Below are 71,496 nucleotides of genomic sequence, written 5' to 3'. Positions count from 1 at the left end.
GTGATGATGGTATCTATATTGCTAAGATTGTAGAGGCAACTTGAACCTACTGGAGGCAAATAATCATTCAAAAGCATAGATCCTACTTTCATAATGGTTACTTTTTGAGCTAGTTCATAGTTAATGATACTACTAGCAAGATAGCAATTTTAACTGTTTTTTGTATTAAGGCTTATACTTTAGGGGTATTTTATAAAATGTTATAATATTTATATGGCGATCTGCATGATGATGTGTACTGTATATTTTATAGTGTTTTAGTGATTAATTGTTGATTTTTAATAACATTTATACCCATAACTCGCCTATTTGTATTGTATGGCCCTGAGGGAGCTTTGGTCTCGATCAGTTTTTAGTGTTTCTTTGTCTTTCTTCTTTTAAAAAGTGTCTTTGTTCCTTCTAGAAATGTAAGAATTTTGTCAGTATGCTTTTATGGTATTGTTTTACCGAAATAAAGCTGTAAAGAAGAACATTGTAGCGCCTCATCCTGCCGGCTTTCTCGACTGTTTCCTGGTGGTGCATGCTCTGGGGGTCACCTGCCTTCACCCTGCACTGTAAGCCAAGAAGAAATCTCCTGTGGGTCGACGGAATCTTCCCCCTGCTAACACAGGCACCAAAAGACTGCATCACCAGTCCTATGGGTCCCCTCTCATCCTGACGAGCGTGGTCCCTGGAACACAGGAACTCTATCCAAGTGACTCCCACAGTCCAGTGATCCTTCAGTCCAAGTTTGGTGGAAGTAAGTCCTTGCCTCCCCACGCTAGACTGCAAACCTGTGTACTGCGTGATTTGCAGCTGCTCCGGCTCCTGTGCACTCTTCCAGGATTTCCTTTGTGCACAGCCTAGCCTGGGTCCCCAGCACTCCGTCCTGCAGTGCCCAACCCGCTGAGTTGGCCTCTGATGTCGTGGGACCCTCCTTTGTGACTCTGAGCCAGCTCCGGTTCACTATTCTTCTAAGTGCCTGCTCCGGTACTTCTGTGGGTGCTGTCTGCTTCTGTGAGGGCTCTCTGAGTTGCTGAGCGCCCCCTCTGTCTCCTCCTCCAAGGGGCGATATCCTGGTCCTTCCTGGTCCCCAGCAGCACCCAAAAACCTCTACTGCAACCCTTGCTGCTAGCAAGGCTTTTTTGCAGTATTTATGCGTGGGAACACTTCTGCAACTTTCAGCACAACGTGGGACATCTTCCATCCAAAGGATACGTTCCTAGTCCTCTTCGTTGTTGCAGAATTCCAAGCTTCTTCCACCCAGAGGCAGCTTCCTTGCACCTTCATCCGGGGTTTCCTGGGCTCCTGCCCCCCCTGGACACTATCGTGACTCTTGGACTTGGTCCCCTTGCCTTGCAGGTCCTCAGGTCCAGGAATCCATCTTCAGTGCTTTGCTGGTGTTTGTTGTTCTTGCAGAATCCCCATATCACGACTATTGTGTCCTTTTGGGGTAGTAGGTGTACTTTACTCCTACTTTTCATGGTCTTGGGGTGGGGTATCTTGGACACCCTGACTGTTTTCTTAAAGTCCCAGCGACCCTCTACAAGCTCCCATAGGTCTGGGGTCCATTTGTGATTCGCATTCCACTTTTGGAGTATATGGTTTGTGTTGCCCCTAGACCTATGTTCACCTATTACATCCTATTGTAATTCTACACTGTTTGCATTACTTTTCTTACTCTTACTTACCTGTTTTGGGTTTGTGTACATATAACTTGTGTATATTACTTACCTTCTTACTGAGGGTACTCACTGAGATACTTGTGGCATATTGTCATACAAATAAAGTACCTTCATTTTTAGTAACTGAGCATTGTGTTTTCTTATGATATTGTGCTATATGATATAAGTGGTATAGTAGGAGCTTTGCATGTCTCCTAGTTCAGCCTAAGCAGCTTTGCCATAGCTACCTCTATCAGCCTAAGCTGCTAGAAGCACCTCTATTCTAGTAATAAGGGATAACTGGACCTGGCACAGGGTGTAAGTACCACAAGGTACCCACTGTAAGCCAGGCCAGACTCCTACAGTAATTTACACTTTTGAGTAACTTAACTACTTTTTGGCTATTCAAAAAATGTGTGTTATTTTACTCCAAAAGTGTAATTTTCATGCCTCCACTAGCCTGAAGGGGGCTATACACTTTTGTGTAATCTACACAATTGAGTAAATTTACTACTTTTTGGCTACTCACAAAATCAGAGTGTAAATTTCAATTTTGGAATAAACTTACAGTTGTATTTTGTGACTAACCAAAATATTGTACACTTACTTAAAAGTGTAAAGTACTCAAATGTTTGTTACCTTTGAGAATCAGATTCTCACTGTCCAGCAATAAGAACCTAGGGCCATATGTACGAACACCTTTTCCCATAGACACAGAATGGGGAAAACCCTTTGCTACATCTGGCCCTTAGAGTATTAAATGTATGTATTTCCTTTCACCTTGGTCTCTGGAAGCGCTTAGATGAATGAGGGGCACGTAAAACTTTTACACATGACTTTCGCTATATGTTTTTTATTGCCTTTGCTTTTTAGCATGTTCCTGTGTAGTTAACTCATTTATGAATTAATTGCTAAAACTTAACCCAACCCAGTCTCCGTGGCTAACGCTGTGACTGACAATCATGACCTATATTCGTCTGGCACTTGCTCAGACCATCTGTCCTGGAGTGTGCGGTCCAAATATCACCACTGCAAGTACTCTGTGATTAATAATAATGCTCTCAATAACATGCAGGGACAGACTACATAAATTGCACGGTGCATTTCTCATGCAGGGGCGGCGCAGACGGCCCTTGCACTCGTACAAACAGTGCCGTGCAGATATGGACTGGTGCACGGTGCCTGTTTTTACAGTGGCCTGAGCCCAACACAAGCTGGTCCCGAAAACTTTTCTGAAAAGGTAATCTGGTATTATGCAGATCACAGCTTTTGCAAGACGGTGATCTTAGTCGCCCCGTTAAAGCTGCCTCTTCAAATAAATGAGACCTCACGCCATAAACGTCAATTCACCAAAATGCCAGTAGCGGAAGTGACATCACACGTTCGTTGACTTCGATTTCACTCGCGCACACATGCTTACACATACACACACATTCACACCAACACATGCACTCTCTCTCTCACGTAAACACACATTCAGCCCTGAGCACCCACACAACATAAATTTGAAAACATTTTTAAGTTACCTTAGCTGCCAGGGAAGGTCATATTCCAGCTAATTGTACTCCACTTTTTACCACACTAGTATTGAATAATGTGCCATTATTCAATATTAGTGTAATAAAAAACGTGTGAGAAAAAAGATTGGCACTCTAAACGACATCCACAAGAACAAGCTTCATTGTGTCCCTGGCACTGATTTTGCCACCTCTGAGGCCAGGGGCCCCAAAAGTAGTACCAGGGGCCGCAAGGGGCAATCCAAATGACGTCTATGCCTCACACCACTTCTTACAGGGTCTACTGCCTGTGCTGTCCTGGAAACTGTGGGCCGGATGGTTCTTTTGCTCTGACAGTAAATGCAACTGTTATTACATATAAATGTAATTGGGCAATTTAATGCAAATTATTTTCAGGGGCACAATTTTCCGACGCACGTTTCTCCTAAGTACACCTGATAGTAGAGTGATACCCGAAGTATCTGTTACAAAAGAGGTACACAATCAGGTGTGGATAATAAAAAAAAATTCTAGCATTCGCGCTAAGAATTTTTCAATTCTATTAAGGACACGGAGGCGAGGATTATGCTTCTCTTTCCATGCTTTATTTTAACAGCAGCCAATGAAAATCATGGAAAGTAAAAAACTACATGACCCAACATTAGTCATATCACATGATCAACCATAGAGGAGGAAGCCTATAAAGTGTTGCATCACACCCAGCCACTCCTCTTTCTTTGTTCAAAATTCGCAACAGAAAAGTCAAAGATTAACCAAAATCCTCCAACGAAAAATCCTGAGAACAGATGAACTGACATCCGACTTGACCGGAAGAAGAGCGAAATCGCTGCAATCCGCATTACTTCTCATCATTTCCTAGAAAAAATGAAAAAATACAGGCCATAAAAACTGAATAATACAATAAATATTTATATAGTCATTATTCAAAAGGGAGGGAAACACTGAAGTACAGTCATTAGCATACAAATCAAATAACATGAAACTTTACAATCATGTATACATATTTTACACAGTGCAGCGGGATAATCCTCGCCTCCGTGTCCTTAATTGAATTGAAAGATTCTTAGCGCGAATGCTAGAATTTTTTTAATTCTATGTCAGGACCGGAGGCTCAGATTATGCTTGTTCAAAGCTGATTCACCACCACCGATGCTATATCCACAATAGGTTTACAATAAAACGTTTTAAAAGTTGAAGGCGAGGACCAATCCGCTGCCTTTAAAATGTCCTCTAAACGAGAACCCAAGCCTAAAGACTTCGATGCCATAGCTCCTCTGGCCGAATGAGCACCAAATTTAGAAACATCAATACCTGCTTCACTCAGCAACCAACGCATCCATCTAGCGAGAGTGGCTGAGGAAACAGGATGATATGGTTTAACCAAAGAAATGAGTAATTGACCTCCCATATCAGAACGAAACTCTTCCGTACTCACCTCGTAAGCTTTAAGACATTGTACCACACAAAGCTTGGGATTGTCCCCAAAACATAGGTAAGATACAGACTTCAAATTGCATTTTGTTCTACGCGAAATGGTAAACGATACTCCTTCAGGAGAAAACACTCTCCCAGCCAAATCCAGAGCCCTAACATCAGAAACTCTCTTACAAGATATCAAGCACAATAACATGGTGAGTTTAGCTGATAATTGTTTTCTAGACAAAAATCTATTAGCAGGCCAAGATTCTAAAAATCGAAGAACAACATTAACATCCCAAAGGGACGAATAACGGGGACGAGGGGGATTAGCTAACCTAATACCCCTCATTAGTTTGCATACAATAGGAGACTCTCCGATGGGCTTACCCTCCACCGGCACATGACCAGCTGAAATAGCGGATCTATAATTATTAATAGAACGGTAGGCTAACCCAGATGCTGCCAGAGAGGAAAGAAAATTCAAGACCAGACAGTTGCCTGCTGAAGAAGGATCTGCACTCCTAGAACTACACCAAGCACTCCATTGCTTCCACGCTGAAGCATATCGTTTGTGAGTACTGGAGGACCAGGCACCCGCAATGAAGTCGGAAGACTCCTTCGAAAGTCCTGGGAGGACCCATCTTTACCTGAAAGACGCCATGCCATCAGGGATGACTTGCCTGACAGGATCAACGGATGCGACAGACCCCGAGGGTCCTGGAGAAGATTCTCTCGGAATGGAAGAAGGAGTGGATGAGCACAACTCAGTTCCATAGCCACCGGAAACCACGCCTGCGACCTCCAAAGAGGCGTCACCAGAACTAGGTCAGCTCGTTGGCGTTTGATCTGGGCTAAGACCCTGGGAATCACCAGGAAAGGAGGAAAGGCATAACGCAGTTCCCGAGACCAGTCTTGAAGGAAAGCATCCGTCCTCGATGCCTCTGGATCTGGTCTCCAACTGAAAAAATGTTTCATCTGACGATTGAGTCGAGATGCAAACAGATCTATCGAGAAGGGGCCCCACTTCGCAAAAAGCGTTTGGAAAACTCTGGGATGTAACCTCCAATCGCTGAAGTCCCTGAGGTGACGGGAGTTCCAATCGGCCACTAGGTTGCTGGTCCCTGGAAGGTATTCCGCCACCACCGAAATCCTGTGTTGAAGGCAAAAATGCCAGAATTCCTTGGCAATCTCCGCCAGAATGCGGGAACGAGTTCCCCCCAACTTGTTGACATATCTCACTGCTGAGATATTGTCCATGCGAAGCAGAATACAACAATTCGTCTTGACGGGGGAAAGACTCTTGATCGCAAAGGAGCCTGCTAGAAGTTCCAGGCCTGAAAGGCTAATTCAAGGATCTTGGTTAGTGGACCAGAAACGTCTAAGAGTTTATCTTGGCAGCCACGCCATGCGCGATCAATACCCTTCTTGGGGTCTTTAGCAGATTTTTTGAGAAAAGTTACTAGGGTAGGATCTAACTCCGGAGTCTCTGTAGCTTTGGATGGGAAATCTGGTCTGGGACACTCTGACCTTAATCTCGAGCGAATATCTTTATCAAAGCCATGCCTGATATGGGCCTCGACATAATCCGCCACCTCAGGGGGCGGTAGCCAAAGGGAGGATCTGGGGTGAACAATGTCCTCTGGTTCGAAAGTTAACACCTTAGGGGTGGGAGCCTCCTGGTGATGGACTTTCTTCTTACGTTTACGAGGAGGAGCGTCCTCCTGTTCTGAGGAGGGCTCCGAGGAAGATGATGAGGGTGGAACCTCCTTACCCTTTTTATGCGAACCTGCATTGTAATCATGCTCTCTAGCCATATTCCTTATAAGGGTTTGGAAATCTGCAGAATGAGGGTTGGAAACTTGCTTTTCGGGTTGCGGAATTGCCGCAAAGGAGGGATCCTCCAAGGTAGAAGCGCTCCCTGGCGCTGCCCAAACCTGTTGTTCTACTAGGCCCAAGAGGTGATGTTTGATGGGCTGAATGGCCTGAACTAAGGCCTGATTAACTGAGTGACGCACACCTGCGTCAACCGCATAAACTAAGTCCTGGTCAAACGAGCCAGCAGTATCATCCATGTAGTACAGTTCCTCGGCTGGGTCATCATAGCCAGCCATACTGAGTTGCAGCAGAGATAAGCTCCAGAGGAGCAGTATAAATAAAATAGTAACAACAGGCAAATAAATCAGGACAGGAATCACAAAAGAGTCTTTAAGATGTGGAGTGAGCTGTCCTGAAAGGGTTAAAACCCTTAAGCCAGGCCCAGCCTGAATCAAAATTGTTCCAACCCCAGTGTCCCAGCACTGGGGCGTAAAAGGAGCTGAGCCGGTGAAGGAATTTCTCAGAGGGTCTTAAAAGCGATGTAAAATGCATAGGGGGATAGAGGTAACACCTCTAAATAAGTTCTCCAACACTGGGAAAGCTATCTGCGCAGGAGCGCCGATTATTCTCGAGGCAGTGCCTCTTAATTGCCCTCTAGGTGACAAAATGGGAAAAAACTGGGCCGCGCTCCGATCGAGCGTTTCAGTCCGACCCTGGGAGAAAAGGTGAATAATTATGTAAAGCGCTCCGTGCGAGCGCGGGAAGCAGGCAAATAAACGCTCCGACCGAGCGTGAGGAAAATGTAGAAATAAAGGCCCAACCGAAGCGCTCCGCTCGCAGCAGAGACTGAGGTTTGGCACAGCAAGAATTAAGCCGGCTTCACACGTGCGTCCAATATACACGCGGTGGAGCCGAAGCAGGGCGAAAAACGCGGGTCATAAAATGCGCTCACGCTGAGCGCTGATCGTAAAACGAAGAAAGGGGAAAGGGAAGAGAAACCTCACCGGCTTGCCAATGGACTGCGCTGGAAGCGCGAAACCACGCTCCCTGCTCCCACTCCACTAGACTTGTAAGCATTCCAAGGGACGCTTAATGAGGGAGGGGAAAAGCCCGCTCCGACGTTATTTAAAATCACAATACAGTTAAGCAAATAGATAAATCACACTTATCTGGCTGCGAAGCAGCAAAGAAAGAGGAGTGGCTTGGTGTGATGCAACACTTTATAGGCTTCCTCCTCTATGGTTGATCATGTGATATGACTAATGTTGGGTCATGTATTTTTTTACTTTCCATGATTTTCATTGGCTGCTGTTAAAATAAAGCATGGAAAGAGAAGCATAATCTGAGCCTCCGGTCCTGACATAGAATTTAGGATTGCTTTACGGTGGGCATACTTCGAGGAAAGTGTCCCAACGTCTTATATTTTACCAGCTTTGCGCCATACAAAAATATGTTTATCATGACCTGAGATTTCATGAAACTGTCCCATCTGGCCTAATGTTTGGTTTGGAAAACGCAGATTGTTTTGGGAAGTTCAGTTGCTGAGTGGGCTTCACGATCGCTGGTTAAGGGTTATATACGTTTTGATTTGGTATATTTTGGCGTTTTTCGGCCTTGTCTTGTTTTAGTTGGTTTAAAATTACATGTCATACATTTTGGGTTCTTAATACGAATACCTTACTTGCCTTTTTTATTATTTCATTTAAACCGGTAATTGCTCAGTAAATTAATCATCTGCTGCGGAGATTATTATACAAATTTTAAATTGCGAACTCGAATCCCAGAGAATATTTCAGCCAATGATCATTCTGAGGTCGGTAAAGAGAAAATCATTGGGTTGGGATAATAACGCCGGCTAATTACAGCGCTTTGGAGCTTTGTGCAAGTCATTGCTGAGTGGCCTGATGCCCTGCCGCAAAGATTATTGGACAACTTGCAAATTACAAGTTTGAATTTCAGTGTAGTTAGGGCAGGCTCTAATCATTCGGAGGTTCATATACAGATTATCTTTGAGTGTGTGTGTGGAGGGGTGTAATACTGTCTGATGTTCACACGGTTTTAAGCAACATTCCTATGGTTGTAATTGAAAAGCCACCACCTAGTCTCCCCCAAGGTAGGTACAGAGCATTTGTTGGAAAAGCTACCAAAACGTGCACATTTCATTGCACCTGTTTACTTGGCACGCCTCATCTGGTGTGCTGATGCTCAGATATGGAAAGTAATTGTTTGTGTTCTTTGCCAGTGCTTCAAACATTCAGCTGGGGGCATCTGGCATACATTAACAAGAAAAGTACATTCCAGTTCATAAAGCAGGCTTCATAATCAAGCTTTGGCGATGTTCTCTTCTGAGATATTGTGCCAGGTTTATATCTGACTTATGTATGGAAAACTCGCTCGCTTCTGATTAAGTCCTTTTTAAATAATGAAATATGCATTGATTTTTGAAAGAAGGTACTATTTTCTTCCTCCCGTCCAGGAGATAATATGCCACAGCCTCAGATAGTGGATCCTCCAATTTCCAGCATGATGACCTCAGTCCACTTGGTGCTATCTTCATTACTGAGATTGACAAATAAGCAATTAATAGTTCAAGAGCACTCGTCGATGCTATTGGGAGCGCCGAGAATCCTAGATTTATAAAACTCTTTGGAACTCTATCATACTTAATAGGGGACCTTTGAGATAAGCAAGAGAAATGAAACTGAAATTCTAACATTCTTATATGATTTTCATAAACGTAGTAAATTCTCAATAATGAGAGTTGTAGTTAAAATGTAAAGGTTTTTCATCATGTTATAAATCGTTTCTTTGTCACTCAGTATAGTTTACAGAACATTGCATAAGGTGTGTCCCATAATCTAGTCCCTATTCTATCATTTTAAATCAGTATAAATCACTTTAGTAAGAAAATAGTAAAAAGGAACAAGTGTCCGAGAATGAGACTAGCCAGTAAACCTATCAGTACTCATAAATAATACAGTATCAGGCTCTGATAGAGAATAGTCTAGGCAGAGAGCAAAGTCTGTCTGAGAGTCGAGAGAGTTTCTGAGTCTGAATATTAATGTTGCACAGTCTCAAAGTCTTGCTATCTGTTCTTTTCCTGAGGCACTTTCATATTCAAATACAATGAGAACAAATTATAACAATTGTTTCAGATAGATTATTCAGTTAACCAATAAGTGGACAAGAACACCTTGAGACAGGAACAGTATATTTGCATTATAATACCCACTCTTTCACAGACATTCAGCACTAATATCCTAATCATAAAGAAGCAAGTTTAAGATTAGTTTAGCAAGTTTCGAGATTCCAATGCAGGTCAAGCGGTTAAAAAGAATAGAAGAAAACAGCTTTCTTTGTTAGCATAGGAAGTTTGCCCCATACAAAAGTCACAATAGAAACATTTCTGCTGACCTGAAGCTGTTTGGAATTTGTTAACTTTAGCAAATCGAAAAAAGTCAAGCAAATACAGGTTATGCAGAGTTCAGAAAAGAAATGCACATTGAAAATGCAAAATTTGGTTAGGCCTATATTTCACTCATACGGGTTATTAATTAATTACATTTTATTTTCAATGAAATCTCTAGCACCTTCTCTCATCTGATGGTTTGGAACCATCACAAAATTACATTCACAAATGTATTGTCAGGGTTTATTTTCATCTTCTTCAGTACCTCATCTTTTCAGTTTTAGATTGTCTCTTTCTTTCAATCTCTTATATTCTTCATTAACTCTATCACTCAGTTCTAAATCTTTCTTCACTCTTTTACTCATGTCCTTCACCCTTTTCTTTATTAACATCATTTTTATCGCCTTATATATTGCTAATGTAGAAAGAAAGCAAATATAGGGACTTATATTGTTTTACAAATTCATCCTCCTATTGCCTTAAACCAACTAGCTACTGACAAAAACCCTGTTGCAAAACTTTGAACTATACCTGTGTTTTTTGAAGGTTCAAGAGCTTCAAACTATACCTGTGATTTTTAAAGGTTCAAGATCGAGATTTAGATCAGAAATTTTCTTTGCATAATCCTCTATCTTTCAGCAATTCTCTATTTTCAGCATCTTGTAAACACCGCCTTTCTCTGCAAGTAGGATATCTAAGGCATAAAGATTCTGCAAGACCATAGTTCTAATTGCTACAAGATCAATGTTTTCTACCAATAAGGCTCCAGAGGTACTAGTTGCTAATGTATCAACCACTGTAGAAAGTTTTCTAATTTTCTCATTGTTCAAGACTACTACCTACAGCAGGTATAATTGTCCCAAATATGTCACCACTAACTTTGTTCCCTCATTCACACTGCGTGTGTATTTTCTGTGTGCAGGTGTCATATTTAATGCATCTAAGCACTGTATGTGATACATCTTCAGAAAAAGTAAGCCTAAATGGTGAATAACCTACCAGTAAGCAGGCAACCTAAAATATGCATTCTCTCCATATAAAGTACACCCCAGGTATTGTAGGATCATCTTCTTACAAAATTTGCCATGATCCTTCAGACAATTCAAACACATGCTCACAATTAATATTTTCCACTGGCATCTTTTTTCCATTGATTTTTCTTTTAAACACACATACTTTCCCTCTGTACCTTTCATCTAATTTAAGCTTAGGTACAGGTATCTTTCTCCTAAATGCATCTTCTTCTTTTTGCCATATAATATTTTGAACATCGTCTTTCTCATACGCATGTTTTGCAAATTAATCATTTCTCTCTTCTAACATTAGGACAACAGCTTTTGCTTGTGAGTTCATTAAGCATTTTAGGCTTCTTCCATGTGCTTTAACAGCGTTTACAGGAAGAAATGATTGAAATAATACCATGCAGTCTCCATTACTCTAGCTTGTGGGTGTAAATTCATACTGTTCATTAGTGGAACTTTAGAAAGTACGATGTCAAAGTTTGAGTAATAGTATTCAAAATGTTGTCTATTCACTAAACTACGAAATATACTGCATGAAATAGCACAGGAAAGTGGAATATGGTGATATGAAACCTGTTCAGTATATTTTTGGATTAGTCTAGAGTAAACATTAACTGAGTAATCTCCATTCATGTAATCTACAAATGATATCTTCAGCTCATCTTCATCTATACTTGGTTTAGATGTTGCTTTCCAAATTTCTACTACAGCTTTTTTTGTCTCAGTTGTGAAGTGTATAACTAACAATATTGCTACTCCTACCAAAACTATAAGTGTAAATAATATCCCTAAATTATTTTGCACATAGCTCAATTAGCAGTACACATGTTTCTCTACAATTATATCTACTACCAATAATAATTTGCAGCAGCAAATTATATCTGGTTGAAGTTGAGCAATATCAGTATATTCTTATTCAGGTTACTTACTTCTTGAGTTAGCCTTTTTGTTTTTAATTTCTTTTTCTTTATTAACAATAATATTTTTGCATGGACAATCCTTAAACCTACTCTGTGTTCTTCTAAAATGTTATCCCTACTCTTCAGCTGCTCCCTTGGACCTGGGTACTCATCTTATCTTCTTTTTAATCACATTTTTATTAGTCTTTTTATTTCATAAATAGCTTATAACATTTCTCAGTCTTTATTTCTCAGCTCTCACAATTGCATGTCAATAGTTCTTTGCAATCAAGTGCTTTCTCTTTTTGACTTTTTCAAGGAGGTTCTGGCAGTTCTTTTCTTCATTCAAGCAAGTCAGAAATGGGGACATGCAAAACTTGACTCACATAATCGGTCCATTCAGGTGACAAATATCTTTAACAAGGTACTCTAGCTCTCCTTGATCTCCTGAGTGTCTTTTGTTCTTCTTCTGTGTCACTTATACCACTTGACAATACTTCTTCTTTGATTGTCAGATATATTGATTCAGCTGTCACACTGGATCTTAATTTCTTTCTACTGTAAGCTTTTGGCCATTTTGCATTATGTGGATCATTTCTTGTCTCTGTTCCATAACTCTTTCCTTCTCTTGGACCATCAAGATTCTCTGCATGCTCTGGAACTGATCCAGAAGTTACTTCTTCAACTTGAGTTATAGGTACTTCCCCAGTACCAAAAGCTCTTATGCCACGCTGTAAGATGTCCGCAGTTGAACCTCTTCACCTGTCAGTTTCTTCACCCCTTACTTCTTCTTGCTATCTCTGATCACAGTCTTTTCTCTCTTCAGTCAGATCTCATACAACTTGCAGTGGTATGTACACCAATGTTCTCGGTTCTAGCTCATATTATTTCTTCATAAGAATCACTTGTTCCTAGGGTGTGTGAAGCATGTATCCAGTTTGGAATTCCAGCACACTTAAATTGCTTTATTCGTAATCAGAATTACTTGATAGGGCCCTTTCTAATGTGGATCTAGACAGGACTTTTCCACATGCTTTTTAAGTAGGACCCAGTCACCAGGGCTAAAGCTGTGACACTGTTCCTGGTGTGGATTTGCGCTAACAGCTTCAACCTGCTGAGAGACAGAATGTACCACATCAGCCAATCCCTCATTGTAATCGAGTACCATGTCATCTGTAATATTCACAAGTGCTTTTCCTGGAACTGCAGGTAATCTCATTGTTCTGCTCATTAAGATTTCATGTGGCAATAAAACAGTTTTTCTGTCAGGTGTACTTTGATAACTCAATACTAGAGGCAAAGCATCAGGCCATTTCAATGAAAATGAAGCACAAACATTTGCCAATCTTGATTTAATCGTCCCGTTAAGCTGCTTCACTATGCCAGAAGCGTCCAGACAATAACTGCTATGTAGCTGCTGTTCAACTTGTAATGCTGCACATAACATTTTTATAATCTCACGGTAAAGTGAGTACCTCAATCTGATTCTAGAGAAACTGGCACACCGTACCTTGGTACTAACTCCCTCAACAGTAACTTTGCTACAGTGAGACTATCATTTCTCCTGGCTGAATAAGCTTCCACCAATCTGTAGAAGATGCAGAAAATCACTAGGACATATCTCAACCCATTACAAATAGCAATTTTGATGAAGTCCATCTGCATCCTGTTGAAAGGGTCTCCTGATCTTCCTATGTGACTCAATGTAACACGTGTTTGTTTGCCTACATTCATCTGTTGACATGTTACACATCAATCATATAATTCTTCTGCTTTGACTCTGAATCTGGGATCAAACCAATACTGCTTAAAGGTTAGGATCATTGTGTATTTCCCAGATGAGTCGGCCCATAGAAATGTCTTGCCATTGGAGATAGCAGACTGTCTGGCAATATTGGTCTTCTATCCATTGAAACCCAAACATTATATTCATCTATCCCACATCCTGCTCAGATCCAGCCTTGTTTCTCTTTGTCTGGTGCATTTTCTTGCATTCGTCTCACTTCATTCCAAGTATTAGCTACTCTCATCATCATGGAAAAGATGTTTCCTGGATTTTCATTAGTGAATGATCCATTAAATGTACAGGCCAAAAAGAACAGGAGGAGTGGCCACCTCCAACCTGCACCACCCCAAGGTGTTGCAGGTAAGGCGAACTCTCTGTTCCATTTTCTTCCATCTTGCATGGTAGGAAGATAGCCAATCAGGGATAGGGATGTGACCTCTGCCCACAGGAAATGGTCACATAGTGGGTGTAGCCACCGTAAGGTAGCTAGCCCAGTGGCCACTACTAGGTACTCCCCTAAATGCAGTATTTAGTGGGCATTCCTAGTCCTGCAGATCAGATCCAATGGACACAAGAAGGGCAGCAACAAAGATGACCAAAGGCTCAAGAACTGAAGTCCTGCTGCACCAAGAAAAAGGCACCAAACCCTGCCTGCTGCACCCAGGACTCGACAATTGCCACTGAGGGGTTGACTGGACATTGGACGGACTCTAAGAAACCCCAGAGGACCTCCAACCTTTTAAAAATTGCCATTGGCCTCCCTCTAGAGTTAAGACATCACTCCCTGCAAGCAAGAAGCAGAAACCAGTGAAGTCCAGTTCACTGACTGGCCACTGACCTAGGAACCAGACATTGCAGCTGGACCAAATTCCACCCTCCTAGGTATTTTTTACTAGAGTTGGGTTTCCTAAGGAAATCATGTCTGCTACTTAAAACACATGTGGAAGGAATTTGGTGTAACGTATAAGTTCAGTACCCCATACTACCCGCAGACCAATGGATTAGTTGAGAGATGTGACCAGACCTTAAAAGGCATGATTATAGGACTTGCTGAAAAACTCAGAAGGAGATGGGATGTTTTACTTACATGTCTGCTTTTTGCCTACAGGGAAGTGCCACAAAACGGAGTAGGATTCTCTCCATTTGAGATTTTGTTGGGGCATCCTATTAGGGGACCACTGAATCTTGTACGGAAAGGCTGGGAGAGACCTCTCAAGGAGCCCAAGCAGGACATAGTGGACTACGTACTTGGCCTATGTTGCAGGATGGCTGAGTAGATGGAAAAAGCAAGCCAAAATCTTCAGGCTTGTCAGGGGCTTAAAAAACACTGGTATGACCAAAAAGCTGCTATGGTGGAGTTCCAACCAGGGCAGAAAGTTTGGGTATTGGTGCCTATGGCTCATAGGGTGCTCCAGGACAAGTGGCCTACCCCATACTTGAAAAGAAAGGGGAAATCACCTACTTAGTTGACTTTGGCAGTTGTAAAAATCCCAAAAGGATAATTCATGTAAACCACCTAAAACCCTATTATGACAGAGCTGATGTGAACATGCTCATGGTTACAGATGAGGGACAGAAGGAAGAGAGTGAGCCTCTCCCTGATCTCCTCTCCAGTAACCCACAAGATGGTTCTGTGGATGGAGCAGTCTTGTCAGACACTCTCACAGAACAACAGCAAGCTAATTGCAGGCAAGTCGCCAACCAGTATGCAGAGGTATTCTCTCTGATCCCTGGTAGGATTGATTGGTGTACCCATGATGTGAGCACTGTTGACAGCTTTCCTGTCAAAAACAAAATTCATAGACAGTGAGACCATGTCAGAGAGAGCATCCAGACAGAAGTCAAGAAAATGTTGGATTTGGATGTCATTGAACTCTCAGAGAGCCCCTGGGCTAGCCCAGTAGTTTTAGTCCCCAAACTTTTCTCCAAGGGAGAGAAAAAGAGAATGAGGTTTTGTGTGGACTACAGGGGTCTCAATTCATTTACAAAGAAAGATGCACACCCAATTCCAAGAGCTGATGAGCTCATAGACAGATTAGGGGCAGCCAAATATCTGAGTACTTTTGATTTGACATCTGGATACTGGCAGATTGGCTTGACCCCTGGAGAAAAAGACAGGTCTGATTTCTCCACTCCAGGTGGGCATTATCAGTTTACAGCTGTGCCTGTTGGATTAAAGAATGTCCCTGCCACCTTCCAAAGGTTGGTGAACCAAGTCCTTGCTAGGCTGGAATCCTTTAGTGCAGCTTATTTGGGTGACATAGCTGTCTACAGCTCCACATGACAGGACCTCCTGATCCACCTGGGAAAGGTTCTTGAGACCCTGCAAAAGGCTAGCCTCACTGCCAAGGCCAGTAACTGCCAGATAGGGCAGGGAAAGGTTGTTTACTTAGGCCACCTGGTAGGTGGCGGGCAAGTCCACCTCCTCCAACCCAAGATCCATACCTTTCTGGCTTGTGAAGCTCTCACAACCCAGGCTCAGGTCAGGGCATTTCTTGGCTTTACTGGGTACTATAGGAGATTTGTGAAGGATTATGGCACAATAGTGCCCCACCTCACAGAACTGACCTCCAAGAAAATGCCCCAAAAGGTTAACTGAACAGTGAGCTGTCACAGGGCCTTTGGCGCTCTGAAGAATGCAGTGAGCTTTTCTCCAGTCCTACAAGCTTCAGACTACCCCAGGCAGTTTATTGTCCAAACGGATGCCTCAGAACTCGGGCGCATAATTGGCTCTAGCCCAGAAGAATGATGGGTGTAGGAGGCTGGCCTGGCTTGTAGTGAGTACCAAGGGGTACTTACACCTTGCACCAGGTCCAGGTATCCCTTATTAGTGTAGAGGGGTGTCTAGCAGCTTAGGCTGATAGAAAAGGTAGCTTAGCAGAGCAGCTTAGGCTGAACTTGGAGACGAGTGAAGCTCCTACAGTACCACTAGTGTCATATGCACAATATCATAAGAAAACACAATACACAGATATACTAAAAATAAAGGTACTTTATTTTTATGACAATATGCCAAAGTATCTCAGTGAGTACCCTCAGTATGAGGATAGCAAATATACACAAGATTTATGTACACAATACCAAAATATGCAGTAATAGCAATAGAAAACAGTGCAAACAATGTATAGTCACAATAGAATGCAATGGGAGCACATAGGGTTAGGGGCAACACAAACCATATACTCTAGAAGTGGAATGCGAACCACGAATGGACCCCAAACCTATGTGAGCTCATAGAGGGTTGCTGGGACTGTAAGAAAACAGTGAGGGTTAGAAAAATAGCCCACCCCAAGTGGGTGCAAAGTGCACCTAAATTCCCCAAAGAGCACAGAAGTCGTGATAGGGGAATTCTGCAAGAAAGACCAACACCAGCAATGCAACAACAATGGATTTCCTGACGAGAGTACCTGTGGAACAAGGGGACCAAGTCCAACAGTCACGATCAAGTCGGGAGTGGGCAGATGCCCAGGAAATGCCAGCTGTGAGTGCAAAGAAGCTGCCACCGGATGGTAGAATCTGTGGATTCTGCAAGAACGACAAGGGCTAGAAACTTCCCCTTTGGAGGATGGATGTCCCACGTTGTGAAGAGTCGTGCAGAGGTGTTTCCATGCAGAAAGACCGCTAACAAGCCTTGCTAGCTGCAAGGGTCGCGGTTAGGGTTTTTTGTTGGTGCTGTGGCCCAGGAGGGACCAGGATGTCGCTAATTGCATGAGGGGACAGAGAGGGCGCCCAGCAAGACAAGGAGCCCTCTCAGAAGCAAGCAGCACCCGCAGAAGTGCCAGAACAGGCACTACGAAGTGGAGTGAACCGGAGCTCACCCGAAGTCACAAAGGAGGGTCCCACGATGCTGGAGGACAACTCAGGAGGTCATGCACTGCAGGTTAGAGTGCCGGGGACCCAGGCTTGGCTGTGCACAGAGTGCACAGGAGCCAGAGTAGCTGCAAAACACGCGGTTCCCAGTAATGCAGTCTAGCGTGGGGAGGCAAGGACTTACCTCCACCAAACTTGGACTGAAGAGTCACTGGACTGTGGGAGTCACTTGGACAGAGTTGCTGAGTTCAAGGGACCTCGCTCGTCGTGCTGAGAGGAGACCCAGAGGACCAGTGAAGCAGTTCTTTGGTGCCTGCGGTTGCAGGGGGAAGATTCCGTCGACCCACGGGCGATTTCTTCGGAGCTTCTAGTGCAGAGAGGAGGCAGACTACCCCCACAGCATGCACCACCAGGAAAACAGTCGAGAAGGTGGCAGGATCAGCGTTACAAGGTCGCAGTAGTCGTCTTTGCTACTTTGTTGCAGTTTTGCAGGCTTCCAGCGCGGTCAGCAGTCGATTCCTTGGCAGAAGGTGAAGAGAGAGATGCAGAGGAACTCTGATGAGCTCTTGCATTCGTTATCTAAAGAATTCCCCAAAGAAGAGACCCTAAATAGCCAGAAAAGGAGGTTTGGCTACCTAGGTGAGAGGATAGGCTAGCAACACAGGTAAGAGCCTATCAGAAGGAGTCTCTGACGTCACCTGCTGGTCCTGGCCACTCAGAGCAGTCCAGTGTGCCAGCAGCACCTCTGTTTCCAAGATGGCAGAGGTCTGGAGCACACTGGAGGAGCTCTGGGCTACTCCCAGGGGAGGTGCAGGTCAGGGGAGTGGTCACTCCCCTTCCCTTTGTCCAGTTTCGCGCCAGAGCAGGGCTGGGGGATCCCTGAACCGGTGTAGACTGGCTTATGCAGAAATGGGCACCATCTGTGCCCATGAAAGCATTTCCAGAGGCTGGGGGAGGCTACTCCTCCCCTGCCTTAACACCTTTTTCCAAAGGGAGAGGGTGTAACACCCTCTCTCTGAGGAAGTCCTTTGTTCTGCCTTCCTGGGCCAAGCCTGGCTGGACCCCAGGAGGGCAGAAACCTGTCTGAGGGGTTGGCAGCAGCAGCAGCAGCTGCAGTGAAACCCCTGAAAAGGCAGTTTGGCAGTACCCGGGTCTGTGGTAGAGACCCGGGGAATCATGGGATTGTCTCCCCAATACCAGGATGGCATTGGGGGGGGCAATTCCATGATCTTAGACATGTTACATGGCCATGTTCGGAGTTACCATTGTGAAGCTACACATAGGTAGTGACCTATGTGTAGTGCACGCGTGTAATGGTGTCCCCGCACTCACAAAGTCCGGGGAATTTGCCCTGAACAATGTGGGGGCACCTTGGCTAGTGCCAGGGTGCCCACACACTAAGTAACTTAGCACCCAATCTTTACCAGGTAAAGGTTAGACATATAGGTGACTTATAAGTTACTTAAGTGCAGTGGTAAATGGCTGTGAAATAACGTGGACGTTATTTCACTCAGGCTGCAGTGGCAGGCCTGTGTAAGAATTGTGTCAGAGCTCCCTATGGGTGGCAAAAGAAATGCTGCAGCCCATAGGGATCTCCTGGAACCCCAATACCCTGGGTACCTCAGTACCATATGCTAGGGAATTATAAGGGTGTTCCAGTATGCCAATGTAAATTGGTAAAATTGGTCACTAGCCTGTTAGTGACAATTTGGAAAGAAATGAGAGAACATAACCACTGAGGTTCTGATTAGCAGAGCCTCAGTGAGACAGTTAGTCATAACACAGGTATTACATAAAGGGCACACTTATGAGCACTGGGGCCCTGGCTGGCAGGGTCCCAGTGACACATACAACTAAAACAACATATATACAATGAAATATGGGGGTAACATGCCAGGCAAGATGGTACTTTCCTACAATGAGGGACAAGATCGGCCTGTTGTTTTCATAAGCAGAAGACTACTCCCTAGGGAACATAAAGGGAGTGGTATAGAGAGGGAAGCTTTTGCTGTGGTCTGGGACTTGAAGAAGAGGAGGCCATACCTGTTTGGCTCTCACTTCATAGTTTCAAACAGACCACAGGCCTCTCGGATGGCTTCAACAAATGAAAGGTGAAAATCCCAAACTGCTTAGGTGGTCTATATCCCTACAGGGAACGGACTTTCAAGTGGAACACAGACCTGGGATCGCCCATGCCATTGCAAATGGCCTTTTCAGGTTTTTCCACTTAGATGATGAAGTTTCACTAGGGAAAGGGTAGTCTCATACTCTTTCGTTTGGGGAGGGGGCAGTGTGAGAAAGTGCCTCTGTTGACATGGTTAGCCCCCTACTTTTTGCCTGGTATTTGATGTGATTTCAAAGTTCTAGGGATCCTGCTAAACAGGAACCCTGGGCCAGATCTCTTTCCCAAAATTGTTGTGATGCATTGGCACAATTGGCAACACCTTTAGTTGCCACTATGAGTCCCTAGTAAATGGTACTTATGTACCCAGGGCATGGGGTTCTAAGAGTAGACCCGTGTGGGCAGCAGCACATATTGTGCCACCCTCAGGGACTCTGCATCCAAATACACTCAGCACTGCCATTGCAAACTAGGAGTCCTGGTTCAATCCTAAAATGCAAACATAACATGGCACACAGCCTTTGTGACCTGTCCACTACACGCTGCATGAAATATAGGTAAGCCACCCCTCTAGCAGGCCTTCTGCCCTAATGCAGGGTACACTATAATGTATGTGTGGGCATGGGTGCATGAGCAATATGCCCCTGCTGTGTCCTTGCCAAATCTGGGACACAGTTACTGAACAGAGCAGCCATTTTAAATGCATGTGCTGGATACTGGTCAGTATGAGTTTCACAGCTGCATGATGGCCACTCTGAACCATGGGTTGTTTGGTACCAAACAACTCAGAACAATAAACCCAAACTGGTACTATTATTGGATTTATTGCAATATGCACCCAGGGGCCACCTTAGAGGTGACCCCTGCAAAAGCTAACTAACCCTGGCATGGTCGTTGGCTGGTCTTAGCCAGTTTGCCACCCCCAGACAAGATTCTGGATCCCTGGAGTAAGGGCCTTTGCTCTCTGGGACCAGAAAACAAAGCCCCTCTTGGGCAGAGGTGTTACACCTCCTCTCCCTGGAATGTGCAGACTCATTCCTGTGAGCTTCAAAGGGCTTGCTACCCTTGAAACTCAACTCCCAGGCCTGCTGCTAGCAGCAGATGGCCACTCCCATTGGAAACCCCCACTTTCAGTGGGAGCAACGGTGGGAAAATCCACAAACACCAGGAGGATTGGCCAACCCCAACCTGCACGACTCCCAAGGTGCTGCAGGTGAGGTGACCTCCTTATTTAATTTCCCTACATCTTGCAAGGTAGGAAAATAGGCAATCAGGAATAGGGATGTGACCTTTGCCCTCAGGAAATGGTCACATAGTGGGTGTAGCCACCCTAAGGCAGATGGCCCATTGCCCACTAGTAGTTACTCTTCTAAACGCCCCCTAAATGCAGTATTTAGTGGGCATCACTAGACCTGCAGATCAGCTTTGATGGGCACAAGAAGGCCAGCAACAAAGAAGACCCAGGGCTCCAGAACTGAAGTCCTGCTGCACCAAGAAAATGGTGCTACACACTGCCTGCTGTACTCAGGATGTGACAATTGCTGCTGAGGAGTTGACTGGACATCGGACAGACTCTAAGAAACCCTATAGGATCTCCACCCTTCTCAAAATTGCCAAGGGCATTCCTACAGAGTGAAGGCATCACTCCCTTCAAGAAAGAAGCAGAAACCAGTGAAGTCCAGTTCACTGACTGGCCACTGACCAAGGGACCAGACATAGCAACTGGACCAAGTTCCACCGACACACCGGGAGGACAAACTCTGCAAGTGTGCCAAGTTTGGTTGCACTGAAACCTCCAGTGACTGAACTGTGCAATAACCAGGGGTACTGGACCCCCAACGTCAGAAACCCAGAAGAAAAGTTCACTTCGAATTTTCAGAGGACCAGAAGCAAGCACCATTTGAGGGATTTCAGGACACCCATGAACCACCCCCTAGGGTGGCCGTGCTGCCCTGCAAAACACCCTTCAAGTGACCTGCCACCTGGTTTAAGGGCATCTTTGCACACAGCTCTTGGCTGAACTATCTGTTCTGCACCCGACCTCCCTTGCCCCTGCACCATAAAACCAGCTGTGCTCTAAGGGCCCCCGCCCCTTCTGACCTCTACATTCCAAGGGGACCCACAAGACTCACCTTGAAGTCCGCCTGTGCAGTACATTTCCAAGTGGTCCCCCTCACCTGTCCTGCACCAGCTCCAAGACTTCCAGCAGCTGCGCCTGCTTGAACCGGGAACCGCCCGAACCGCTTTGGCTGGCCCACAGGACCCTTCGGTTACCTTGACCTAACAACAGATGGAGACCTTGGTAACGCATTGCCTGATTTTATATGCATTTGTAAAGTTTTCTCTCATTGATTCCTATGGTGCGTAATTACGCACAAGAAGTCTATTTTTGCTAAATTTTGAAAAATCATAACTTGAAAAGTATTTACTCGATTTTGATGATCCTGGTCTTAAAAATATTTTTAAAATCTGAATTATTTTTGTAAATTGGTCTTGAGTTATTTCTTTTGCGTATTTGTCCACATTTATTGATACTGTGAGTACAGCAAATGCTTAGCGCTTCTCCAAGATTGGCCTAACTGCTCAACCAAGCTGCCACAAAAATTAGAGCATTGGGCGGTCTAGTTTTTACCTCTGCAAACCGAGGTGGGCTTGCTTGGACTCTCTGCACAGTGCACATCATTTTTGTACACTATATAGAGAGCCTGCCTCTTACATCTGGTTGCTCGATGTCCTTTTCTGCCCTGTGATTTCCACTCCTCGACTGAGCTTGCCCTTCACTGCCTGTCCACATCACCAGGATGCTTTGAGCAAGTCTGACCGCACAATTTTGAGTACTGAGTGTCAGAAGATTGAAGACCGTGGCAGGGGTGTAGCTTGGCCAGTAAGATTAGGGGGTTTGAGCTACAGAATTTCCAACAATTATGCTGGGATATCTTGTAAAAAAATACATCAGAAGCAGGACATGAGAGGGACCTATGATGCAGTGGAAAGAGAGAGGAGGGCGGATTGATACAAGTACTTAAACACATTATTTTTCAAACTAATCAACATTATTAAGGCCTTCGAAACAGAAGAGAGAGAGTGTAAAAATTCCAGGTGAAGTCCGATAGACACTTCAGAATATCTTCAGAATATCCGACTGAAAGCACTTGTACCCAACTCTTTACTACAGAACACATTTTTAGAGGGTGAAATGCCCCCAACAGCACCTGCTCGTACGCTGCAGTCCCACCTGTTACAGCAAGCACGTAACTGCTCTCACGAGGATTGAACACTTCCTTGTGAATTTTATTGTGTAAGGAAATCGACAGAGCAAAGCAGGGGTGTGGAAGAAGGACTAAATATGACTATATTTGCCCAGAAGCAATATGTTCAGTTCTGGGCTTTTCCTGAATCTCTCAATTGTTCTGTGTCTTCGTTCAGTTCAACTGAAAAAGCTCCCAGAATACACCGGTTTAACAACAAGAATTGAAACAAGACTGTCCAGAAGACTTGGACTTATTTAATCATTTAAGAAGTGCTGGTGCTAGCACCAGTAAATTATAAACTATTAAATAAATTGATGCTATTTGAAGCTCCCGTTCTCTACCCAGTTATCCGTCCAGGCACTCACTCATTATCCACAGTCTATAAGAGATATCGCAAAAAAAGAGTGATGGGGGTTACTGACAATACTCCAAGGGAGGCGCAAGGCATATAAAGAGATAATGTGGGTGTGGCCCAGTAAAAAAACATAACATTTGTACACTGAAGGTGCGAGCGCCGTGGAAGCAAATTGGAAGAATGCTATTTATGATGAAAATATAATGTATTTTAGACGGAGAAAAACCCACATTTTCTATTCAGTTGATAGGCCCGTGCCTTCCTAGCAGCAGCGGGCGCAGAATCCTGTGAATGGAACACTTATGATGTAACAGGCCCTCCAATATGATGTCACGCGGACCATTGCAAAAGGGAGGCCTGTAACACAGCTGAGAGAAAAGGAGAAACCGCTGGGAAGTATGTCGGGTAGGATGGGATCTTCCTTCAGGTTCATCACAGGATCGTTTTGTGACGAAATTGTTTGATTTTCTCAGTAAATCCGGTACCTTCCCTGCCACCCACCCCCATTAAACCGAAACACATGGGATCACCACAACGTGGTGATGTACGTTGATCCGTTGGAAAGTATCAATTATGACGTGTCCTTGGTATCAGAGGCTGGTAACCAGGCAGCGTCCGCAGTGCACTCAGGGACACCGCACGGGGAGGGCCCCTGCTGGCTGCTGGAGCTGGGGCAGTGAGAGGCCGAGGCTGCAGGGACTGAGCAGGAAAGGAAGGTTACCGGGGTGGGTCAAAGAGGACAAGGTGAGTGAATAAACCAAACGAAAAGTGAACATGAAAAAAAAAAACTTGAAACGACACTGAAACCTAACTTGAAGTTGACTTCAAATCCCAGTTCCCCTTCCCTGAAAACCAAACTGAACTGAAAACTGAACTTCAAGCCAAACTCGAAACTGACTTGAAATTCCAATTCCCTTTCCTCTTTTTTCCTCCATTTCTTTTCTTTTCTTCCCAATCTCTCCTCTCCTCTCCCCTCCCTTTCTCTTCCCTCTTCCTTTCTATTACCTCTCCTCTTCCGTTCCCTCCCCTTATCTCCCGTTCTCTTGTTTCCTCTCCTCTTCCCTTCCTTTCACATTCGCTCTCTTCCTTTCTTACCTAATTCTATCCTCTCCCTCTCAGTCCCTTCCCTTTCCGTTCCCTGCCGTCCAGCACTTACCATTGCTTTCCCCTGTACACTGCCCCAGCCCTTACTTTCCCTTCCCTATGTTTCCTTTCCTATGCCCTTCAACTCCTCCCCTTCTTTCTCTATCTCTCCGCTCTCCCTCCTTCCTTTCCCCTTTTCCTTTCCTTTTTCTTTCCTTTCTTTTCTTTTCTCCTATACCTATCCAACTCCTTCCCCTTTCTTCCCTTCACTTCCCTTAAATTCATTGGCGTAACAAAGGCCCCACAGCCGCCGCGTTGCAGGGGTGCCCCACCAAGTTTCGTTACGCCACTGCTTAAATTCCCTTCTCTTTCTCTCCTCTCCCATCCCGTTCTGTCCCTTATCTTTTGTATAGCTCTCCTATACCATCCCAGCCCGCTTCCCTCATTGTCTCCACTCCTCTACCCTACACTACACTTCCCTTCCATTCCCCTTCTTTTCTCTCCTGTACCCTTCCATCCCCTTCCCTTCCTTCCCTATCTCTGCCCTCCCTTCCATTCCATTCCATTCCCTCCCCTTCCCTTCTATATCTCACCACTCCACTCTCCTTTTCTTCCCTTCCCTTTCTCATCCCTCTTGTCCCTTCCCTTCCCTACATCTCCTATGCTATACCTTTCAAGCCGCCTCCCCTTCCTTCCCTATCGCTCCCTTCCCGTCCAACCTCTGCCCTTTCCTTTCCATCCCATCCCTTTCCCCCCACTTCCCTCTTGTTCTTTCCTGTCCCTTCCCTGGGACTCCTCTCATGGCCCCTGCCAGACCCTCCTTCCTCTCCAATCTCTCGACTCCACCCCTTCAATTCCCTTCAGTATGCTTCACTTGCTTTCCCTTCCTTTTCTCACCCCTCTTGTCCATTCCCTCCCCTTCCTTTCCTTTCCGGTCCCCTCCCCTCCCTTCCTGTCATTTCAATACCCCTTTCACACCCTTCTCGTCCTGTCTACTCCTTACCTACCCTTACCACCCTTACCTTCCTTTCACTCCCTTCCCTACTTCTCCTCTCCTATACCCTTCCAACACCTCCCATTCATTTCCTATCTCCCTTCCCTTCCGACCCCTCCCGTTACTTTCTCTTACTTATTTTTCCACTGCACTCCTCTTCTCTTCTATCCTGATGCCTTCATTCCCTTTCCTCCCCTTCCCTTTGATTCCCTTTCTCACCTCTCTCGTCCCCTCCTTACGTTCCCTTCCTTACCTTCTCTTCCCCTACCTTCCCTTCTCTAGGTCTCCTCTCCTATACCTTTCTAACCTCTCCCTTTCACTCCTTTCGCTCCCTCCCTTCCCCTTCTCTTCCCTTTGCGTAAATCTCTTCTCATATGTCGTTCCTTTCCCTTTCCTTTCTCATCCCTCCCTTCCCTTTGTCTCATCTGCTACGCCCGTCCCTTCCTTTATCTTCCCTTCTCTATCCCTTCCCTTCCCTTTGTCTCCTCTCCTATGCCATTCATTCCCTTCCCTCCTGCATTTTCCTTACCCATGAACCCTTTCTTCCCCCCTTCCACCTACCTCCTTCTTTTCCTTCATTATCTCTCACTCCACTCCCCTACCCTTCCCTCCTTCCCTCCTTTCCCCTTGTCTCTTCTCCTATGCCCTTCCTTTCCCTTTCTTTCCCCTGCCCTACCTCTCCCTTCCCTTCGTCTCCTATGCCCTTCCCTTGCTTTCCCTTCCCTTCTTTATCCCCTCCCTTCTCATCCCTTCCCTCCTGTCCTCTCCTGTCTCTTCCTTCCTTATCTTACCCTTTTTCCCCCTTCTCTATCCTTTCCTTTCCCTCTTGTCCTCTCCTGTCCCAACCCTTCCCTATGACTCCACTCCGGTCTCCTTCAGCCCCTCTGCCTGCTCTTCCTTCCCTATCCCTCTACTCCCCTTACTCCCATTTCATTCCCTACCCTTCCCTTCCCCACCAAAGCCATTCCCTTCCCTTCCCTCCTGTCCTCTTATGTCGCTCCCCTTCCCTATGAACCATCTCGTTGCCCCCTTCCAACTTCCCTTTCTCTCCTTCCCTACCTCCCCACTTCCCTTCCTTGTCTTATCCTCTAATCCTGTCCATTCCATTCCATTCCCCTTCCTTTCCTTTTGTCTCTACTCTTATGCCCTTCATTTCCCTTCCCTTTCTTTCCCATCCCTCCTCCTCCCCTCCATTCCCTTTATCTCATCTTTCATGCCCTTCCCTTCCTTTACCTTCTCTATCCCTTCCCTTCTCTTCCTTTCCATCCTGTCTTCTCCTGTCTCTATCTATTTTCCCTATCTCTCCACTCCCCTTCACTTCTCTTCCCTTCCCTCCTTTCCTCTCCCGTCTCTTCCTTCCCTATCTCTCCACTCCCCTTCACGTTCTATCCTTATGTCTCCTCTCCTATACCCTTCCATTCCCTCTCCTTTCATTCCTTTCTTATCTCTGCACTCCCTTCCCTTCCAACCACAGCCCTTGCCTTCTCTTTCCTATTTCTCCACTCTACTCAACTCCACTCTGCTTCTCTTCCTTTGCCTCCCCTCCCTTTCATTCCCCTTTATCTTCCTTACCCTTACTTTTCTTATCCCTTTTCTCCCCTTTCTCACCCTTCTTGTCCATTCCCTTTCCTTCTGTAGGTCACCTCTCCTAAAATTAGCCGACCTCTCCCATTCCCTTCCTTCCTTATCTCTCCATTGCATTTCCTGTCCTTCCCTTTCCTTTCCTTCCCATCCCTTTCTTTCCCCATCTCTCCGCTCCTGTCATATCCTGTCCCTTCCCGGTGACTAATTTCCTTTCACCTTCCAAGCCCCCCTTCCTTCCACATCTCTTCATTTCCCTTCCCTTCCCTTCTGTTCCTTTCCCTCCTGTCCCCTCCTCACCCTTCCCTATGACTCCTCCCTTGTCCCCTACCAGCACTCCAGCCTTCTCTTTCTTCCCTATCTCTCCATTCCACTCCCTTCCCCTCCCCCTCCTTCCCTTCCTTTTCCATCCTCATGTCTCCTCTCCTATACCCTTCCAACCCCTCCCCTTCCTACCCCTGCACTCCCGTCCCTTCCAACCACCCCCTTCCCTTCTCTTTCCTATTTCTCCACTTTATCTCACTCCCCTTCCCTTCTCTTCCTTTTCCGTGCCTCCCCTTCCTTTATCTTCCTCAACCTTTTCTTTCTTACCCCCTCCCTTCCCTTTCTCACTCCTCTTGTCCCTTCCCTTCTGTTCCCTTCCCTTCAGTAGGTCACCTCTCCTGTACCCAGCCAAGCCCTCTTAGTCCCTTCCTTCATTATCCCTCTACTCCCTTCCGGTCCCTGCCCTTCCCTACCCATCCCTTTCTTTCCCCTTCTTTACTCTCCTGTCCGCTCTTGTCCCTTCCCTATGGCTAATTTCCTTTCCCATTCAGGCCCTCCCCTTCTCTTCCTTACATTTCTCCCTACTACCCCCTTCCCTTCAACTCCCTCCACCTTTCCTTGTCTTTTTTTCTCCCTTGAGTTCCCTTTCCTTCCAACCCCTGTCCTTCTGTCCCCACACCCCTTTTTTTCCCCTTTCCTCCCCTTCTGTCCTTTCCCTTCTCTATGATCCCTCTTTTGCCCCATTCCGACTCCTCCCATTCCATATCTTTCCTATCTCTGCACTCTCATCCCTCTCTTTCCTCTTTTTCCATTCCCCTTCTTTTCTCTTCCCATTCTCACCTCTCTCATCCTACCCTTTCCTACGTCTCCTCTCCTATACCTTTCCAACCACTCCCCTTTCTTCCCTATCTCTCAACGCCATTCTCTTCCCTTCTCTAATTCCTCCTTCCCATCCTTTCCCCTTCAATACTCCCTTGTCCCCTCCTTTCCCTATGACTCCTCCCCTGTCCTCTTCCAGCCCCTCCCGTTCCCTTAATTTCCAAAATCTCCTCTCCTCCCTATCCCTTTCTCATGCCTCGTCACTTCCCTCCCATTTGTCACCTCTCCTATGCCATTCTTGTCCATTCCTTTTCTTCTTTACCCTTCCCTTCCTGTTCCTACCTTGACTATCTCTTCACTCCCCTTCTCTTCGCTTCCTTTCCCATCCCTCTCCCACCCTTCCCTTCAATTCCTTTCATCACTTCTCCTATGTTATTCCAATCCCTGCCCTTGTCTTCCCTTCCTTTTGTTTCTTCTATGCCATTCCCTTCCTTTTGCTTCCCTCCTGTCCTCTCCTGCCCCTTACCTTCCCTATGACTCCTCTCCTGTCCTCTTTCAGCCCCTTCACCTTCCCTTCCCTTTTCCCTTCCGTATGTCTCATCTCCTATACCCTTCCAACCTCCCCTTCCATTCCTTTCCTATTTCTGCACTCCCTTCCCTTCTACCCACAATACTTCCCTTCTCTTTCCTGTTTTTCCTCTCCACTCCCCTTCCTTTCCCTCACCTTCCTTTATCTTCCTTCCCTGTCTTACCCCTCTCATCCCTTCCCTTCCCTTCCCTCCCCTTCTCTTTCTCACACATCTTGTCCCTTCCCTACCCATCCTTTCCGTTCCCTAGGTCACCTCATTTATACCTAGCCAACCCCTCCCCTTCTTTATCTCACCACTTTTTTTCCCCTGCCCTGCCCTTCCCGTCCCATTTCTTTCTTTCCGTTTCTCTCCCCTTCTGTCTACTCTTGTCCCTTCCATATGACTCATTTCCTTTCCCCTTCCAGGCCCTCCTCTTCCCTCCCTTCCATATCTCTCCACTTCCCATCCCTTTCATTCTCTACCCTTCCCTTGACTTGCCTTCCCTTCAACTCCCTTCACTTTCTTTTCTCCTATACCCTTTCAACCCCTCAACTTCCATTTCTTCCCTATATCTGCACTCCCTTCTCTTCAAAGCCATCCTCTTCAATTCTCTCACTGATTTCTCCACCCAGCTCCATTCCACACCCCTTCCCTTACCTACCTCTCTACTCATCTTTCCTTTTCTTCCCTTTCTTCCCCCTCTCCTCCCTTCCTCTAGACTCCCCTTCCTTCCCTTTCCTTTCAGTTCCTCCCCACTTCTCCATTCCCCTTCCCGTCCCTTCCTTCCCTTCTCTTTATCACCCCTCCCACTACTTCCCCTCCATCCTTTCCCTTCTGTATGTCTCCACTCTTCTTCCCTTTCTCACACCTCTTATCTCTTGCCTACTCTTCCATTCCTTAAATCTCATCTCCTATGCCCTTCTAACCCCTTCCCTTCCTTCCTTATTGCTCTAGTTTCTTCCTTTGCCTTACCACTTCTGCCAATCCCTTCTTTTCCCTTCTCTTTTTTTCACTCCTCCGTTCCTGTCCCTTCCATTCCCGGTGTCTCTTCTCTTATACCCTTCTAATCAGTTTCCTTCCTTCCCCAATGTCTCCACTCCTCTTCCCCTCTCCTCCCTCCCCTTCCTCTTTCCACTTCGCTTTCCTGTCTTCATTTCATATTTCTCCACTCCTCTTCCCATCCCTTCCCTATCTCTCTTCTATCTCCTCTCCCCACATTCAATCTCCTTCACTTCTTCCATGCCCTTCTCTTCCCTTATCCTCCATTTCCTACCTATTCTCATCACCCATCTGCACAAGAAGTGACATCAATGGATTTACCATCATCCATGTGAACAGGAAGTGACATCACTGGTTCCCTTCAAACACTGTCTTTAAAAGAAGCCAAGGAAGAGGACTCATTTCCATCATCCATCTGCACAGAAAGTGATATCACTGGATTTCCCATCATCCATTTGCAGAGGAAGTGACATCACTGGATTCCCCCTTATCCACCTGCACAGGAAGAGACATTACTACTAGTACTTACTTAATGGCGGCTGCAATGGGGACGTGCAGATACTGAATGCAGCAGGCACGCTGAAAGTGCACCAAAGGCAAGTCTGTCTGCTCCAGTCTTAGCCAGTCTTAGCCTGGACCACGCCCATCACCAGGAACCCTGATCCTCCACCGTCCTGCTGCTACCCTGCTGCAAACCTCTGCTGCCTTGCAGCAACCTACACCACCATGAGAGGATTCCTGTTCACTTCCTGCAAGTTTTCATGCTTCCTACCCTACTGTGCATCTCTGCTGCACCACACAACACCATGCAAGCATTCTTCTGCATTTCCTGCAAGCTTTCATGCTCTTACTCATACCCTGCACTCACTGCATCAGCACTGAGAGTACCCAACATACCACTCTCTCACGCAGTCCTGCAACCACTTACACAATACTCTGCACCCGCTAGCATTCAACCCAACACCCATTCACTCACCAAACATGCCACAGAGATCTGGGACCTACCACATAACAGCAGCACAGACCTACTTATCCTCACAGACACCTGGCTGAAACCCACATCAGTACCTGACATCAGCACAGCTATCCCCTCAGCAACAAGATCACCAGGCAAGACAGGCTTCACAAGCCTGGAGTCAGAATCCACAAGAACACTATCATTTGAACCACCTCCTTGGACACACTGCCCTCCAACATGAAATACCTGATGTTCAAGCTCCACGTCACAGCTTCCAGCCCAACTTCACCATAAGTGGCACTGTCATTTACCAAACCACCAGAAGCACACATCAAGGTCACTGACACCACAGACTGTTGCAGCACTCACTATTGATGCTAGTAATTACATCCTTCTCAGAGACCTGAACTTTCACCTGGAAGATCACGCAGACCCCAACTCAGAAGCAGTCATTGAAGGCCTTGGAAGCCTGGGCCTCACACTACGAGTAACAGGACCTACCTACGTTGCTGTATACCTCCTGGACTCTATTTTCACCACCTTCAACAACAGATTCAACAAGCCCACATAGTCTCCTGTACAGACCATGCCCCTGTGAAGTTCAGCATCACCGTCCCCACCCAGGTCCAATGCATGTGCACCACAGCTATTCCAGTACGGCGAAACTGGAACAGCAATACTGACAATGGCTGGAACATCTGCTGGCCTGAACACAGCAACAGCCTCCGCAAAGCTATTAACAAGTTCAACAATTTGATCACCTTATGCGCCAACTCTCCGGCTCCCCTCATACACAGCAATACAACAAAATCTAGACCTCAGATCAGTTGGTACACAGAGGACCTCAGACTGATGAAACACAACTTCAAAAACTAGAGCTCAAATGGAAAAATAGCCAGAACAAAGCAGAAAGGAGCACATTTATATCCACCCTGAGATGCTACCACCAAAAGATATATCACCAAATGCACTGCTCTGGCGTATTGTATCAATGCCAGCACCAACAGAAGCAAAAAATCTTTGTCACTGTGAAGTATTGCACTGTGAAGTATTTCACCAGTAGCTTCTTCTAACTCTATTAACTCCCATCACAGGACCTCTGAAGCAATTCTTCAGCAACAAAATCACCACCATTTATAAACACTTCAACTCGCAACTGGTCAGAGACACCTCACCTAATGCCTCCTGATCTTATCCAAAAAAACAGTGCTAACCACATGGCCCATCACCTCCCCTGAAGACATGTATTTTGATGGATTTTCTCTTTCCTGACTGAAGGGCTCAGTCAGACAGTCAGCCTAGCACTGAACACCTCGCACACCCGCAACCTCATCTGCGTAGTTCCGCAGTAATCCTTCGTGAGCCTGACCCTCTTCAGTGCATATGTTACCCACTAGCCAGCACCATCCACTCTCACAAAATCAACGTTCTCTCCTACGTCGATGACATGCAACTCATTTGTTACCTCACAGACAAAACATCTAGTACCTGGATCAAGTTCAGTGACTCAAATTGCCTGTTGGATGGACATCAACTGTCTGAAGCTGAACACCAACAAAACCGAAACTGTGATCTTTGGGAAGAAAATGTCATTCTGGGACTTCTCCTGGTGACCAACAGAGCTAGTACTAACACCCTTCTCCACCACCCATGCCAAAAACCTCTAGGTCAACACAATCCCCATTGCATGCTTCCATAGCCTGAAGATGCTGAGGAAGATTTTCAAATGGCTTCCAATCAGCACTTCGATTGACCGTCATGCACACCCTTGTTACAAGCAAGCTAGACTATGGAGACACCCCATAAGGTGGGATCAACAAAATGACTCACCAGAAGGCGGCAGACCAACCAGAACCACTCTCAACCTCGCACGCCACACTCACATCACACAATACCCGAAGGAGCTCCACTGGCTACCCATACACAAACAAGCACAATTCAAACTCCTCATCCACACTTTAAGGTAGTACACAACGCTGGTACAGCATACCTCAATACTCTCTTCTTTCACAAGCCCTGCAGACACCTCCACTTTTCTGGGGTCCTACTTGCATGCATCCCACACATACGGAAAGCCAGATCTGGCAATCAAGCTTTCTCCAGTATGCTCCTAAAGCGCAGAACATCTTGCTGCTACATATAAGAGCCTCCTCATTTTCTGAATTCAGCAAGAAGCTGAATGTCAGGGGCCGTGGTGTGCTGCCCCTTTAAGGTGGAGTGCATAGCCTTAGGGCTACGTGCTGCACCCAGAGGACTGCTCGTCATCTGCTTACCTACTCCCCTTCCATACTCACCTTACTAACTAGGCATCCTCTGCCTCGCATTCTTCCAAATGCTCGGTGTTCGTGACAGCGTTTCTTTCTTGTTGCGGCTCTGGTTTCTTGGTTCTTCAGTGTCCTGCAAGTTCATGCAACAAGGAAGATGAAAAAAAGATTTAGAAGTGGCAAACCATTTCTGGTAACATTCATTTGCATAAAGGACAAAACAAAAAACAATCATTACTTATCTGATGGAAATAAATGTTGGAGTCTAAATAACTCAGCCATGGTTGTAATCTACAGAGGAAAAGAGAGATCAACATTGATTAATAATATGTTTAAACCTTATTCTTCTAAGAAGCATTAGGAGAAAAGAAACTACATTGATTTAAAAACTCGCTATGCTTATTCTGCTAAAACAAAAGCTGTTAGCTACTTACTAAACTTGCTTAGATTTACTGGGTATACAGCAAGGTTGTTTTCAAAATAACTTGTTTGTACTTATAATTGCAGGAGAAGAGAAACTGATAAAACTTGAACCCTTTTAGAACCCTTCATATACGAGAAAACCACGTTGCTTGTGTGTTATAAGAAACTAGGTATGTGTATCATGAATTATCTACACTGTCATAGATATTTTATTTATTGGTGATAGTAATTCTTGTGAGTCTTTTCTAGATATATTTGCATATACCACATTCCGTCTCCAGGACCCTATACTTTAAAGAAAGGGAGAAGGGACATGAGGTAAATCACTTGTGGGAATTACTGATAAAAGGCAATGCATGGAAACTAACAGGTCTAAAAAGTATAGTTTAGGTTTCTAGAAAACCAATTGGCATACATATTGTCTGGTGCAGCCTGGCTGGGTCCTGGTCAAGATTAGTCCCTTCATCCTGTTGGGTCAGGTATGACTTCTTAGAGGTTTGTTTGCGTCATAGGGAGGTAGAGAATTGTCTTGCATCCGTTTCATTCCTGCGGAAAGGTACAAACCTAAGAGTACGATGAGCCCAGTGCTTAATTTGTGCTTGTTGTTTCTGTGCTGGCGCTTAATTTTCTGCCTCAAGCATTTATTGCGAGCAAAAGACACATATGGGAAAGGCGCAGGAAGAGAAAAATGAAAAAGCACCAATGGGAGAAAGCAGAAGTAAGCTGAAGGGGCAGGGAGTGGCTTCAAATCGATTGAAGAGGCCTGAGATGGCCTCAGGATTACGCTGCCTCAGTATTCAGTGGTTGCACATTTAATTGCAGCAGCTGCATGTTTAAGAGGAGGGCTTTGGGCACTGGCACATTTTTATTTACAAATTAAGCACTGGACGAGCCCATGGTTAATTTCCACCTGGGTAAAATGGAGGCACAAGAGGTTATGTTAACAGATTTAGCCTATATGTTTGGAAATCTACAAAAAGAGACCCCGTCCTTAACACAAAGAATAGATGCCTTGCAAGGCAGAGCTACAGTTTCCTCTCTCCACCCCACCAGTTTCCAGCAGGATCATGGGCATACTTCTTCTGATTTTTTTTTTACAAAATGGGGAAGCTGGCCCTAGTCATAGTTCAGGTACATCAGTAATACAAGTTACTGCCCGTCTTGCTATTCCTTTGGCTCCTCAGAAGTATTTTTCTCAGGACCCCTCGAAATTCATTACCTTTAGTAACCAGTGTCAACTACATTTTGTTTGCAAACTAGCCTGTTTCCCAAATGATCAATCCAAGGTAGCCTTTGTTCTGTGTTATTTGGGTTGAGAGAGACAACCCTTTATTGTATAATTACTCAGCATTCAAGACAGAACTGAAAAAACTGACCATCACACCTTTATTCAGTCCATAGACACAGAGTTATTGAATTTGAAACAAGGCAGTAAGGATTTGTTACCTTATACTACTACATTTGATTGTTTAGTTACAGAATCTGGATGACCGAAGAGTAAAAGAAATAAGTTGTTGTATAAAGGGTTGCATGATGAATTGAAAGATTTGTTGGCCAAGGTAGTTGACCTTCCTGATAAATGTTCTGGCCTCGTAGATTTAGTAGTGAAACTGGATCATCATTTAACAAAACGTAAGCGAGACAAGGGTTGATCTGACACCAGAATAGTGGCATTCAAGGAAGATTTGATCCACATGAGGTTGATGAGCCCTAACCTATGCAAATTGACAGTTTACGAGGGCCACTGAGTGAAGGAGAAAGGCAGAGAAGGAGAGCACTACGGTTGTGTCTCTATTGTGGTGAAAGGGTAATTTTTTGTGTGATTGTCCTAAAAAACCCAAAAGAAGGAATGAGTCTGGAAACTAGGACACCCGGGGCTAGATGAGGCCGGTGTTTTAGGTGAACAGACTAGTGTAGCCTCTAAATCATTAGTACAGACCTCCTGTATCAGCACTATTGTCATTTTTATGTAACTGCTCAAGTATCTTGTAGTGGGGTGTCCACTGGCTTCAATATATGGTATTCCATGTGAGGAGAAATAACAAGCTGATGAAGTGAAAACAATGGACTGTAGTGCTCTTGAGCCAGATCCTATAACTCATAGCACTGTTACCTTGGGATTTAGTATTAAGGGAACACATTCGGAGAAGATAAAATTTGATTTAATACAAGCTCCTCAATTTCAGGGTGTTGTGAGCATACCCTGGTTGGAGACCCATAATCGTGCCATAGATTGGCGGAAGCACGAGATCACCTTTAGTTCTTCCTATTATAGAGAGCACCGTCTTTTAGGTCTTTCTAGACCAGATTCTGATACACCTGTAGCTTTATCTATGACAGCAGAGGTCCCACAATTTCCTTGCTGCTATCTGCTGGCAGATGTGTTTGATTAAAAAAAAAAAAAAAAAGGCCACTATTCTCCCTCCACATCGTCCTTATGACTGCCAAACTGATTTGCTTCCCGGGACTTGAATTCTATGTAGCAGAATTTACGCACTCACTGAAAAGGAAAATATTCATTTGAGGGAATATTTGGATGAAATGCTGAAGATTGTGTTCATTAGGCCATCTCGTTCCCCAGCTTCTTCTTCTCTTTTTTGTACCCAAGAAGGGGGGCAAGTTACACGCTTGCATAGAAGAATCACTATCTTCTGCCTCTCATATCCAGACTCATAGACCAAGTTAAAGATGCTGGGGTGTTTACCGAGTTAGACCTAAGAGTGGCTTACCATCTGGTCAGAGAAGGTGATGAATGGAAAACGGCATTCCGTACAAAGTTTGGTTTAGTTGAATATCTTGTGATGCCGTTTAGATTATGTGACACCCCTGGCTGCCTTTCAGATTTTTATCAATGAGGTATTGAGAGACCTACTGGATGTGTATGCTGTAGCCTATTTGGATGATATTTTGACCTATTCTATATCAATAACTGAACATGAAAAGCATGTTAGAGCTGTTTTGCAACAACTATGAGATAAGAGGCATTTTGTCAAATTGGAAACATGCGAGTTTCATGCTTCTAAAATTACCTTTTTGTGGTATGTCCTGTCTGCACAAGGGGTGGGTACGGCTCCTCAATAGGTTGATGCTATAGTGCACTGGAAGTCACCCAAAAATGTAAAAGAAGTGCAAAGTTTTTTTGGATTCACCAATTTTTATAGGCCATTTCTCTACTCTGGTGTCCCCTAAAACTCAGTTGCAAAAGAAAGGGTTTGCATTTTAGTGGTCTGAGGCAGATGAACAGGCCTTCCAGCATTTAAAAGCTATGTTCATGAAGACCCCCATCTTACAATATCCAGATAAAACCCAACACTTTATAGTAGAAGCTGATGCCTCTCAGGTACCACTTGGTGGGGGGAGCGGGGGTTCTTATTCCAAACGAACAAGGAGACAGGAGCGCTTCATCCAGTAGCCTATTACTCTCGCAAATACAGACCAGCTGTAGTAACCTATTCCATTGGTGATGAACTACTAGCTATAACAAGGACTTTCAAAGAATGGTATCATTACCTGATGGGGGCCTTGCACACAGTTACTGTTATTACTGACCACAGAAATCTCAAACTCCTCAAAACAACTAGAGCTTTGTCCATAAGACAGTTACGTTGGACCCACTTTTTTACTGCTTAAGGTTTTGTAATACAATTCCAAGCAGATGCACTGTCACGTTTAGGTCATGAGTTAGAGGATCAGAAACCAGAGAGCCCCCTAATCGTACCATCAGATCGCATTTTAGGGGCAGTAATATCAGAAAAAACATTTTTAACAGAGGTAGCGGCTGCACAGCATAGTACAGAAGCCCAAGAAATTGTACTAAAACAAGAGAACAAGACTGTAGATGATTTGTATTATGTACAGGATAGATTGTATATTCCTAGTCCTGTTTTACAGCAACAAGGCATTGCACTGGTGTCATAATTCTATATTTGTAGGACAACCAGAAGAAAATAAGGCCTTAGAATTGGTTAGGCATCATTTTTGGTGGCCCACATTAGTTACAGACACTAAGTTATTTGTACAAAGATGTGCTATTTGTACTCAGAATAAAAATCCAAATCAGGCACATGCAGAGTTGTTACATCCTTTACCTACTCCTCTGTACCCCTGGCATATAGTCTCTTTAGACTTTATAGTAGAACAACCAAAGACAAGAAGGGAGGGGAGCAAGAGAGTGGGGAGATAGATAAGAAAGGGAAGGGAAGGGGAGATGAGAAGAGAGATAGGGCCTAGACTGAAAGGAGAGAGGCAAGGAAAGGGAGGAGAGATAGTGAGAGGATAAGAAGAAAAGGAAAGTAAAGGAATGTAAAGGAAAGGAAAGGAAAGAGGGAAGGGGAGAGGAGAGAAAGGCAAGGCAAAGAAAAGTAGAGATAGGGAAGGGAAACCGGAAGGAGAAGGAAAAGAAAGGGAGATGAAGGATAGGGAAGGGAAGGCACAGGGAAGAGAAGATGAAGAAAGCAGTTGGAAGAGAGGCAAGGACAGGACAGGAAACAGAGAAATGGAAAATGAAGGGGTTAGGCAAGGAAAAGGAAGAGGAGAGGAAAGGAGAAGGGAGCGGAAGGAAAGGCAGGGGAGGGGAAATGAAAAGAAAAGAAAAAAGAGAAGAGAGGAGAAATAGGGCAGTAAGAAAAAGAAATGGAAGGGAATGGACTGAAGGGGGAAAGAAGGGAATGAAAAGGAAGCAGAAGGAAATGGAGGGAAGAAAGCACAGATGGCGTCAGAGACAGGGAAGGGATGGGGAATGAATGGGAGGGCTCGAAGGGGAGGGAAGGGTAAAAGACAAGAGAGATACAGAAGGGAGGGAAAGGCTTGGAAGAGAATGGAAGGGAATGGAATGGATATGGAGAGGGAAAAGGAGGAGAATTTGAGGAGGGGAGGTAAGTGGAAAGATAAGAGATACCATAAAAAGGACGGTACTGGAGGGGAGAGGAAGGACGGAAAAGAAAAATATAGGGGAGATAGAGGTAGAGATGCAAAGGACAGGAAAGGAAATTGGAAGAATGAAGGGAAGGGAAAATGGAACAAGAGGGTAGGGCATAGAAGAGATAGAGAAGGATGGAAGGAAGGGAACCGAAAACACAGAAAGGGAGATAAGAGTATAGATAAGGAAGGGAATGGAAGGGAGAGAAAGTAAAGTAAAATAAAATAAAGAAAAGAAAGGAAAATAAAAGAAAAGTGAAGAGAGATAGGGTAATAAGAAAAAGAAACAGGAGCGAACGGAATGGAAGGGAGAAAGGGGTAATAAAAGAAGAGGAAGGAAAGACAAGGAAAGGGAAGAAAGTGCAGGCGAGGGAAGAGATCGGTAGGGGAAGGAATGAAGAATGAACGGGAGGGGGTGAAGAGGAGGGACGGGTGAAAGACAAGAGCGATACAGAAGGGAAGGAAAGGCAGGGAATGGAATGGAAGGCAATGGAAGGAATATGGAAAGGGAAAAGAAAAAGGAAAGGGAAAGGGAAGCGAATTAGAGGAGGAGAGGTAAGGTAAAAGATGAGATACTGTAGAAAGAAACAGTACTGGAGGGAAGAGAAAGGAAGGAAGGAAGAGGATAGAGGGGTGATAAAGAAAGGGATAGGAAAGGAAATCAGAAGGGGAATGAAGGGAAGTGAAAATGGAACAAGAAGGGGACATAAAAGAGATAGAGGCGGAATGAATGGTACTAAAAGGAAAGACGAGAGTAGAGATGCGGAAGGGAATCTAAAGGAGGGAATGGAAAGGGAATGAAAGAAAAGGAAAGGAAAGGGGACGGGAAAGAAGGAGAGGGGAGAGGAGATAAGAGGAGAAGAGATGAGAGGGGAGAAGAGATGGGAGGAGAGGAGAGAGGATAGTAAGAAGAAGAGAGGAAAGTGAATAGAACACAGGGGAAGGGAGAAAGAAGGGATGGAAAGGGGAGGGAAAGGAAGGCAAGGTAAGGGAATGGTAGGCTAGGGAAGAAAGGACAGGGGAGGGAAGAGTGGGAAGGGAAGGGACGGAGGAATGACTAGGAGGGGGTGAAGGGGAGGGAAGGGTAAAAGACAAGAGAGATACAGAAGGGAAGGAAATGCAGGGAAGAGAATGGAAGGAAAATAGAAAGGGGAGGGAAGTGAGTACAAGGGAAAATAATGAGAGGAGGGGAGGGAAGCAGAAAACATAAAAGAGATAGCATAGGAAGGAGAGGTAGTGGAGGGAAGAGGAAGGAATGAGAGAGAAGGATAGAGGAGAGAGGGATAGATATAGAGAAGAAAGGAAAAGGAAGTTAAAAAGGAAATTAAGGGAAAATGGAAAGAAAGGGAAGAGCATAGAAGAGATAGGGAAGAAACGAAGGGAAGGGAAGAGAAAGGACAGGAAGGGAGAAAGGGAAGGGAACTGAAAGGACAGAAAGGGAGATAAGAGAAGGGAATGTAAGGAAAGGCAAGCAAGGTACATGTAAAAAGGAGAGAAAGGGAAGGGATAAGAAAAGAAGGCAATGGAAGGAAAGTGGAGAAATGAGAGATAGGGAAGGGAATGGAAGGGAAGAGAGGGGAAGTTATGGGAAGGGAGGGCAAGGGTAGAAGAGATAGGGTACGAAGGAAAGGAAGTAATGGCTTTGGAGGGGATGGAAGGTGAGGACAGGGCAGGGAAGAGTAGAATAGAGCTAGAAAAGGAAGGGAACATAAATTGGAAGGAAAGGAATGGGAAAAGAAGGAAGTGAAGGGAGATTTGGGGATAGGAATGAAGGGACGAGAAGTGGATATAAGAGCCAGTGAGGACAGCTAGAAAAGTAAGGAAGGGACTTGAAGGGGAAGGAAAGGCAGGGAAGACGGGAAAGAAAGGAAAGGAAGCATAGGGGAAGGTAATAGGAGGGAATGGAATACTTAGGAAAGTGAGGAAGGAACGGGTAGGGGTTTGGAGAGATAGGGAAGAAAGACACGAGAGAGAAGAGACAGGCAAGGAAAGGGAATGGCATGGGAAGGGGAAAAGGAAAACAAAAGAGAAGGAGTGGAGAGATACAGAAGGGAAGAGCAGGGAAGAGGAGAGAAGGGTAGAAGAGAAGAAAAGAGAGAGAAGGAAGGGAAGGAGATGGAAGAGAATGGACAGGATGGAAATGAAATGGAACAGAAAAGGGAAGAGAAGCAAAGGGAGGGGAAGCGAATGGATATGAATTGAATGGGAGAGTGAGGAGGGAAGTCAAAGTTTTAAAAGAATAAGGTAGGAAGGACGGGGAGTGGAGGGGAGAGGAGGGAAGCGGAGGGAAGGGTATAGGAGAGCGATAGAGATGGAAAAGAAAGGAAATTAGAACGGAAAGGAAGAGAAAGAGAAAGGAAGGGACTAAAAGTGATGGGAAAGGAAGGCAAGGGAAGGGAAGGGAAAATAAGGAGATTGTCAAGGGAAGAGAGGAGAGATAAGGATGAGATAGTGAGGAAAGACAGTAGAAGTGAGGGAAAAGGAAATGACAGAAGAGATAAGGTAGGAAGGAAGGGAAGAGCATTGGAGGGGAAGTGAGTATGGGGAGGTGAGTATAGGGAATGGGGGAGGAGACGAGGGATAGAGAAGGTATGGAAAGTAAATAGGAAGGGAAAGAAAAGAAAAGGAAATTGGAAGAAAAAGGAAATTGGAAGGGAAAGAGAAGGTGAAGAGAGGAAAGGAGAGGAGCGGAAAGATAGAAAAGGGATGTGGAGGGAAGGGAATGAAATGGTAGGAAAGGAACAAGGGAGAAGAGAAGAGAAGGGAAAGGGGAGTAAAAGGAGATGAGAGGAGAGATATGGAAGTGAAGGGAAGGGAGGGGAGGAGAGATAGGGAAGGGAGGGGAGGTAGGAAGAAAGGATAGAGGAAATAGGTTATGAAGGAAAGGAAGGGAATTGCATTGGAAGGGAGGAGTGGTGAGTACAGTGGAGTTGCTGTAAGTTTAGAGGAAAGTTAGAGAAAGAAGGGAGTTGAAAGGGGACTGAAAAGAAGGTAAAGCAAGAGAAGGGGGATTTAGTGATGTGAATGAAGGGATGGAGAGATGATATAAGAATTAGGGAATGGAGGAAGGGAAGAGGACAGGAGAGCTACGGAAGTAAGGAAGGGAAGGGAAAGAAAGAGGAAGAGAGCTAGGAAAGAAGGAAAGGGAAGGGAAGGGGAGAGAAGGGAAACTGAAGGGGAGAGGAGAACTAGTGAAGTAAGGAAAGGGAGAGGAGAGGAGAGAAAGGAAAGGTGGAAATGGAAGAGGGGCAAGAGGAGAGAAAGGGAAGTAAAGTAAGGTTATGGAAAGGAGAAAGGGAAGCAAAGAAGGGGAGCAGAGAGCTACAGAAGGAAAGAATGGAAAGGAAGGGAAGGGGAGCGAAGGGTAGACGAGAAGAAAAGAAAGAAGGAAGGAAAGGGGAAGAAGAGAAGGTAACGATGGAAAATGGAATACAAATTGGAAAAGAACAGAAGCAAAGGGAGGGGAAGCAAATGGAAGGGAAGAGAAGGGTAAGGTAGGGAGGGGAGGGAAAGGGAAGGATGAAGGAGATGGGCTAGTGAGGAAGGGGAGGGGAGAGAAGAGGAGGAAAGGAGTTTGAATGGTAGAGGAGGAGGGATAGGGAATAAAGGGAAAGGAAATCAGAAGGGAAATGAAGGGCAGGGAAAAGGGCAAGGATGGGAGTACAAGAAATAGGAAAGGAAGCAGGGAGTACAAGAAATAGGAAAGGAAGCAGGGAGAAGGAAGGGAAGGGAAGGGAGAGGGGGGAGGGGGAGAGAAAGGAAAGGAAGGGGAGATGAGAAGAGAAGAGAGTTAGGGAAGGGATGGGAAGAAGAGAGGAAAGTTAAGGAAGGGATATGGAGGAAAGAAAGTGGAAGGAAGGGAAAGGGAAATAATAGAAGAGACATGGTAGGAAGGGAGGGGCCTAGGAGGAGAAATGAGGACATGGGAGGAAGGCAGAGGGGAAGTAAGGGTAGAGAAGAAGAGAAATAGAGAAGGAAGGGGAAGAAAATGGGGACAGGAGGGGAAAGAAAAGAGTGGAAGGGATGGAAAGGGAAGAGCAAGGGAGGGAATGGGTGAAGATATAAGAGATAGGGAATGAAGGAAGGGGAGTGGAGAGGAAAGCTAGGGAAGTATGACAGGGAAGAGGAGGGAATGGGAGACAAGTGGTAAGGAAAGGAGGAAAGGTGAGGAGAAGATATAGGCAAATTAGGGGTATGAGAAGGGGAATGAAAAAGCAGGGAGAGAAGAAAGATAAATAAGTAAGGAAGGGGAGAGAAAAATAGTCGAAGGGAGAGGGGGAAAGGGGAGAGGAGAGGAGAAGTGGAGAAATAGGTAAGGAAGGGGGAGGGAAAAGAAAGTAGAGTGAAGGGGAGGGTATATTGTAAGGGGAGGGCAAATAATGGGAGGTGAGAGGAAGGAAAGAGGGTGAAGGGGTAAAGGAGAAAAATGTGCTAGCAAGTGAAGGGAGGGGAATGGAAGAGAAATTTGAAGGGAATGAAGGGAAAGAAGGGGAGAAAGAGGAGTGAAGGAAAATATAAAAAAGGGTCTGTAGGAATGGGTGTGGAGAGGAGTGAAGGGAAGGGGAGAGAATAGTATAGAAGAGAGATGGAGAAGGAAGGGAAAGGAAATTGAAATGGCAATGGAGGAAGGGAATGGAGGAAAGGAAGGGAAGGTGAGAGCAGAGAATAGGTAGGGCAAGTGAAGGGAAGGGGCAGATGAGAGCGACAGGGAAGGGAAGGAGTGATAGGCAAAAGGGGAGGAAAAATAGGGAAGGCATATGGGAGGAAGGAAAAAGAAGGGAAGACAAAGAATAGAAGAGATAGGAAAGAAGGGAAAGGCATTGGAGAGGATAGGCAAGGACAGTAAGGGAAGGGGTGAGAGGGGAGGGGAGGAGAAGGGAATGTTAGAGGAGAGCAGCGATAAAGAAGGAAACAAAGGGAAGGGAAGGGAAACAACAAGAAAGTGGAAAAGACAGAAGAGATAGGATAGGAAGGGAGGGCATTGGATTGAATTGAAGGGACAACAAGGACAGTGGAGGAATGAGGGGAGAGAAAGGAAGGGGATAAAGGAGAGGAGAGATAAAGAAGGAAGGGGGATGTACATGGGAAGGGTAGGGAGAAGCAAGAGAAGGGATAATTAAGGAAGGGGGAGGATGCAAGAGACAGGGAATAAAGGAAGAGAAGAGAGGAGGAGAAGAGAGGAGAGGAGAGCAGAGGAGAGGAGAGGAAGAGAGGAGAGGAGAAGAGAAGAGAAGAGAGAAGAAGAGAAGAGAGAAGAGGAAGAGAGAAGGGGAGAGGAGGGGAAAGGAGAGGAGAGGAGAGAAGGGGAAAGAAAAGGAGAAGAGAGGAGCAGACGTGAAGAGAAAGAGAAGAGAGGAGAGGAAGAGAGGAGAGGGAGAGAGGAGAGGAAGAGAGAAGGGGAGAGGAGAAGAGAGGAGAGGAAGAGAGACGGGGATAGGAGAAGAGAGGAGAGGGAGAGGAGAGGAGAAGAGAGGAGAGGAAGAGAGGGGAATAGAGGAAGAGAGAAGGGAAAAGGAGAGGAGAGGAAGAGACGGGGAGAGGAGGAGAGGAAGAGAGAATGGGAGAGGAGAGGAAGAGAGAAGGGGAGAGGAGAGAAGAGAAGGGGAGAGAAGAGGAACAGAGAAGAGGAGAGGAGAGGAGGAGACGAGAGTAGAGGAGGAGATGAGAGGAGAGGAAGAGAGAAGAGGAAAGGAAAGGAGAGGCGAGGAAGAGAGAAGGAGAAAGGAAAAGAGAGGAGAGGAAGAGAAAAGGGGAAATGAAAGGAAAGGAGAGGAGAGGAGAGGAAGAGAGAAGGGGAAAGGAAAGGAGAGGAGAGGAAGAGAGAAGCAGAAAGGAGAGGAGAGGAGAGAAGAAAGGAGAGGAAGAGAGAAGGGGAAAGGAGAGGAGAGGAAGAGAAAGGAGAGGAGAGAAGAGGAAGAGAGCAGGGAAAGGAGAAGAGAGGAGAGAAGAGGAAGAGAGCAGGGGGAAGGAAAGGACAGGACAGGAAGAGAGAAGGGGAAAGGAGAGGAGGAGAGAAGGGAAAGGAAAGGAGAGGAGAGGAGAGAAGGGGAGAGGAAGAGAGAAGGGAAAAGGAGAGGAGTAGAGGAAGAGAGAAGGGCAAAGGAGAGGAGAGGGGAGAAGAAGAGAGAAGGGGACAGGAGAGGATAAGAGGAAGAGAGAAGGGGAAAGGAAAGGAGAGGAGAGAAGGGGAGAGGAGAAAAAGAGAAGATGGAAAAGGAGAGGAGAGGAAGAGGGGAAAGGAGAGGAGAGGAAGAGAAGAGGGGAAAGGAGGGGAGAGGAAGAGGAGAGGGGAAAGAAGGGGAAAGGAGAGGAGAGGAAGGAAATGAGAGGAGAGGGGAGGAGGAGAGAAGGGGAAAGGAGAGGATGAGAGAAGAGGAAAGGAGAGGAGAGAAGGGGAGAGGAGAGGAAGAGAGAAGGGAAAGGGGGGGCGGAGAGGAAGAGAGAAGGGGAAAGGACAGGAGAGTAGAGTAGAAGAGAGTAGCGTAGAGTAGAGGAGAGGAGAGGAGAGGAGAGAAGGGCAAAGGAAAGGAGGAGAGGAAGAGAGAAGGGGAAAGGAGAGGGGAGGAGAAAAGAGAAGAGGGGAAAGGAGAGGAGATGAAGAGTAAAGGGGAAAGAAGAGGAGAGGAAGAGAGAAGTGGAAAGGAGAGAAGAGGAAGACTGAAGGGGAGAGGAAGAGAGGAGGGGCGAGGAGAGGAAGAAAAGAGGGAAGAGGAGAGGACGAGAGGAGGGGGAAGGGAAGGAAGAGAAGAGGGGAAAGAAGAGAAGAGGGGAGAGGAAGAGAGAAGGGGACATGAAGGGAGAGGACAGAAGGGAAAAGGAGAGGAAGAGAGAAGGGAAAAGGAGAGGAGATGAAGAGAGAAGGGGAAGGGAGAGGAGAGGAGAGGAGAGTAAGAGAGAAGAGGAGAGGAGAGGAGAGGAGAGTGGTGAGGAAGAGAGAAGGAGAAAGGAGAGGAGAGAAGAGGAAGGTAGAGGAAGAGAGGAAGAGAGAAGGGGAGAGGAAGAGAGAAGGGGAGGAAAGGAAGAGAAGAGGGGAAAGAAGAGAAGAGGGGAGAGGAAGAGAGAAGGGGACAGGAAGGGAGAGGACAGAAGAGAAAAGGAGAGGAGAGGAAGAGAGAAGGGGAAAGGAGAGGAGATGAAGAGAGAAGGGTAAAGGAGAGGAGAGGAGTGCAGAGTAGAGGAGAGGATAGGAGTGCAGAGTAGAGGAGAGGAGAGGAGAGGAAAGGAAATGAGAGGAGAGGAGAGGAAGAGAGAAGAGGAGAGGAGAGGAAAAGAGAAGGGGAGAGGAGAGGAAGAGGGAAGGGGAAAGGAGAGGAGAAGAGAGGAGAGGAAGATAGAAGGGGAAAGTAGGGGAGAGAAGAGAGGTGAGGAAGAGAGGAGAAAGGAGAGGAGAGAAGAGGAAAGTAGAGGAAGAGAGGAAGAGAGAAGGGGAGAGGAGAGGAGAGGAAGAGAGAAGGGGAAAGGAGAGGAAGAGAGAAGGGGAAAGGAAAGGAAAGGAGAGAAGAGTAGGGGAAAGGAGAGGAAGAGAGAAGGGGAACGGAGAAGAGAGGAAGAGAAAAGGGGAAAGGAGAGGAGAGGAGAGGAAGAGAGAAGGGGAAGGAGAGGAGGAGAGGAAGAGAGAAGGGGAAATGAGAGGAGGCGAGGAAGAGAGAAGGGAAAAGGAGAGAAGAGGAGAGGAGAGGAGAAGAGAGGAGAGGAGAGGAGAGGAGAGGTAGAGAAGAGGGGAAAGGAGAGAAGAGCAGAGAAAGAGAAGAGGGGAAAGGAGAGGAGAGGAAGAGAACAAGGGTGAAGAGAGGACGAGAAGAGGGGAAATGAGAGGAGAGGCGAGGAAGAGAAGAGAAGAGGGGAGAGGAACAGAAGAGGGGAAAGGAGAGGAGAGGAAGACAGAAGGGGAGAGGAGAGGAAGAGAAGGGGAAAAGGAGAGGGGAGGAAGAGAGAAGGGGAGAGGAGAGGAGAGAAGGGAAAGGAGAGGAGAGAAAAGGAAGAGAGCAGGGGAAGGAAAGGACAGGACAGGAAGAGAGAAGGGGAAATGAGAGAAGGGGAGGAAGATAGAAGGGGAAAGGAAAGGAGAGGAGATGAGAGGAGAGAAGGGGAGAGGACGAGAGAAGGGAAAAGGAGAGGAGTAGAGGAAGAGAGAACCGCAAAGGAGAGGAGAGGAGAGAAGAAGAGAGAAGGGGAAAGGAGAGGAGGAGAGGAAGAGAGAAGGGGAAAGGAAAGGAGAGGAGAGAAGTGGAAAGGAGAGGAGAAAAAGAGAAAAGGGAAGAGGAGAGGAAGAGAAAAGGGGTGAGGAGAGGAAGAAAAGAGGGTAGAGGAGAGGAGAGGAAGAGAGAAGGGGGAGGAAAGGAAGCGAAGAGGGGAAGGAAAGAAGAGAAGAGGGGATAGGAAGAGAGAAGGGGACAGGAAGGGAGAGGACAGAAGGGAAAAGGAGAGGAAAGGAAGAGAGAAGGGGAAAGGAGAGGAGATGAAGAGAGAAGGGGAAAGGAGAGGAGAGGAGAGGAGAGGTAGAGAGAAGAGGAGAGGAAAAGAGAAGGGGAGAGGAGAGGAAGAGGGAAGGGGAAAGGAGAGAAGAGAGGAGAGGAGAGGAGAGGAAGATAGAAGGGGAAAGGAGAGGAGAGAAGAGAGGTGAGGAAGAGAGAAGGAGAAAGGAGAAAGGAGAGGATAGAAGAGGAAAGTAGAGGAAGAGAGAAGGGGAGAGGAGAGGAAGAGAGAAGGGGAAAGGAGAGGAAGAGAGAAGGGGAAAGGAAAGGAGAGAAGAGTAGGGGAAAGGAGAGGAGAGGAAGAGAGAAGGGGAAAGAAGAGGAGAGGAAGAGAAGAGGGGAAAGGAAAGGAGAGGAGAGGAAGAGAGAAGGGGGAAGGAGAGGAGAGGAGAGGAAGAGAGAAGGGGAAATGAGAGGAGAGGAAAAGAGAAGGGGAAAGGAGAGGAGAGGAGAGAAGGGGAAAGGTGAGGAGAGGAGCAGAAGGGGGAAAGGAGAGAAGAGCAGAGGAAGAGAAGAGGGGAAAGGAGAGGAGAGGAAGAGAACAAGGTTGAGAGGAAGAGAAGAGGGGAAATGAGAGGAGAGGAGAGGAAGAGAAGAGGGGAGAGGAAGAGAAGAGGGGAAAGGAGAGGAGAGGAAGAGAGAAGGGGAGAGGAGAGGAAGAGAAGGGGAAAAGGAGAGGAGAGGAAGAGAGAAGGGGAAAGGAGAGGAGAGGAAGAGAAGGGGGAAAGGAGAGGGGAGGAAGAGAGAAGGGGAGAGGAGAGGAGAGAAGGGGAAATGAGAGAAGAGGAAGAGAGCAGGGGAAGGAAAGCACAGGACAGGAAGAGAGAAGGGGAAATGAGAGAAGGAGAGGAAGAGAGAAGAGGAGAGGAGGGGAGAGGAAAAGAGAAGGGGAGAGGAGAGGAGAGGAAGAGGGAAGGGGAGAGAGGAGAAGAGAGGAGAGGAGAGGAAGATAGGAGAAAGGAGAGAAGAGGAAAGTAGAGGAAGAGAGAAGGGGAGAGGAGAGGAAGAGAGAAGGGGAAAGGAGAGAAGAGTAGAGGAAAGGAGAGGAGAGGAAGAGAGAAGGGGAAAGAAGAGGAGAGGAAGAGAAGAGGGGAAAGGAAAGGAGAGGAGAGGAAGAGAGAAGGGGAAGGAGAGGAGAGGAAGAGAGAAGGGGAAGGGAGAGGAGAGGAAAGGAGAGGAGAGAATGGGAAAGGAGAGGAGAGGAGGAGAAGAGGGGACAGGAGAGAAGAGCAGAGGAAGAGAAGAGGGGATAGGAGAGGAGAGGAAGAGAACAAGGGTGAAGAGAGGAAGAGAAGAGGGGAAATGAGAGGAGAGGCAAGGAAGAGAAGAGGGGAGAGGAAGAGAAGAGGGGAAAGGAGAGGAAAGGAAGAGAGAAGGGTAAAGGAGAGGAGAGGAAGAGAAGGGGAAAGGAGAGGAGAGGAAGAGAGAAGGGGAAAGGAGAGGAGAGGAAGAGAAGGGGAAAGGAGAGGGGCGGAAGAGAGAAGGGGAGAGGATAGGAGAGAAGGGGAAAGGAGAGGAGAGAAGAGGAAGAGAGCAGGGAAAGGACAGGACAGGAAGAGAGAAGGGGAAATGAGAGAAGGAGAGGAAGAGAGAAGGGGGAAAGGAGAGGAGAGGAGAGAAGGGGAGAGGAAGAGAGAAGGGAAAAGGAGAGGAGTAGAGGAAGAGAGAAGCACAAAGGAGAGGAGAGGAGAGAAGAAGAGAGAAGGGGAAAGGAGAGGAGGAGAGGAAGAGAGAAGAGGAAAGGAAAGGAGAGGAGAGAAGTGGAAAGGAGAGGAGAAAAAGAGAAGAGGGAAGAGGAGAGGGAGAGAAACGGGGCGAGGAGAGGAAGAAAAGAGGGGAGAGGAGAGGAAGAGAGAAGGGGGAGGAAAGGAAGAGAAGAGGGGAAGAAAAGAAGAGGGGAGAGGAAGAGAGAAGGGGACAGGAAGGGAGAGGACAGAAGGGAAAAGGAGAGGAGAGGAAGGGAGAAGGGGAAAGGAGAGGCGATGAAGAGAGAAGGGGAAAGGAGAGGAGAGAAGAGGAGAGGAGAGGAGAGGAAAGGAGATGAGAGGAGAGGAGAGGAAGAGAGAAGAGGAGAGGAGAGGAAAAGAGAAGGGGAGAGGAGAGGAGAGGAAGAGGGAAGGGGAAAGGAGAGGAGAAGAGAGGAGAGGAGAGGAAGAGAGAAGGAGAGAGGAGAAAGGAGAGGACAGAAGAGGAAAGTAGAGGAAGAGAGAAGGGGAGAGGAGAGGAAGAGAGAAGAGGAAAGGAGAGGAAGAGGGAAGAGGGAGGAAAGGAAGAGAAGAGGGGTGAGGAAGAGAGAAGGGGACAGGAAGGGAGAGGACAGAAGGGAAAAGGAGAGGAGAGGGAGATAGAAGGGGAAAGGAGAGGAGATGAAGAGAGAAGGGGAAAGGAGAGGAGAGGAGAGGAAGGGAGAGGAGAAGAGAGGAAGAGAGGAGAGGAGAGGGGAGGAAAAGAGAAGGGGAGTGGAGAGGAGAGGAGGAGGGAAGGGGAAAGAAGAGAGGAGAGGAAGATAGAAGGGGAAAGGAGAGGAGAGAAGAGAGGTGAGGAAGAGAGAAGGAGAAGGGAGAAAGGAGAGGCGAGAAGAGGAAAGTAGAGGAAGAGAGGAAGAGAGAAGGTGAGAGGAAAGGAAGAGAGAAGGGGAAAGGAGAGGAAGAGAGAAGGGGAAAGGAAAGGGGAGAAGAGTAGGGGAAAGGAGAGGAGAGGAAGAGAGAAGGGGAAAGAAGAGGAGAGGAAGAGAAGAGGGGAAAGGAGAGGAGAGGAGAGGAAGAGAGAAGAGGGAAGGAGAGGAGGAGAGGAAGAGAGAAGGGGAAATGAGAGGAGGAGAGGAAGAGAGAAGGGGAAAGGAAAGGAGAGGAGAGGAGAGGAGAGAAGGGAAAAGGAGAGGAGAGTAAGAAGAGGGGAAAGGAGAGAAGAGCAGAGGAAGAGAAGAGGGGAAAGGAGAGGAGGGGAAGAGAACAAGGGTGAAGAGAGGAAGAGAAGAGAGGAAATGAGAGGAGAGGCGAGGAAGAGAAGAGGGGAGAGGAAGAGGAGAGGGGAAAGGAGAGGAGAGGAAGAGAGAAGGGGAAAGGAGAGGAGAGGAAGAGAAGAGGGAATGGAGAGGGGAGGAGAGGAAGAGGGAAGGGAAGAGGAGAGGAGAGAAGGGGAAAGGAGAGGAGAGAAGAGGAAGAGAGCAGGGGAAGGAAAGGACAGGACAGGAAGAGAGAAGGGAAAATGAGAGAAGGAGAGGAATAGAGAAGGAGGAAGGAAAGGAGAGGGGAGGAGAGGAGAGGAGAGAAAGGGAGAGGAAGAGAGAAGGGAAAAGGAGAGGAGTAGAGGAAAAGAGAAGCGCAAAGGAGAGGAAAGAAGAAGAGAGAAGGGGAAAGGAGAGGAGGAGAGGAAGAGAGAAGGGGAAAGGAAAGGAGAGGAGAGAAGCGGAAAGGAGAGGAGAAAAAGAGAAGAGGGAAGAGGAGAGGAAGAGGGGAAAGGAGAGGAGAGGAAGAGGAGAGGGGAAAGAAGGGGAAAGGAGAGAAGATGAAGGAAATGAGAGGATAGAGGAGAGGAGAGGAAGAGAGAAGGGGAAAGGAGAGAAGGAGAGGAAAAGATAAGGGGAAAGGAGAGGAGAGAAGGGGAGAGGAAGAGAGAAGGGAAAAGGAGAGGCAGAGAGGAAGAGAGAAGGGGAGTTGAGAGGGGAGGAGGAGAGGCGTGGAGAAGAGAGAAGGGGAAAGGAAAGGAGGAGAGGAAAAGAGAAGGAGAAAGGAAAGGAGAGGAGAGAAGGGGAAAGGAGAGGAGAGGAGAAAAAGAGAAGATGGGAAAGGAGAGGAAGAGGGGAAAGGAGAGGAGAGGAAGAGTAGAGGGGAAAGAAGAGGAAAGGAGAGGAAGAGAGAAGTGGAAAGGAGAGGAGAGGAGAGGAAGAGAGAAGGGGAGAGGAGAGGAAGAGAAGAGGAGAGGAAGAGAAGAGGGGAGAGGAGAGGAGAGGAAGAGAGAAGGGCGACAAAAGGAAGAGAAGAGGGGAAAGGAGAGAAGAGAGGAGAGGAAGAGAGAAGGGGACAGGGAGGGAGAGGACAGAAGGGAAAAGGAGAGGAGAGGAAGAGAGAACGGGAAAGGGGAGGAGATGAAGAGAGAAGGGGAAAGAAGAGGAGAGGAAGAGAGAAGGGGAAAGGAGAAGAGGGGAAAGGAGAGAAGAGAGGAGAGAAGGGGAAAGGAGAGGAGAGGAGTGGAGAGGGAAGGAGAGGAGAGGATAGAAAAAAAGAAGGGGAGAGGAGAGAAGAGAGGAGAGAGAAGAGGAAGATAGAAGGGGAAAGGAGAGGAGAGAAGAGAGAAGAGGAAAGTAGAGGAAGGGAGAAGGGGAGAGGAGAGGAAGAGAGAAGGGGAAAGGAGAGGAAGAGAGAAGGGGAAGGAAAGGAGAGAACAGAAGGGGAAAGGAGAGGAGAGGAAGAGAGAAGGGGAAAGGAGAGGAGAGGAAGCAAAGAGGGGAAAGGAGAGGAGAGGAAGACAGAAGGGGAAGGAGAGGAGGAGAGGAAGAGAGAAGGGGAAATGAGAGGAGAGGAAGAGAGAAGGGGAAAGGAAAGGAGAGGAGAGAAGGGGAAAGGAGAGGAAGAGAACAAGGGAGAAGAGAGGAAGAGGGGAAATGAGAGGAGAGGCGAGGAAGGGAAGATGGGAGAGGAGAGGAAGAGAGACGGGGAAAGGAGAGGAAGAGAAGGGGAAAGGAGAGGGGAGGAGAGGAAGAGAGAAGGGTAGAGGTGAGAAGGGGAAGGAGAGGAGAGGAAGAGAGAAGGGGAAAGGAGAGGAGAGGAAGAGAGAAGGGGAAATGAGAGGAGAGGAGAGGAAGAGAGAAGGGGAAAGGGGAAAGTAGAGGAGGGGAAGGAGAGGAAGAGAGAAGGGGAAAGGAGAGGAGGGGAAAGGAGAGGGAGAGAGAAGGGGAAAAGAGATGAGGGGAAAGGTGAGGAAAGGAATAGAGAAGGGAAAAGGAGAGGAGAGGAAGAGAGAAGGGAAGAGGAGAGGAGAGGAAGAGAGAAGGGAAGAGGAGAGGAAGAGAGAAGGGGAAAGGAGAGGAGGGAAAAGGAGAGGAGAGGAATAGAGAAGGGAAAAGGAGAGGAGAGGAAGAGAGAAGGGAAGAGGAGAGGAAGAGAGAAGGGGAAAGGAGAGGAGGGAAAATGAGAGGAGAGGAAGAGAGAAGGGGAAAGGAGAGGGGAGGAAGAGAGAAGGGGAAAGGAGAGGAGAGGAGAGGAAGAGAGAAGGGAAAAGGAGAGGGAGAGAGAAGGGGAAAGGAGAGGAGGGGAAAGGAGAGGAGGAGAAAGGCGAGGAAAGGAATAGAGAAGGGAAAAGGAGAGGAGAGGAAGAGAGAAGGGAAGAGGAGAGGAAGAGGGAAGGGGAAAGGGGAGGAGGGAAAATGAGAGGAGAGGAAGAGAGAAGGGGAAAGAAGAGGGGGAAGAGAGAAGGGGAGAGGAGAGGAGAGGAAGAGAGAAGGGGAAAGGAGAGGAGAGGAAGAGAGAAGGGGAAAGGAAAGGAGGAGAGGAAGAGCGAAGGGGAAAGGAGGAATAGGGAAGGAGGAAAGGGAAGGGGACAAGAGATGGGAGAGGAAAGACAGGGAAGGGAAAGGTATGGGAAGAGTTAAGGGAAAGGAAAGTATGTGGAGAGGAGAGAGGGAGGAAGGGAAGCAAAGGTAAGGGAAAGAAATGGAAGGGAGGAAGCAAAGGGTAGTAGAGATTAGAGATAGAGAAGGGGAGGAGAGACAGGCAAGGGATGCAGGTGAGAGGAAACACAGTGAAGGGAAAGGCATTGGAAGAGGTAAGGGAAAGGAAAGTAGGTTGAGAGAGAGGGAGGAAGGGAAGCAAAGGGAAGGGAAATAAATGGAAGGGAGGAAGCAAAAGGGAGTGGGGATTAGAGATTGAGAAAGGAAGGGGAGGAGGGCCAGGCAAGGGATGCAGAGGAGGGGAAGGGGAAATGATAAAATAAAATAGAAGGGGAGGAAGATTAGGTATGGGAGGGAAGGAAGGGGAGGTACGATAGGGGATATGAAAGGGAATGAAGGAAGTGACCAGAAGGGAGGGGAATTGGAATTTCAAGTCACTTGCAAGTTATTTTAAATTTGGTATCAAGTTCAGTTTTCGGTTCAGTTTGGTGTTCAGAGAAGGGAAGTGAATTGGCATTGCAAGTCCTTTTCAAGTTCGTTTTTCACTGTGGTTTCAATTTCATATTTCAGTTCACTTCCTTTGGTTTATTCACTCACCTTATCCCCTTAGAACTACACCTGCCCCTTCCGTTTTTCGGAGCCTGCTCCGCCCCTGCAGCTCCGGCCTCTCGCCATCCTCAGCTCCAGCCGCCTGCCGTGGTCCTCCCCCGTCCGGTGTCCCTGAGTGCACTGCGGACGCTGCCTGGTTACCAGCCTTTCACACCAGGAGACGTAACAATGGAGGCTTTTCATCATACATTACCACTTTGTGGGTGATAGTGCTAGCATGTGTTTCAGTATAACAGGGGGACATGGAAGGCACGGATTTAATCTAATTTCTTAAGAAATCAAACCATTTAGTCACAAATGATCCTGCGATGAACCTGAAGGATGATCCCATCCTACCTGTCTTACTTCCTCGACAGTGGTCTATCCTTTTCGCTCCGCTGTGGCGGAGGCCTCCCGTAGCGCGTGCCCTGGGCCTCGTCACATCACAATGGAGGGCCTGTTACGTCATAAGTGTTCCATTGACAGGATTCTAGTCTGGCGCTGTGAGGAAGCAAGTGAATAACTTATGTCGGATTTTCTCAGTCTTCGTCTAAAATAAATGATTTTTTCAATATGAGGGTCACTGTCAGAACTTGCTTTCACGGCGGTCCTTCGATGTACAATACTTAATGTTTTTTTATTTACTGGTCCACAACTGTGTGCGTCCAGCATCTTCTCTCTAGCATTGCCAAGTAACTCCCCTTACCCAGCGAAGTAGTGCGAATATCAATAGAAACGTCACATGTAAAGGTTCTCGAACGATGATTATTTAATCCAATGAACAAAAGCTGCGAGTTTTTGAGTCTTGCCTCTGAAGACCTCTAGTTCGAAGCCTGTGCAGTGATGGCAGCTCCGTCAAGTGATCTTCTGTGGATGTGGTTTCTATCGGTCGAAGTGTTAATAATTGAAAATTGATATAGGTGTCCAGCCGGAAGCACAAAGCACTTCTTTGCGGAAGGACTTTGTGCAAAACCTGATGGTGGAAATGTACGGGCCCAGCTATATATAAATTCTGTGCCTGAAGGGGGCACTAACGTCTAATATATACGCATGGCACGAATAAACGTGAACATTAAGCCACCTGAAATACCATAGGGTGAGACCAGTGAATGAGGCACGCTTGGCGTGCGTGTGAAAGAGGAATGAATACATGAATGGAGTAGTCCTGAGCCTGGGCAGATGAATAGCTTGAATAATAGGAGTGAAGGCTCATGGACATAAAATATGAGTAGTTGGTCAGTACGCTTTAATACCCCTGTACGTCCCTGTAGTATCGCTTCATGTGTAGGAGAGGGGTAAGCGTCTGTCAACAGCACAGCTTTCATGAAATGCAGTGGGTGTCTTCCCTAACGTGTCCAGTAAGAAAAGAATGGGCTGCAATATTTCTTTAAACAGTCCTCTAATGTTTTCAATCCCTTCCTCTCGTTTTCAACAATTCTACAGCTAGTAAATTCTGTCAGTACTCTACGATATGAGGAGTTTGACCTAGGGACACAGTTTTTTACACCACGGCTTGTATACGATCAGTCTCCTCCATTTATATATCATTTCCATCACCACTAAAACCTGGGAAACGTCTGGGCCATGTGTGTTGTTTTGGCTCCCTTGCACTGCTAGCAGCAGCGGCTGCCGCAAATCTCAAGGAGACATGGTGCAGGGAGATGGGGGGCTGGGGGAATTGGACAGGGGGAGGAAACAAAAAAAAAAAAGAATAAAAAAACCTTACTTTTTCCTGCCACTGCCGGCGACCGCCTCGCTCCTCTTCTGATGGTGTTGGTGTTTCCTAGCATGAGAGCAGCACTAGGATTGGTCTGATTGGCTTGTTCTGCCGCTCAAACTCTGCGTGGGAGTTTGTGCAATTTTTCCATCCTGGCTGTGCAACACAGCTGGGTTGGGGAAACCTAAGTGTGCATGTCAGTTTGGCCCGCCTGAGATGGCTGGCCAAACTGACATGCACGCTAAGTGCACTGACTCCACTCCCCCTCACTCCCTCCCACAGATCAGCCCCACCCCACCCCTCCCTGCACCTGCTGGCTGAGCCAGCAGCTGAAAAATAAAACAATCATAAAACATTATTTTATTTTTTAACTGCTCGCTCTTAGTCGCAGGGTGGATGGGGGAAGGGAGGGGGGCAACACTCTGCCATTGCGAAGGAACTGCTCCTGACTGCTAGCAGCCTGACACTGTACTGTGATATATGACTGGGCCAAGAAAAGTTCATTTTATGCATTTTGTTTTTATTATTATTAGGTCTGGCATTACCCAAGGCCTTTTGATTTTACTAAATGTATAAGGATAATATACTTACTTAATGGGGCTTTCGGAAAACTCTAAATCCATTAGTCTGCTGTTGTGTCATTCACATTGTGTTGTCACCCACCACGGCATACAGCATAGGGCAATGAGTCAGCCTACTTCAGCCAGTGGCTGCCTTTACTTTGAATGATGCAATTTGCTCTTTCAGAAGGAGCACAACCTCACACAAGATTGTTCCCTCCAGTGCCAGTGTTTTTTACTTTATTATTGCTCAAGATTGCCTTTGTGTGTAGAGCCTGGTGAGATAGCAGGATGCTTTCTACCAGATCTGAGCACAGGACTCATTCCAGCTTCATCAGTTCTTGTCTAATGCTAATGCTGTTGTGTCCTTTTTAGAATGGCCTTTGTATTTTTTACTGCTGCTATTTCACAGCATACCCACATGTATCTATTTAAAACTATTCTTTATAAAGTTATCCCCTTTTTAATATGCATACCATATAGTGAAGTGCATTTGTAACTGCAATCCTGTATGTCATGCTTGTAACTATTTTAATTGAAGACTAAAGTTATACTTGTAAGCCAACTTAGTCTGCATGTCCTGCGTGGCCAGTTTTTTTTCTTTCTTTCTTTCTTTCTTTCTTTCTTTCTTTCTTTCTTTCTTTCTCTCTCTCTATCTATCTATCTACAGCATGCATCATAGGACAGTGGGTCCACCCACTTTGGGCACTGGCTGAATTCACTGGGAGTGGCACCATCCTGCCCTTTTACAAGGAGCACATCCACACATAAAGTTGTTCCCTCCAGTGACAGGGATTAATATGGTAATGTGAGCTTTTGTGAGGCCATAAAACATTTTTGCCTTAAGCCAATGTTTTATTTTAGATTGATGTGACCCCGACAGCTTTCCCAGCAATAAAGTTATGCAAAAACCATGACAGAACAACACAAGAATTGCCAAAGCCAAAAGGCTGGTGGTCAACTCCAGGCCTACTGACTTTGTCAGGGCACGTTACGCTTGTTATCAGCCCCTTTAGGATTCTCTAGGAACCCCACCTTTCTTATTTGGTGGTCTAACAATACCACTTCAGCATCCTGGAAACAATAATAAAGTGGACTTGTTGGGCATCCAATGGCCTTCACTTCTTGACTGGAAGCCCTTGGGCTATCACCTATGACAGGTTTTCAAGATTAAGTACTTCCAGCTAAAGGCATAGTTTTCCACAGTCATGCCAAGGAAAAACTCGGATGCTTGCATGTCTGTGCAAGGATTCTTGACATCTACCTCTACAATGCAGTCAATCGGGTCAAGGCAAAGCCACTTCTGTATCATATACAGATTGGATTGGACACTAGCGAAGAGATATTGGACACTTGTGAAGCGATAGGGGATGGGTCCAACGTACCCAAAATACTATCCCCACTGTAAAGTGGTCTTCTCAGATGATGTTCACGTTAACGAGCTGTCCCATCTTAAGGGAATACTCCAATGCAGTGAGTAAGATCACCATATTTTTGGTCGATCATATGTGACTGTTTGGTATCTCTTCTGACCAGACATATAGATGTTGCTTTTTTATCTGATTCAAGTTAAAATCTGTGTTAGTTGGACAGAGGTGGCTTCTCCAAAGCACAAGTGTTAGTTCTCTCTTGCTAAGTCCACTAGGGCTTCCGGCATCTGGTGTTAAAGAAGCTCCCTGTGAGGTGTGGGTACTTTTTCATGATTGTCTTTCATGATTACCTCTTAATGACTGATGATGATATCAATAACCATGACTTACTAAATATAAATAAATAAACTATTTTAAAAAGTTGACTTTATTTAAAATATGATCACAGACATGGTGGTCTGCTAACCCCAGCAGACCACCAATCCCTGTGATGGCATTAACTTGTGGTGAAACGAGCTACCTCATGAATGGTAATGAGGAGGTACGATTGCAACCGACTACCATTCCGAATTTTGTGCACCGGACTATTTATATGTAGGTCGGTTCACAAAATGACTTTCCATTCGCAAAAAGTCAGTGTGCAATTTGCAACCACATTTTGCGAATAGAAATTTCATAATGAAGCCCGATATCAGTAATGTTGCGCCACCATGTCTGGGTGGATCGGTCGGATTTTGTGATTAGTGACAAATATGAGGTCAATACATGAACGAATACTTTGTGTTTGGTGTAACTGTTATCCTCCTACAATGGAACTGAGCTATGTGATTCTAGGAGTAGAATAGCGTTGTTAGGAGTAGACCAATATTACTGTTTAAATATAGGCTGTGATAGGTGTAATTCTGTGTGTAGAAGTGTGCCGCTAAGAATGGGCGGTGGCATGCATCACTGCACGGGTGGATTATGGCCAATGTACGTTTGTTTGTCATCAGTGATACAATTCAAAGGGGTGAGTTGAGTAATCCTTTTTGGTTCCACTATTATTTGTTTATGTTTGAGATATCGTACAGCGCCAACTCATCTGACTACTTCACATCAACTTCGGCGCTATGGTGTATTTGTACATTATTGGTCTTCTGAGACACCGCGCGCACTTTAAACAGCCAGAAGGTCGAACATCTTATCAATAATAAGATAAAACGGAAAGACAAGAGATAACTTTGGGTGAAGCAGCAAAGAGGACTTGTTAAACGAGCAGCGACAAGTTGATTGTTTCATCTCATCGCTTAAGGGGTGGTAAGAGGATTAGTCGAGTGAGGCTCAGCCCTACTATCGACACTGATTGTATTAAAAACATCACACTAGCTCATGAAATGTCTAGTCTGTTTGACCCCGCCACGTACCTCTGTTTTCTTTGAAAATAATGTTCAAGGAACACTGCACGTTTAATTCAGCCTTTAAACACAGTACTAGGGCAGCAGTTACGTCCCATTAAACACGTGCTATATCTAATTTCATATGTGAAAGCCCAAAATGTATTAACAAAGGTTCATGGGGGTTGTAAGGAATTTACCGTGTTAGACAAAATCACCCGTATATTGTGTAAGTAATTTTAGGGGCGTGTGTCTAAGAAAGGAAGCTTCTCGCTGTCATCTTTGTTCATGCAAGGATGTGCCTGTCGTGCCTCTGCCTGTAAGCTGTCATGATTTTCGTATTCATTGCTGCTTAGAGCAGAGAGATGAGGTAATCCTAAAAGGCTTTAGCTTTTTAAACCTATCAGCAGCTCGGAGGAAAAGCTGTATATCCTCTCAAAATGGAAAAAAAAAATCATCTCTTCCATATACCGAAAGGTATGCACAGATCCCTTATGATCAGTGGTGGCTGGTGACCTTTCAAAGTGGTGGGCCACAAAGACCTACCCTGAATTGGTGGTATTGAGAGTTTGAAGTGAGGGAGCTCAGAAAAAGGCCAAATTGTGTATGTGCAAATAAACTTGCTGTGCTGCCCGGAAGAGCAACATCAGAAATGTGCCATATTTACAAAGATATGGCACGTTTTTGCTGCCTCCTGTGTGCTGCCTAGTGCCAACACAGCCACCCTTGAGCCATAGTGCAAGGGTGCCTGCGTTACAGGAAGGGTTGTTTTTGTGCAGGAAAGAACACATACCTGCACAAAAACAATCTTTAAAGGTATTTTCTTTTTTCTTTGTGTGATGCAGAATGCATCACACAGAAAAAAAGAAGTAAGGAGAAATAAAGATTTTTCGCCTCGTTACGCATGGGTCTGGGAAGTGTACCATTTTTATGCATTTCCAGGTTTACATTTCTTTGTAGATCCATGGATGGATGCGTGGGAACTTCCACATTCCACCCAAGGAACGCCTCCCTGATGCAAGGTAAACCAATGTGATGGGTGTGAATTAATGGAAAACGAATTCTGATAAACCACATTGAAGGAAACCACATATGGAAAACCAATTTTAAGGAAAGACAATTTTAAGGAAATACGAAAAAATCAAAATTAAAGGAAAATGTTTAAAGGAAAGATCATGTTCAGGAAAAATCTAAAACTACATTAAACCTGGTTTGATTGTAGCACTACTGTGTGGTTTTTGTGTTCGGGATGGGTAATATTTGGGGTGATGAGAGCTTTTTTTGGGTCAGGAATAACTGGAGTTTGGATATAGAAAGGCATTTTTAAGGTTCAGATATGGTGGAATATAGGGATAGTGAGGGGTTTTTAGGGTTCACAAATGAGTGGTGTTGATGTGTATGAGGTGTTTTTAGGTTTCAAGAATGGGTGGAGTCTAAGGGTGTTGAGGTGCTTTAGGGTTTATAGATGGGCAGCGTTCAGGGCTGGTGAGGGTTTTTAAGGTTCAATTATGGGTAGCAGCAGGGGTGGGGAAGAACTTTCAGGCTTCAGGGTCGGATGAAATTTAGGGTGGTGAGGGGTTTTAAGGATTCAGGGATGGGTAGAGTTTAGATGTAGAAGTGGGGTTTTAGGGTGCAAGGATGAGAAGTTTAGAGGGGTGAGGATTTCTTATGGGTCATTGTTAGCTGGTGTTTAAGGGTGGTGAGGGTTTGTTAGGGTTCAGGGATGGGTAGAGTTTGGGCGTGCTGAGGTGTTTTAAGGGGTATGGGACGGGTGGTGTTTAGGCATAGAAATGGGGTTTTAGGATTCAAGAATGGGTTAGGGAAAGTACGTGGTTTTAGGATTCAGAGGTGGTGGCTCTTGGGGGTAGAAAGGCATATAAACTTCAGGGATGAGTGTAGTTTAGGTGTAGTGAGGGGCTTCAGGGTGTGGGATTGATGAGGTTTAGGGATTGTGGGGGATCAGTGATGGATGGTGTTTACAGATGGTGATGGGTCAGCATATTAAAAACAACCAAAGTAATTGTTTGACAATATAAAAGATATAAATATGAAATAATGTCCCCTGAAGTAAAGCACTGAAATAAATATCTCTGACAAAACTGTTTCTGAAAGTAAGACCTGTAACCATTGCATTTACACTTAAGAAACAAATAAGCATTAAAAAGCCAATTTCGACCAAAAAGTCATTCTATGAATTGGTTTCTACAAAAAGGTAAATGCCATTCATTCTGATACGTTCCATTAAACAGTTTAGATGAAATGGTTTCTCAGTGATGGTATTCCATGAAATAGTTTTTCTATTAAATAATATGTGTTAGACCTAACATCCTTTTGCATTTCACTTCTTGTTTTTTTGCTGTATCTTTTTGTTGGCCTTAGGCCACTGCTAACCAGTGCTAAAGTGCATATGCTACTCACCTAAACAGGGTAAACTTGGTAAGATTGGTATGTACCCAATTGGCATATTGAATTTACTTGTAAGTCCCTTGTACAGTGTTGTACCATTTACCCTAAATGCTACCAGTGGGCCTTCAGCACTTATTGTGACACCCATATAAGTAACCTTTCAAACATGACTCAGGCCTGCCATTGCAGGCCCTATGTGTGCAATTTTACTACCACTTTAACTTGGCATTTAAACCCCTTACCAAGCCTTAAAAACCCTTTTTATTACACATGTCACCCAAAAGGTAGGCCCTACGTAGCCCATATGGCGGGGTGCTATGTAAGTAAAAGGCAGGACATATACTTTAAAGTATTTCATGTCCTGGTAGTGGCAAACACCTAAATTAATTTCTCACTGCTGCTAGGCCTGCTCTTCTCATATGCTAACATTGGGAATTCTTTAATGTACTGTAGCTATAGTTCCTGATCAGAAAGGAGTAGCTACTTCATGTTTTATATCTGTGGAATGGTGGTGATAAATCCTCTTTAATGGAACGTTGGATTTAACATTACCATTACCATTTTAGAATTGCCACTTTTAGAAAGTGGACCTTTCTCTGCACTTACAGCTCTCTGTGCCTGACAGCCTGTCTCCAATACACGTCTGGACTGGGCTGGGTGACTGCTTACTTTGTGAATTCCCCCTGGACAGCCACAACACTGGACGCTCAACTGCATCTGCATTCTGATAGGCTTTCCTGGGGCAGGGAAGAATGGGAGGGTCTAACACTTACACTTCAATAGGTAGTCTCCTGTCATCACACAAAGGGCTGATTACCCTTCACAGACAGGAATGGGTTGAAGGGGATCTTTGTTCACTTCAGAGGGCTCCTTTGAAGTCACCCCCATATCAAAGGCACTTCTGGGTGTAAGTGCTGGGTCTCTGACCAACCAAAATCAGACACTATTGGGCCTAGAAGAAACTACACTAGAGTAAAGGCAGCTGTGCTGCAGAATTGCTATCTTGCTATGCCTGACTGTTCTGAGGAACTGCTTCCCTGCTTGACTGAGCTGCCCTGCTTCCTGCTGACCTCTGCCCTGCTAGAAGACTGAAGGACTAAAAACAACCAAGAGTGACTCCAAGGGCTTGCTGGCTTGTCCCCTGTTCCTCACAAGGTCTCAGGACTATCAAAGACCTCACTTTCTGCACCACTTTTATCACCCCGGTAGTGCAGAGTTTGCCCTGCACTGCAAGAGCGCCATTGTTGGAGAGTGTTTTGATTGACACAGCTGAAAAGTATGGGCCCCATTGCCATTACTGGAGCATGTTTGGGACTAATTGACACTTCTGCAAAGCTAGCATGGGGTCTGATCGCAGCCCCTCGCACAGTTTGACCAAGGGAAACCTTCCTTGGTTGTTCCACAATCACCAGCAAAGCTAGATCTCCACTTTCCCAAAACGCCTTCAGGGGAGAGCGAGCATGGTGCACCACCTCTGCCCGTGCATCACCCTCCAACAGTGAGCCGTCCTTCTTGGCTGGGTGTTCCCAGTGAGCCGAGGAAGAGAGTCTCCTTTGTACTGCATGCTAGAAGAACAGCGCTCCCCTACACAAGCAGCTGCGGAGAGGTCTGACCAGTGTGGGTGCCCCCCTTGGTTGCCCTGATAACCTCCACGCACCAGGCGCGCCTTGCATGATTAGCATTGGGGCGACGATGGATTGCCTCACGCCGCTCTACGGACAGGAGTGGGGCTAGAAGACACCCCGCCCTGCACTAGCAGAGGTGCCCACGACCTCCAGGACCATTTCCCCGGACTTCGTGAGTGCGGGGACGCCATTTTACGTGTGTACTGGACATAGGTCACTACCTATGTCCAGCTACATAATGGTAACTCCGAACATAGGCTTGTTTGGTATCAAACATGTAGGAATCATACTCCCATGCTTTTGCAAGCATTGGTTGTATGATCCCATGCACTCTGGGGGCTCCTTAGAGGACCCCAGTACTGACATTACAGCCTTCTGATGTTTTCCAGGCAGCCCCAGCTCCTGCCACCTGACAGAAAAGTTTCTTCTCTCCTGTTGCTTGAGAACCTCAAGCACAGGAAGGCAGAACAAAGGATTTCCTTTGGGAGAGGGGTGTTACACCGTCTCCCTTTGGAAATGGATGTTACAGGCTTGGGACGGGTAGCCTTCCCAAGCAACTGGAAATACTTTGAAGGGCACATTTGGTGTCCTCCTTGCATAAACAAGTCTACACTGGTTCAAGGACCCCCAGTCCCTGCTCTGACAAAACTGGACAAAAGGAGTGACCACCCCCAGGGGTGATGCTCAGAGCTCCTCCAGAGGGTCCCTGGGTTTTGCCATCTTGGATTCCAAGTTGGCAGGGAACTATGGGAGCATCTGAGTGGCCAGTGCCAGCAGGTGACGTCGGAGCCATCCCCTGATAAGTGCTTACCTGTTTAGGTGACCAATCCCCCTTTCAGGGCTATTTAGGGTTTCTCCTTGGGGTGGTTCTTCTGATTCGGATTGCAAGACTCCCGCAGGAATCCTCTGCATCTTCCAATTCACCTTCTCATTGAAGAAACTGCCCCTGGACCCTCCAGGAACTCTACAAACTGCAACAAAGAAGCAACAACGACTTCTGCAACATGTTTCTTCAGCTCCTGCCAGCAACTGCAACTGTTTCCCGGTCGTGCATCCTCAGAGGACAGCCTGTCTCCAGCATGCACCAGAAGAGCAAAGGAATCTCCTTTGGAGTGAAGGAGTCACTCCCCTGCTTCAGCAGGCACCTCACTGCATTGACTACCGGCTGGTGGATCCCCTCTCCCGATAAGCTGCGTGGATCCTGCATCAGGGGTTGTAGACTGAAGTGGTCCCAATGGTCCTGAAATCCTACTATCCAACTTTGGTGGAGGTACGAGCTTGCATCCCCACGCAAGACAGTACCCCGCGCACCGCATGTTTTGCAGTTGCCAAGGCTTGTTGGAACCCTTCCACAAAGTTCTTCATGCACCGTGCACCCTAGGCCCCCAGCACTCTATCCTGCAATGCACATCTTCCTGAGTGGTTCTCCAGCAGTGTGGGAACCTTTGTCATAGCGCTGGGTGGGCCTCTGTTTGCATCTCCTTTGTACCAAGGCTGTGGGACTCTTGTGCACACTGCCTGGTCTTCTGTGGGCTCTCTGAGTTGCTGAGAGCCCCCTCTGACTCCCTGTCTTGGGAAGAGTCCACCAGGTCCTTCCTGGACCCGGGCAGCGCCATTTTCCACTAACTGCGAGCTTTGCGTGTGCCAAGGCTTGTTGGCGGACTCCAGTGACACAAACCAGACTGAAATCTTCCATCCGGCATGGGACATCATATGCACCAACAAGGAACCCAAATCCGTTTTCTTGATCGGGGGTTCTTCTTTTGCACTTTTATCTGGGTTAGCAGGGGATCCTGTTCTTCCTGGACTCTTCTGTGCTTTTTGGACTTGGTCCCCTTCTTCTACAGATCTTCAGGTCCAGGAATCTACTGTTGGTGTCTTGCAGTCTCTTCTGGTTCTTGCATTGCATAATCTTCTTTCTCATGTTGCTGTGTGTTCTAGTAAAGTTATTGTGCTTTCCTGGGCTATGGGTTGGGTTCTAATACTTACATTTGGTGTTTTCTAATACTCCCAGCGCCCCTCTACACACTACACTTGCATAGGTGGGAAACTGACATTTGCATCCCACTTTCTTAGTATATGGTTTGTGTTTCCCCAGGCCCATTTCTAACTATTCTGATTTTCACTAATTGCACTGTTTTCTGTTTTTACACCTGTTTTTGCATACTAGCGTATATCATTTGTGTATTACTTACCTCCTAAGGGAGTATAGTCTCTATGGTATTTTTGGCATTTGTGTCACTAAAATAAAGTATCTTTATTTTTGTAACACTAGGTATTTTCTTTTGTGTGTGTGAGTACTGTGTGACTTCAGAGGTATTGCATGACCTTTGCATGTCTCCTAGATAAGCCTTGGCTGCTCAGCTACCACCACCTCTAGAGAGTCTGGCTTCTAGACACTGCCTACATTTCACTAATAAGGGATAACTGGACCTGGTATAAGGTGTAAGTACCATAGGTACCCACTACAAACCAGGTCGGCCTCCTACAGATATAAGAAAGAATTATCTTTTTGAAGGATTAAATTTAAGGTTGTGAGTTGACATCTATGTTTTAATTCTAGCCAGCAGGTTGAAGATGAGAGTAATGCAATCCGGGAAATAGACGTTCAGGTAGATCTGGGCATTGTCTGCATATAGGTGAAAAAGGATCCCTGTGTTACTAAGGACCTCACAAAGTGTCTCAAGATAGAGTTTCAGTAGCGTTGGTGAGAAGATGGTTCCATGAGGAACCCCTTGTTACAGCTGACCTGATTTGAGGTGAAGCTTCCAACTATCACTATTAGTGAATGGTTCATCAGATAGGAGGTAAACGAGGCAAGAACTGTTCCTTCAATCTCATTTGATTTCTTAGACTGCTGATCAAAATGTGGCATTTGACTGTATTAGAGATAGTTGAGAGATTGAGGAGAACAAGAAGACATGAGTTTTCATTATCAAGGATGCATAGTGTGCCATCAATGATCTACAGAATTGCAGTCTCTGTGCAGTAACCCTGTCTGAAGCCAGATTGTCTAGAGTTAACTTGCATGGATTTCAGATAATAGTTGGGAGGCTGTACATCTATCTATCACCTTGCCTAGTAAGCAAAGGGCAGAGGCTGGACGGAAGTCAGGAGCCAGTGATAATTTGTTTAAGAGAAGATATATTTGGCAAACATTTAGACAATAATGGAAAGTACCTTGTTTGAGGAAGGAATTGATCAGGGTGGACAAAAACAGGAGGAGTTGTTTGGAAAAATCTATGTTGCTGAAACCAGGAACAGTGTCAGAATTGAAGTTTGATGGTTTCACCTTAATTATGATTTCCAGTAGTTCTCACTATGAAAGTGGAGGGGTGGGGAATGGACCAGAACCACTGCACACTGAAAGTTCAATTATTCTTGGCTTTGTTGTCGGAGGTAGCTGGTAGGGAAATGTCTAGGGCATTTACTTTTTTGGTTGAAGGATTACACAAAGTCAATGCATAGGGCCTTGGAGGATATGGGTGTGGTGTTAGATGAAGTGTTGTGTGCCTGCTAATTGACTTCTAGCAGAAGTTTAGGTCTATTCTTTGTTATGTCTAGGAGGGATCAGAAATGCCTTGACTTAGCTCCTGTAGCCTTTTCTTGTTGGTTCAGAACTTATATGGTCTTTACAGCTTTTTTCCAACAGTTCTCAGTCTAACCGGACTCAGCAGAAAGCGTGAATGTCAACATTTGTTTCAAGCTTTCGGAGATGCTTCCTTTTCACATAAAGGCCTTTAAAGAACAAAGGTAGCGAAAGTTTTAGTCTGCTGGATTTGCTCTTGAGAGCTGCAAATTCCCCCATTAAGGTTTCAATGCAGTTGGTAAATGTTTCTGTGTCCGCAATCGTTCCAAGTTGGTGAGCTACAAAGATGAGATATGAATGGCTCTTGTTCGCAGAGGCCTTAATATGAATACTTCTTAAACCAGATGTTCTCCTCCACTGGTTAACCAGAGGATTTAATACAGGTGAAGGTAATTGTGAATAATGTTCACTCTGAGGTTGGAAGCAGTGCTTAAGGAGACTTCTAGAGATATGCAAGAGAAGGAGCCTGCAACTTAACAAGTTTTGTGAATGATCTCTAAACCCCGCCATGCCTGTCTTCCTTGTCACAGTGAAAAATGGAGTATAGTGGAGATAGTACAAGGTCCAGTAAATTGTCTGAGGCATCATTGAGTCAGGTTTCAGTGAGAAACATGATGTCCAGGTTAGAAAATTGCGATTGTTTCCGAAATCTCAAGACAGCTGCTGAGTGGCAGTTGTCAAGCAAGCATCTGAGAGAAGGTAGCTTGAGAGTTTAGGAATAGTGTGTCCACAGGAGTCATGAACTCTCAGATGAGATTTTGAGTGGTAATGTGAGATGGGTCCGAGGTCTGTGGCTTGAGATGATGGTGGAAATGATTAGGAAGCCATGAATTTGGTTGTGTGGTTACTTGCCAGGGTATTTGGGATTTTCATAGCTTTCAATGAGAATGGATAGTATTTCTTGTCAAGGGAAAAATGCCCCCAGTTAGGTGTAGGAATACTGTCTGTGTTGATACTGAGCCTCTGTGGACTGTTGTTATTCAGATAGGGCTGATGATGATGCAGTAGGAAATATTTGTAGTTTGTAAGCAAATCACTGAGCAGAGAGAAGGCTTGTGTTAGGGAGTTGATTTTCTTTGTCAGATGGGATAAAGAGGATAGGGGTTCCGAGATTTGTGGCACTGGAGAAGGTAGAGACTTGTGTTGAAATTTCGAGTCAGGACTTGAGTTAAACTTGTGACTCAGATGTACCAGTGGTAGAAAAAATGAGGAGGGAAAAGGGAAAGAGCTCAGCATGGGAGGAGGAGTTGAGGACTGTGTGAAATATCAGGGTTGGGTAGTTGCAGAAAGGTGAAGGGTGGGTAGGGTAGATTGACTGCTGGGGTATGGAGGCTGGCTAAATAATATTGGGCACTAAAGAAACCACTGAACAGAAAACACCTGCCCTCTACCTTCTTCTTTCCCAGGTGAACATAGCCCCACACATGTTGCCACTCTTTCCTCTGCCTCTTCATTTCTACCACATCTCACAGGATCCTAGCTCAAACCCCCAGACGCAACTCCAATACAAAGTGAATGGATGTGATGCAGCTTCCACCATAACCCCCTGTTTCAAACAATTTCACAAATCTCACAAAACACCTTCTTTCTATCTTCCTGCTCAACTAATGGTCCCACTTCCACAACCCTTGCTGTCACAAAGCTCTTAAACAATCAACCTAAGTGGACACACCACATTTGCAACAGATGATTCAATCCACACCCTACCCTCACACTGTCCTCTGGTCAGGCTTACATTTCTGCACACATCACTGCATCCTGCCACCATGCACCCCCACATCCTCGCACAGCAATACCCCCTACCACCTCAAACACCCCAGAGGCTCTGAAAATAAGAATTAAAACAAATCTCTAAACAATTTAAACTCCCAAGCGGAGGGCCAAGTGGATCTCAGTATGTTAATGTACAGGTTATTTAGCCTCCTCATGTCCCAATACACTTCCTATTCTCCCTGGTCCAACCATCTAAAATTCTCCTGCCTAGCTTAGCACAACAAGGCTGATACCACCAGAAGAATGTGTAGTAGAAAGCAATCGCCACAAGTTTCCCTGAAATGGTGACAGTTAACAGATACTTCTCTATCTGGCCCATCAAAAAAACTCAGGTCACTTCTCCTGTCTTCATCACTCTGCACCTCTACACTCCTCTTCTTAGCACCTATGTCCACAAACTTCTTCCATGCCTGCAGATATACCTTGCTCATTGATGCGGCTAGAGACTTCTCAGCCAGTTACAAGGCTCTTACATTCTGATTGCCCACGTATCCTTTAACACCGGAGTTGCCAGAAAATCCATTTTTGAGACATACTACAGAACCTAACCCACTGCGAATAACATCACATATTCACCACCTCATTATGAAATCAGGAAATATTCCTCATGTAAAACAAAACAATCCAGAGCAAACACAGCAAAACCAATTTTCTTGAAAGGCACAATATGTTAGCCTTGATTATGGATTAGGAGGAATTTTGTGCAGAAGTTCCCAAAGGACAAAATTGCCATTCCCAGCCAAATTCTCCACACATAACTCCACCTATTACAAGTTAAACCCATGGGATGTAGAATAACTGTGCAGGCGCAGATTTACCAAGTGGAATTCAACATGGAATTCTCAATTCTGCGTAGTTTGACATACACGTTGACCACCTGCCTTCGCAAAGGTTCAGGTGGGGCTGGGGTTCTTGGTCTGGGCTGCAGTTAAACCAGATTGCAATGCAACCTTATTAGCCAGATTTTATGGCTGGTAAAATCAGGCCTGGTGTCCCCACACCCAGAAAATAGGGATGTAGGATCACCAACCCAGATATAATTGTTGCAGACCAGAATTCCACATGGCAATTCCACTACACACAACTTGTAGTTGGGGCCATAATGGTTCATTGTCGACATCCTGGCTATCACCTACACCATTGCCTAAAGTCCCACCACAAACATCACTGTCATGTCCCTCAGCACATTCCCCCACAGTCTCACAGTCTGGACTATTGGAAAGAAATAAAAAAAAGGCAATACAATAACGCCTCTCCTTTCACTCATCTGGTCACTGTTCAGTGCACCAGCAACCCTTCCAGTGTGTTACAAAATCCCATGTCCTAGACACTGTCTACGTCAGTAGGTTGTCCTGAAACCACAGTCACACTCTTAAAATGGTTGAAAAATCTCAGTTCTCTCTCACTCTTCTGTGATCCTAATAAAGTGGTGGGGCTTTTGACACCCATTTAATTGTAAATGCCAGCTGCCAACAGAAGGCCATACCTGGCACAATAACTTTGCAGGCAAAATTCAGATAATCTAATACCTGCTGCGTAAATCTCAATTCACACTTTTATTTGCTCATCACCTGCAGCAATAACGCTCTCAATTTTGCCAATGTTTCTGCTAGCAAACATGAAACCATGGGCACAAAATCAATCTTAGAAACATTAGGGATGTGCAGGAGCCCTCTATCCTTTTTGTGCACCAAAGTTACAATAAAGTTAAACACCAACTCCCCAAACATCAAAAAAGCCTTTGACACTCTCCTAACACACCTTCTCTGACACACCCTCCCGGCACACCTGCTCTGTCTACCAACAAAAAATCATCAAGGTAGGTTAGTGCTTGCTCAGACCTCAACACCTCCCTCACTGCACATTCCAGAAACGTACTGAACGTTTCAAAGACATTGCCTTCTACAGAGCACCCCATAAGCATGGCTTTAGCCAGAAACATTTGACCTTTGAAATGAATGCCCAATAACGCAGTTGAATGAGTGGGGAGAAGCTGGAATGCTGACGGTGTCAGTTCTGCCTCCTTTCTCAATCAATCAGTATTTGTAGACTGCATCACTGTCACTCCTGGGGGTATCTGGGTGCTGGTGCGAGGTCTCTGTCGAAGAGCCAGGTCTTAAACTTCTTTCTGAAGTTCGCAAGAGAGGATGACGTTCATAGGTGGAGAGGCAGGTCATTCCAGGCCTTGGCGGCTATGTAGAGAAAGAGCAGCCACCACTGCTGCTGAGGTGGATTTGGGGTGTGTGTGCTAGGGCAAGAGAGGAGGAGCTCGGGTGTCTGATTGGTTGGTGGAAGTTGCAAGCCCTGAGGTCCACAACGGTAGACAATCAGTGCAGAGGACCAAACAGCTGAAACAGCTTCCGCTGAACATCGCACATTTCTACAGCCAGTCTCAAAAGTGACCAACCCTGAGGTAGGGGAACTGGTGGGGGCATAGTAACTAGGAGCAAGCAAGAACAAGATCTCTATCGGCACACCACCCAGGAGACAACTGACAAGCTGAATAGGCAAAGCCCCAGGAAAAAACAGGGAGCGAAAACGAGGCTCCACTAGAAAAAAGGCCATCAACAGGGCTATGCCAGACTAACCCTAGTTCCAAAATCACAGACCACCTCTGAGAGGCCAGAAGGGAGTCCATGTATGACAACCAAGCAGAGCCAAACCTTAGAACAGCATCTGGGGGATATTGAGCAATAGACACGAAGAATTCTCTAGACAGAGGGACCCAGAGGCCCACATAGCAGGCCAGACCATTAGAATGAGAAGTCAGGCCACTAAATCACTGAGCTGTCTAACCAACAACAACATTTCAAAGAGCCATCCAAGATGGGCCAAGGCCCACTCGAAGGAACAAATGGCCCTTAAAAAACTTGAAGAATAGTATTGGTCTGTATATGATGAATACAATCGTCCTAAAGAGAACCAAGCCCAACTGAGCATGGAATCCCAGAGTCATGTGGCACCAACTGGAGATAGCTGCCAAAGCCAGCAAATGAGCTAGGACAGGAATAAGCCCGACAGATATCACCAGGAGACCCCACTGATGGAAGAAGTCAGACCCTGGCTCTCAGTATTTAACAGTATGGGAATGGAAGCCTAAAGAGCAAGAGGTACATTAGAAGTCCAAGGAATGCTCAAGAGGAAACACTCAGATGACCATAACAGATCCAAATGAAGCCGTCCTGCCCTCCAATGCATAGACACTTCACCCAAAGCATGAGCCAAACCAAAACCATAAATTGTGCCCACTGACCTGGAAGTGATAGAGCCAACAAAGTCCAGAACAAGACCAAAAAGAAGCACTGGAGGGAGGACACAAGTATTAAAAGAGGAAACCATCAAAATTTCTACCCCCACTGAAGACATTAGGTCTGAACACCACCTAGGAAGATCGCCCTAAGGATCATCACTGGAGAGCCAGATAAACAAAGGCACAATTAAGAAGTCCACAGAGGAAATGGACTCACCAAGGGGAGCACTGCACATCGTGTGTCAGGAAGCCTCCACAGGCAGATGGCAAACCACAGCTCACAGAGAGAATTTGCATGAGAACTCAGAAGATGGCAACTATGGGCCACCACAACAGGAGGAGCAGGACAGCCCTGTGAGGAAATGCAATTTATTATATGGTGTGTTCTATAACCGGGCCATATACTAAACTCACAAACCTGTCTTCTGTCCAGTCAGGCGCGTTTGTTGAACCTTAACTCAACCCTGGGAAGCTGTGGCTTCGAGCAGTCAGGCTTTAACGAAGGAACTAGTGCAAAGCATTTAGAAGTACTAAAACAATTGAATAAGAATAAAATAAGACACAAAAAAATCTGACACCAATTTATAAGACTAGATCTTCTGTTTATAAATTTATAGACACCAAATTGAACAAAATCCACCAGAGGGTTCTGGAGATATGCATTTTTAAGCAAATTGTAAATCATTGCTTTTCACTCATAAGGTAAACAATCATTGGCAACCACTGTAGTTAGCAGATATCTGACCTCACATTGCTACTTTCAAGGTGAATTTCGACAAGGTAAGTAGACTAAAGGCTTTATTGTTTCAGAAGCATGTGGCCCTTACATCTGCACACGAGACCTACGCACTTCAGGTGGCAAGGTCATCAGAAGAAATACAGTCCCTGTTAAATATCAACTTTCCGAGCCACTTTGGTGAACTCGTGGGACGTATATTTAATGCGTCCAGCACCGCTGGATCGGCACATTTTTTCAAACCCGTTGGTGTTGGTTTCGTTCACACCTTCTCTTCCATATTTGGTTTAATACCTTCGGCTATTCATTCAATTTTCTGAAGCATTTTTGAGGGATTTCGGATCACTTTGGCTTTATCAGCCAGCATTTTGCTGTTGCTGTTGTTTTTCCGCAATGGCTGTCCCGCCGCAACAAGAACGAATGTGGGCGCTCCCATCAGCGCAGCTGTGTCGTGAACGCATGATGCAGCACTTTGGAGCAACACTCCTGGAACATTTGGAGTGTAACT

The 71,496-nt window shown here is 46.0% G+C and overlaps 3 pseudogenes; all 3 read left to right on the top strand.

Moving 5' to 3' along the window:
- Nucleotides 1-41,156: 41,156 nt before the first annotated feature.
- Nucleotides 41,157-45,631, top strand: LOC138249590 (trichohyalin-like; annotated as a pseudogene).
- Nucleotides 45,632-46,963: 1,332 nt separating this feature from the next.
- Nucleotides 46,964-50,530, top strand: LOC138249589 (trichohyalin-like; annotated as a pseudogene).
- A 351-nt stretch (nucleotides 50,531-50,881) lies between these two features.
- On the top strand, nucleotides 50,882-51,682 carry LOC138249588 (octapeptide-repeat protein T2-like; annotated as a pseudogene).
- Nucleotides 51,683-71,496: the final 19,814 nt, after the last annotated feature.

This window comes from Pleurodeles waltl, chromosome 8 (genome assembly GCF_031143425.1).
Source record: "Pleurodeles waltl isolate 20211129_DDA chromosome 8, aPleWal1.hap1.20221129, whole genome shotgun sequence".
Taxonomy (NCBI): domain Eukaryota; kingdom Metazoa; phylum Chordata; class Amphibia; order Caudata; family Salamandridae; genus Pleurodeles; species Pleurodeles waltl.
This window is presented reverse-complemented; position numbering and strand designations above follow the sequence as displayed.